The sequence below is a fragment of the Vigna unguiculata genome, chromosome 6 (genome assembly GCF_037176805.1).
Source record: "Vigna unguiculata cultivar grain cowpea cultivar isolate G323 ecotype 2 chromosome 6, ASM3717680v1, whole genome shotgun sequence".
In the NCBI taxonomy this organism is placed as follows: Eukaryota; Viridiplantae; Streptophyta; class Magnoliopsida; order Fabales; family Fabaceae; genus Vigna; species Vigna unguiculata.
Genome location: NC_140797.1, coordinates 45,764,184 through 45,836,272, shown reverse-complemented (window position 1 = coordinate 45,836,272; position 72,089 = coordinate 45,764,184). Strand labels below are relative to the sequence as shown.

The window sequence follows — 72,089 nt, the reverse complement described above, 5'->3', positions numbered from 1 at the left end:
AACTATGAAAAGATACATGAGAACAAGAGACCCATTCAATCTATGGAAGCCACTTTCAGGAGATCCGTAGATGGAACAGTTCGAACCATTTTCAAAAAACCTGAAGGGGACCAGGTCAGCAGCTCTTCTCATATCTTCCAATCTATGATGATACAACCTTGTACTAAAGAAGGCAAGATACCTATCTGGGGTGTCCAACCAGATGGAACACCAATATTGACAAACAAGATAAATGGTCACTTCATATGGGATACTGATCCTGATATGTGTGATCCTGATTGTGACTGTCACCATGACTATGAGGATTCTAGTGACGAAGAAGAAGAAGAGGATGATGATAAGCCAGGAGGAGGTACTTGCAAACCTTCTCCTCCTCCTTATGACAGATCTCCACCAGCAGATCGCCCATGGATTGGTCTACACCAGCAAAATCTTCCAGATCCTTTCTGGAAACAAAGACGGTGCTTAGAAATCTTGGGGAGATACCCTTCTCCTCCCAGAATTCCAGTTCCATGTATGATGTTCACTGAGACAAACTACGAGTCTGAATTTCCTTCCCTAGAGAGACAGGTAGACCCAGTTTCTAATATTACAACCAAACCCCATATTTCTCCAACTGAGATTGGACCAGAAGGAAGACTCAAACCTTTGACCCAAGCAGAAGAGGTCCTCAATTGGCACACTGAGAATGCCAAGGCACAGAATAACATACTAAAGCGCATTGATGCAGGAGTAAGCAGGCTTTCAACCCATATTGAAGAGACAGACGGAAGAATCTTACACCTATCAGAAAGAATGCAGAAGCATTACCATCATCTCTCCTTAGAAATCTCACGCCTTGAGAAGGAATGGAAGACCACCTCGTTTGGGAAAGCCTCTGATGAAAAGGAAAGAGAAATTAGAAGTCTCAAAAGCCAGATCCAAGAGCTAGATGACCTCATTGCCAAAAAAGAAAAACAATTGTATCATCCTGACCCTTATGCTTTTGTACCACCTCTTCTAACCTCCACTAGAACTTCTCCTTTTCATCCTCCCTACCAACCGTCTTCATGGACTTTACCTACTGCATCTGCACACAGAACCAGAAAACAGCCACAAACCCATGAACAACAAAGAACCTCTTCTACTAAGTCAGAAAAAGAAAAAGAAGTCTTTCAAGACTCACAGGATCCATATTCCCAGCTCACTATAGAAACCTGTCCAAAACCCTGTCTGATAACATCCGAATATACTTCTTCTGAATACGATACAGATGAATCTCTCCAGGATAGCAATAAGGAAGAAGAACAAGGAAATCACTTCCTTGACATTCTCATGGCCAACACCTCGTCCTCGAGGCAAGAACCTATCTATGAATCTCCAGAAGAAGAAGAAGAAGTTAGCTCTTTCCCTCCTAGAGGAGATAACCAGAGACCCATTAGTGGACCTTGGTTTACTCTAGATGACATAACACCAGATCAATGGAGGAAAAGACTCATTGAGTTCGGCGCTTGGCTGGACACTAAGCTCATTAAAGAAGCAGATACTTACAAGGTTATAGAAGAATTCTGTTGTAGAATGACTGGGACATTAAAAGAATGGTATCACAATCTGGGAGCTGTAAGGCAAGATCAGTTCCATGCCTTGGGCAGTACTGCTGCTGTCCTTGGAGCCCTACATGAAGAATTCATAGGAGATGGAGCTATCACTGACAGAAAAATAAGGCAAGAATTCTTCGAGATGAAATGTTGTTCTCTTAACATGAAAGATCTGGACAGACATTTCAAAAGAATGATACAAAGATTTTACCTGCTCAATGGAGGAAATGACCCAAGCCTGAAAAATACTTATGTTGCTTCTCTTCCGGTTGACCTCCAACCAGAACTCAACAGAATGGCTATAGCTGCTCAGAAGGATTTCTCCCACATGACAATGGGACAGATCCACCAGATGACCAAAGAAGCTGTAGATAAGCTGTGCAGACAACATCAACACTTCTCAGATATCTTAAATCAGAGAAGTAAGTTTACTAAAGCATGCAACAAGCCTTATTTGCAGATCAAATGCAAAGAAAAATGTATCTGTTCCCGCAAAAAATCAAAACCTACAGAACCTCAAAAAAAGAAGAAATCCTTTGGAAATGATTCAGAGGTTTATAATCTATGACATACCTTTTGAGAAAAAAAAATCCATAATTAAATGTGTTTTAACATTATAGACGTAATAAACCATGATTATATATTAAAAATATGTTTAATCAGAATCATCGGTTAATTATTGAATTTTTTACATACTTTCATAATTAATATATTAAAATTTTTATCCAAAATCCTTCTCAATTTAATTAAACACCATCTTTCTAGATTTTTTATTAATTAAAATTTATTTTATAAAAATTATTATCTCTCTAGACTTTTTTTTTAAGTTTTCTATTTACCTTCTCTCTAGATTTGTGACCACAATCTTCATCTTTTTAATGACAAAGAATTATAGGACTGTTCACATTGAAGAATTTTGCACATTTATCCTATCAAAGTGAAGAATAGAGCAAGTTCCTTTTTTATTCTTTTTGAGATATTTTACTCCCTGGTTTGTACGAGAAATGTATAATTATGCATGTAATTCAAATATGCTCTAAGTGAATTTTTGTTGGTTTAGTCATGATATTTTGTGACAAAATAAACCTGTTAAAAATTGTTAAATTGAAGTTGTTGAGTGAGTATCTTTCCAGAGAAAACTCATGGAGCTGGTCTGTTATTTTCTATCGGTGAATTGAAGTTTGAATTGTGAATAACTAATTAGAAAAATTGTATTATATGAAACAATGATGTTTCTAAGAGTATGAAAGTGAATGAAATGGGATGGAATTTGAACGATGAATTTTATTTATTGTATGAGAACTATGCTTTTAAGAAGTGTAATATCAAGATATAATGTTACACATTAGTTGAAGATACTTTTTGTCAAACTTTGTGAAGTCATTTTTACTTCTACTAGAATTACTAACTCATATAGAAGATAGAAAAGATTTTTTTATGAAGGAATCTTAAATAAGAGACTATTTTTTACTAGACCATAAACAAATTAACCTTATCATGATGAGATTAAAAATTGATAAAATTGGACTAGTCATAATTTTTATTTCATAATGTCGTAACAAATGTAAAGTTTCCAGAATTACTCTTGTATTTCATAATATATAATTCTAAATTTATCTGTAAAGTTCTCAAAAATCAAATTACTCAAATGACATAAAATGTTGTATACATAATACACACGGTATAAACTAAACCTTTAGTTAATAGTAAAATTTAAAAAAATCTAATTTCATCTAATTGATGTTATATATATATATATATATATATATATATATATATATATATATATATATATTTTGTTACAATACTATAAACTAGAAAAAAAAATAAAAGTTAATTTAGGTGACTGTGAAAATCTATATAACACTCGAACACAGTGAATGGTTTGAAGAAAGAAAAAGAGATAAAAAAAAATGAGATCGTACATAAAAATAAATAACTAATATTAATCTTATAATGCACTTTTTATGGTTAGAGGTATGTACAAGAATGTCCTTCTCGAAGGTACTAAAAAACCAAGGTTCTCAAAGCATTTAGAAAGTCCTACCTTTTCTTTAAGTCGGTGCACATATATGACACAAATTGCCTCTAAATAATAATAGTATAACGAGAATCAAAACACATATATTACATGATAAAACGGGAAACAAAACTAAACCAGTCAAACAAACACTAACACAGAGACACTTACAAAAAAAGATATGAATAACTTTATTTGAACTAATTTCACAATTTCACAGTATATGTAATTCACCTTAAAGAAAATGTAATTTCAAATAAACAATAACAGAGGAAGTAAGTTTAAGAAATAAAGTGTTAATAAAACATTCTCCCAGTTATACAAGGAGGATAGACTAATTAAATAATCTCATTTTCAATTTTAGAATGTTTTAATTTATTTCTATTTAATGCAGTAAGTACTAAATATTAATTCAGTTTTATAATATAGTAAATATTAATTTATTTGCATTTAATATAGTAAATATTACTGATAATAGAAATGAAAAAAAATGAAAAACTTATTTCTATTTACACATCAAATGTAATAAAACACTTAGTAATAACTATTTTCGTCCTTACCACGGTAAAAATTTCATGACTAATTTAATTACATTAAACTTATATTCCAGAATTATTTATATTTATAATAAATTTTTAATTATATAATAAATGCTTTTTTACACAAGTTAGAATACAAGTTTAATAAAAATCTGTAGATATGTCTCACTTCAGAAATAGGCGACCTCAAAAAAAGAAAAAAAAAAAAGAGTTCAGACAAATATATAACAAATACAAAATATTTTTGTGACAGCAGAATAATAAACTATAAAATTATATAAAACTAAATACAAGTGGTTAATGTATCTGTTTGAAATAAAAATAATAATTAACATAATTTGTGTACTGAAATAGACTAATGGCGAAAAAATCAAAAGAATAATAAAATGTAGATAGAAATAAATATTGACTGGAATTTTAAGAGATATTTCTTAAGACAATAGTGAGAATAATAGTTTAAAAGTTGATGTATTTTTTATTTAAATATTATAATAAGAAAATATATAAAATAATTAAAGAGATAATAAAAGATGGTAGTAAAAGAAGAAATGAGAAAAGAAAAAATGAAAAAGGTATAAATATAGGAAATGAAAAAGAGAGTGAGGAAGAAGGGAAGATAATTATGAAATGTGGAGGAGATAGTGGATGAATGCGTGGCTGCATTTGATTGGGAGGGATGAAGGCAGGGAAAGGCCCCAAAAGGAGAGAGATGTGAGGACTACATAAACATCTCATTTGCAATCTCTCTTTGCCCACCGCACAACAACAATCTTTTCTAACTCTTTCTCTTCCTTCTCACACAGTCCACACCTCTATCTCACTCAATGGAAGGAGAAGGATCCGGTGTGGTTACCGTCTATGGCAACGGCGCCATCACGGAAACCAAGAAGTCCCCCTTCTCCGTCAAAGTCGGTCTCGCTCAGATGCTCCGGGGCGGTGTTATCATGGACGTCGTCAACGCCGACCAGGCCCGCATCGCTGAAGAGGCCGGGGCCTGTGCGGTTATGGCCCTCGAGCGAGTACCCGCGGACATCCGGGCCCAGGGTGGTGTGGCCCGCATGAGCGACCCACAGCTCATCAAGGAAATCAAGCGGGCCGTCACCATCCCCGTGATGGCAAAGGCCCGCATCGGGCACTTCGTGGAGGCCCAGATCCTGGAGGCCATCGGCATCGACTACGTGGACGAGAGCGAGGTTCTCACCCTGGCCGATGACGCAAACCACATCAACAAACACAACTTCCGCATCCCCTTTGTCTGCGGCTGCCGCAACCTCGGTGAAGCCCTCCGCCGCATCCGCGAGGGCGCCGCCATGATCCGCACCAAGGGCGAGGCAGGCACCGGCAACATCATCGAGGCCGTGCGTCATGTCCGCTCAGTCATGAGCGACATTAGGGTTCTCCGCAACATGGACGACGACGAAGTTTTCACCTTCGCCAAGAACATCGCCGCGCCCTACGACCTTGTTATGCAGACCAAGCAGCTAGGCCGCCTTCCCGTTGTCCACTTCGCCGCAGGTGGCGTCGCCACTCCCGCCGATGCCGCCCTCATGATGCAGCTTGGCTGCGATGGTGTCTTTGTTGGCTCCGGCGTCTTCAAGAGCGGTGACCCCGCCAAACGTGCTAGAGCCATTGTTCAGGCTGTCACTCATTACAGCGACCCTGAGGTTTTAGCTGAGGTGAGTTGCGGCTTGGGTGAAGCCATGGTTGGAATCAATTTGAGCGATAGTAATGTTGAGAGGTTCGCCAATCGCTCAGAATGATGATTCTTCTTTCTTCTCGGGTCTTGGTTCTCAGCTTCAATCTGGATTAAGGTTTTACTAGTGGTTTTAGTTGTTTCTTATTTTCTTTTGGTAAGAATAATGTTATGTTTTTGTTGTTCTGGACTGTGTCAGAACAAAAAAAAATTAGATAGCTATTTGTGTCTGCCTTGTAATGTGCTGATACAATATTCAGCTTTGTGGTACTATATTGTCCAGTTAGTTTTTTCATGGTATACTAGGATCGAATAATTCTTGTTTTGATATTCAATCCTATTTTTTATTTCTGGGGTTAGTTTTTTTATTGGATTGATAGTCAGTTGTTTTCAGTTTCTTCTCTATTTTACTAAGTTGAACAGTATGATTTGAAATCATACAGTTTTTTTTTATCTGCTGAAGCCAAAATTAGATGCTGGAAAGTGTAGTTTGGTGTTCTGGGTATGCCATTTTAGTTTGCTGAACATCCATATTTTGTGTCAATTCACTCATTTGTAGTTAGATTAGAGTTTCTCCTTCAGTGGCCTCTAATGTCCATTGAGGATATCTTTCTCTTGGATTTTTACTTTTATGATATGGTTAATTTTGATGTTTACCCGCACTAGACAACTTCTGTTCTAAAGATTGAGTTGGTACTATTTTTTTTCTTTTTTGTCTGCGTGGTTTAATCGAGTATGGATAGCATCCTCTAAGCTTACTTAGGTTGTCAAAGATAGAAATATATAACAAGATTACTCTTTTATATTATATCGCATTTCTTTCCATTGATAACATGTAACTCTTCTAGCAAAGGTTGTTAACAAGCCTTAGAAAGGGAACTTGTAAACTGCGGGGGCTGTATCGAAATAGTTTTCATGAGAAAAACACAGCTAAAAGTGGATTGACTCAGGGAGAAAGTAAAGATAGAAATACATATGTGATGGAGATGTCTGTCGAAGAATATATCAGTATCTGTTCTTGCAGTAGCTTGAACATAGCAGTTTGCTATGATATCAGTCTGAAGGCAACAAAAAATGGGATTCCCAACTGAAAAAAAAAAAAAGAACATGTGCATTTCTCTTTACATATTCTTTTCTTGCACATATCAAACAGTTATATATATCAAGAGAAATGCTTACCAACTTTGCTGTCTGATTTTAAACAGATTCTGAATTCACCTTACTGATGACAGACAATCCTGAATCTCCCTAACATCATAGTTCATAACATTTAAGGGAAAACCAAATTTATATTCATAACATTAAGTGGAAACCAAATTTATATTTGACAGATAAAGGCATGAGATATCTTAAATTGTAATATGCTCGAGGTAGTGGAGATGTATTATCTTATTTTATAATAGTCATTATATCGGAATTGTAATTATGTAACGAATACATCAATAAGTATTATTCCGATATATAAGTCTTATATAAATTTCTGAGTTCTGCTCGGTCGAAGTGAAATATTATTTTACTTGTTTCAAAGGTCTTAGTATATTCCTCATGGGAATTGTGTTATCCTTGTTTATAATATCCATGAGACATCGAAATTATAAGTGTGTTGCATAGGTCTAAATCCACACTACACAGTTTTTTTGTTACATCTTTTGCTACTTACTGCAGGAAAAATTTAGTTAAAATGTTACTATTTTTAAAATTAATCTAAAAATAAGAACTTTGTATAGCTTATTTTGAAAAAGGTAAGATGTTGTCTCTTTTTTCTAAGAGCATTGACGTGCATGACAACTTTATCACTATCTCTAAGTAATGTGTTGCAAATTCATAATCACCTTTATTATACTTGATTGACAACAATATGAGATGATTCAAAGAGGAAAGTTTAACTAGAAAAGTAAATTCTTGAATGAGAAAATACATAAACTTAAGTATCATATAAACTAATTTATTGTAATTCTGTGAAACTTTTAATATTTTGATAATTTTAAAATTTACTTAGGTTAATAAAAAAAATGTGAATGTGTCTGATCATCTTCAAGTAAATTACTGTTTACTTGTATCAGACAGATGTCTTAGTTTGAAAGGATCTTTTCGTACGAAATAACAAAATTGTGTTATCTTGTTTATAACATGTATGAGACTTCGGACTTATAATTGTGTAATACATCACAAAGTCCTAAAATGAATTGATTAAAGAAATAAGAACTTTGTATAGATTTTTTGAGGAATATAAGACATTGTCTCTTTCTTTTAGGAGCATTTGATATGCAAGACAACTTCATTATTACCTTCAAGTTTAAGTTTATGTATTATATTAACTAATTTATCATACTTGATTGACATTGTTGTGAGATGATTTAGTGATTTAGTGTACTTTATATGAGGCTCTTAATATTTTGACAATTTGAAGACTTTTGTATATTAATGAAGGAAAATCATATATGGAAGAAACATAAATTATTTTTGTAAAAATTTCATACAGTGACTGATATTTTTTTCCTTCTGTATGTTTAAAATCTCTTTAAAACAATAATTATTGTGTACTTAAGTGTGTCAGATAAGTTAAGTACAAATTTATTTAGAGAAAGGGGTCAAAACTTACGGAAAATGGGAAGATTTTTTGTTGAACATATTGCCAATATTCATATTTGTTGTATGGAAACAAATGTATGGTTTGGCAAACTGGTATTCATATATAACTTTTCTTGTGAACTGTTGGATCACAAAAAGTATTGTTATGTTAATAATAATTAAATTCATCCAAATTTGTTTTAATACATTTTATATTACAATAGTTTGGGTTTATAATTCAAAAGATTACATAATATATTGCATACTAAAAATATAAACTATACGGATACATCTTCTTCTATCATTTATTGTGTTCTGAGCAAGTCTTGCAGTGATAAACTACTACACCATAAATTTTTCAACAGTGCTCTTCTTCTGTCATTTATTATGTTCTCAGTTCACCGAACCTCCAACCAATTGATAAACTGTTATATCATAAATTCAATAGCGGTTCTTGTAGTCATTACCCCATAATATGTCTCTTCTAATAATTCATGGATCTCTCTATGAACTGAGTTAAATCTTATAAAAAAATGTAAATTAAAAAGGTTTTTTTTTTTTGTTCTGGTTATCAGATGAATCTCTCTATGAACTGAGTAATGCTTCATGTTTGCCTCAAAATTTAAATGGTGGGTGTCCATTGAATAATTATCTTACTTTTCTTTATTATTTTTGTATTTATTTTATTCTTGAAAGCATGCTAATTAATCATCATTTCAGATTTTATATATGTTTGGATCAATTTTATATAAGAACTTCTTATAAAAAGAAAAGAAAAACCATTTTTTTGTTGCATAAGTTAAAATTATTTTATATACACAGACAAACCTTTTCATATAGTTATTAAAATATCATCCAAATAATTTTTTAACTAGCTCTAAATCATTTTAGGCATCAAGATTGTCATTAATACTATTTTTTTTATTTATTAATGTGCATGTGTGTGATAAGGCGGGGCTTGAAATAAAACAAAAATTAATAGATATTTCTAGTTTCTTAAATTTAAAATAATTTTGATATTCTAAACTTAAAAATAACTTTTCAATCTCTATGATTTCAAAATATTTTCTTAAATACAGTTAAAATGATTAATAATTACAAAGCATTTACTTTACAAAGCATTAATCTTAACAACACATAAGAAATGTATGAACAGATGGTTGAATCAAATTTAAAAAAAAAAAAAACAAAAACAAACTTATCTCAATTTTAAATAACTAATATGGGTTAGGCACATCTGCTTGTGACATTTTAGTCCTAGTGAGGCAGAATTACTTTGTTTATGATTCTTGGGCATGACTTGAAGCCCATCACAGGCAGGACTACTGGGTCAAGGCCCAATAACTAACTGCATGTTTGTTACAGTTGGATTTGAATATGACATGACTCTCAAAAACACCTGCATAGTGACAATGTGGTCCTATAAGTTTTGTATCTATTCGAGAATTTCTCTATTGTTTAACCAAATGAAACCATATAGAAATTAATAACCAAAAAAAATACATACAAAAGTTTCACATGATGCTCTTGATTTAAAAACATGCACGAGTAAAAAAAAAATATTTAAAGGAATTATAGTTTACCACGGTCTTAGGATCATGTTTGTGTAGATTATCATCCAGAAACAATGTCTGAATGAAAATTAAATATATATTTTTTAGAGAAACAAGTCCAACATTGAAGAAAACAGATAAAATTATAAATCAGAGAGAGATCTAAAAGTCAAGGTATCATAACATTTTTTTTGAAAAATAGATCACTCACATTGAAAAGTTCACCAAACTATTCTCACACACTTTAGACATTATGGCAAAGTAAAATATCTAATATGATATTCGAATCTATGGCAAGACCTAAAATACAAACATTATAATAATCAAGTTGAAAGAAAATAAGCGGTTAGTAAATAAAATTAAGTTTGGTCCATTAAGTTCATATAATAAGTAAAAGCTAAACTGGTTGCTCTTGAACACATAACAATATATATGAAAGTGATTAAAGATGTCAATATTTTTTTTAATAAACAAACCACTTAAGTTGAAAAGTTTAATGTAATGCACGCTTTCACCCAAAGCATGATTCACACATAAATTTAAATTTGTAAAGAATGAATAATTGAATACTTATTTCTTGTAAGAATTGAGAAGCTTATTAAAAATACTGTAATAAGGGAATTATTTGTTTTCAAGTAAAGCATTATTTGAATAAACAAATATTTATTTTGGGAACTAAGATTGTTCAATCCAGGTTGATTAATGAAACAAAATTGTGATGAAAGTTTGGACATAATGATTATGTAACAAAATAACCCCAATCAACTAACCTATCATACCCAATAAAAGGACGCTTTGTGAGTCAACGGCGTCTACAATTTTGAACTCTGTTTTCCTGTCTCTAATTGTTTCATCAGTCAAAACAATTGTACTTTAGTTATTGTTATTATTATTATTTATTATTATCAATGCGAAGAATTCCCCCTTACAACTACATTTTATAGCGTGCATTTATAGAGTACTTTAAAATTAAAAGTTAAACTACTTTATAATACACTAATGTACATCCTCAAGTTTTACAAAACCACACGCATATAACTATTTCGAATATAACAACAAAAAACTTGTGATAATAACATTACTAAAAACATAATATTTAAAAACATAAAATTTTAAAATTAATTTAAATGATAAGAATGTTTGACAAATTTTTTCGACAGATTTTACAATTTAATCTACTAACAATTTTATCCCGTCGATAAATTCGTCAAGAATTTGGTCTACAAATTATTTGTCCAATTTGATAAAGTTTTTTTTTATATCAAAGAAAGATAAGTGAGAAGAGAAAAAAAAAAGAGATGGCTCAATGGTGATGCTCTAGTGATTCGATGGCAACATGATGGTGGCTACGTGGAGACGTGAAGACACAACAATAATATTGGAGTTAGAGGAAGAGATGATGGAGAAAGAGGAAGACAAATAGGAGGAGAAAGATGAGGAAGAGGATGTCCTAGAGATAACGATGGTGGTGCGAAAGTGTTGATGAGGAGAGGAGGAAGAAGATGAAGAAATAAAGGAAAAATAAAAAGAAAAGGAGGAGGAAGAAGAGAATCAACTACGTACTATATCGACGAATGTTACCAACTACTAAAATTTGTTAGTAATTATCGATGGATATTTACCGACGAGCACTTGTTGACAAATTCTGATCGTCGATAATCTTTAACAATTTTTATCATCAGTCAGTGAAATTTACCAACATTTATTTTATCAACAAACTTTTGACACTGACAACTTTTTATTATTATTGACAGATAGTACTGATCGGTAATATATGGTTTTCCTGTACTAAAATAAAATTAATAAAAATATATTTATATATATTGATTGAATAAAAATTTATTATTGCTTAAAGAAACCAAGGAAATCAAAATTGAGTTTTGTTTGTATGTGTAGAAACATTACGATTTTTACACTATATAATTTTTTGTAGTTACAAAGATCTACAGCACCGTTGAGAAACTAAATAATTTACTTTATAAGTTGTCTATAGTTTGGCCTATATGTTTTAATCATTTTGTATGAAATACTTGTTTTGCAACCAACTCGTCAAATGGTCTATTTTAAAATGACATTGTTTTTATTTTATAATTGGCTAGAAAGTTTTGTTAACTTCTATACAAACAAATGTTAAAAAAAAGGGTCTATCTAGCTCATTATCTGTGTGACTATAACATTCCCAGGCTATTCCTGTAAGAAAATTGCAGGCTCTTGATTAAGTAAACAAGTTTGTATGCTTTTACAATTGGCAAAGTTTGCAAAATGATTTATGAACCTCGATCATAATATATTATACCCATTTCCTTTGTTTTCTATATTTGTGAGTATATTGAGAACGAGCCAATCCTCTTGTAGACTTTTCTATTTCTCCGAACTTTATCAAAAGCAAAATTAAACATGTATGTTAGCTATATATAAGTTTTTTAACTATAAAAGTAATTACTTTTTTTTATCAATATACTTCCTATTTAAAATAAGAAAAATTATATTATGACTCTTATTTTTTGACTTTTATCTTTTATTTTTTGATATGGTTTAGTATGAGTCATTGATTCTTTCACTAGAAAAGATAATGATACATAATCGATGATCCATGCTAAATCCTGACAGGAAGTAAAAGATGAAAATAAAAAATGAGAATCATAATATCATTATTTTTGAAATAATTTCGCTTTTTAAGACACAATTTATACATAAGTCACGTTTATGATATTAATAAAATATATAACTTCATTTTCTAATTTTTATTCCAATTAAATAATTAATTTGATGTTTTTCTAATATTTTTTTTCATGTTTTTAATAATAAGGCCCAATTAGTAATTTTATTATTGTATTTATGCCTTTAATTCATTTTTGTGTCCATATTTATTTTTAACTTAGTTGAGTCCAATTTTTATTAATGAGAGTGAATATAATTTCTTTCATTAAATTAGTGTTAATATTGTTTGAGAAGTGACTATGTGTGAGTCTAATGAAAAGTTTAATTATTAATTTGATCATTACATTTTTCTTTTGTTTAATTGGGTTTGTATATTATTTAAATAGAAACAGGGAGAATAAGTTAAATTGACTCATTATATATATATATATTATTTTTGGTTGATAAAAAAATTAAATAAATATAATGTGCTCATTTTTGTGAAATTAACTCTATCATTAGGGGTGATCACCTCTGAGTCAAACTCCTTTTCTCCCTTTCCAACTCTTTATTGGATAGCATTATCCCACCAAAATCGCCTTCTTAAGATCCAAAGGTGACTCCTTTAAATTAAATATCGTAGATTAAAAATTATCATTTTTGTCTAGTACATTATCAATGATGGACACATGAATCCCGATGTGACTTTTGGATTCATTCCAAAGATTCATGAAGGACAACACTTACAAAAGAGAGATTACATTGTTTTCATATAAAAGATATAGAGATTCAATTGAGTCAGAAAAAATATTTAAACTAAACTACTATTAAACTTTTTAATGTCACTTTCAAAATGACATTAACATCAATTTATTAGAATGAGTCGTACCGACTCTAATTAACAAAAATAAACTAAATTAAGTCGAAATCAAATACAGAACCAAACAAATTAAATACTTACAGACAGACCAAATTTAAAAAAATAATATAAGCCTAAGTCTAATAATAAATCACAATAATTTAATAACATGTTTATACTAGCTTATTTATAATTTTTTCATTGTAAAAACATTAACTTATTTCAACATACTACTAATAATGTTTACTGATATCTATTATTTCTTTTTAAATGTGACAATGTGAGTGAACCTCATCTATTTAAATTTATAAAGAAAAACATATTGAGATATATTAACTTGCATAAAACAAGTACATTAAGAGACATCATGCTAATAAGCATTACATCATCAATGACTCACGCAATCACTATGTTTAAAATATAAATGTGAACGGAATTGCAAAAGGAAAAAGACATTATGTCCAGCAACATGCAAGTCCAATCACTTCCAACTTTTCTTACCAATATTAAAGGAGAAATTTTAACTAAGCAAAAGTATAGAAATATCTAAAAGTGTCTATGATATATAACTAATTTAGAAAAAAATACTAGTTTATAAATTGGGATTTGACTTGTGTAAGTAACGTGTGAATAGCTTTTGTAAGAAGCTTTCTGTAAAGCTCTAATTGCAGTTTCTCTAACAAACGCGGCAGCTTAAGAAATTCTTTGGATTTCTCTATAAATATTTCATCATAATAACTTATCGATATAATTCAATTTTATCTTTATTACAATAATTACATGTTTTATCGAATGGTTTCTTGGATATCTATTTTGTTCCTGGGGATGAATCTTTTATCCGTATTTATCCACTAAATGATTTTGAAACATTTTCAAAAGAGAAATGATGTTTTTATAAAGTATAAATCATTTGACAACTTGTTTTTAAGAATAATATGATTACTTCAATTAAATTTTTACATTCGTAAATGAAAAGAAATCATAAATCAATAGAGGAATTTTGTTAATTATGGACGAAATACTATTAATGACAATATTTATAGGTAAACTTAAATTTAGTGCAGAGTTTTTCGACGGATTTCACATTTTAATTTATTAAAAATACTTTTGTTTTAATGAAATTCATCTATAATGTTGTATGGAAAGATACGTCAGTAAATTACAATTATTATTACTAACAAATATTTATGTGGATAATTTATCATCATAATTATCGACGATAAAAATCGTCGAAATTATTCATCGGTAAATTACAACTCTTATTAGTGATGCATACATCGTTGATACCTTATCACAATTACCGACAATCTCATTCTGTCTGTAAATCCGTTGGCATTTTGGGCTCCAAATTTTTCCCTCAAATTGATGGTGTTATATATATATATATATATATATATATATATATATATATATATATATATATATATATATATATATATATTAATGGGAGATGGGTGAGAAGAAGAAGAGAGGAGGAAGTGGTGGTTCGTGGTGACGCGAGGCTCATTAGTGACGCGTTAGTGGCATTGATGATTGATGGTCACACACATGTGGAGGACACTAGTGTTAGTGGTTGCAGAATTAAAGAAAGAGGTGAAGGAGAAGGAGGTGGAGGAAAAGGAAGAGAAATACAAATAGGATGATGATGAATCCTCAAAAGATGAAAATTACCTGAAGTAGGTGATGGTCGCACAATAGCCTAACGTAGTCAAGAAGAAAAAAGATGAAGAAATAAAAAAAAAAAATGAGATGAAGAAATAGACTCAATTACACATTTTATTGACGGATGTTATTAATAGATATTTACTAATAGACATTTATTGACAGATATGCATTCATTGACCAAGTTTACTGATAATCACTTTATTAATGAATTTCTATTCATCGATAAACATGATTTACTAATGAATTTATGGTCATCAATATTTGATTAGTAAATACAATTTTTCGATGAATTTTTTCTAGAAAAAATTGTGTCTATTTGTAATATATGATTTTCTTTTATTTTTAGTTAATGATAATATAATGGATGAAAGATTGTGTGTAAAAATATTTTGGTCTTTTCTAAAATATTCGAAAATGTCAAAGTGATAATGTGAAAAGAATCTAGAGGAAAGATAATGTTAAACAATATTTAATAGAACATATGAGTATACGTTTCAGTTTGTAATTTTGGTATATCTTAATTTATGTTACACCAAAAGATTTTAAAATCAACTATATCTTGAATATAACAAATTAGTGTAAAGTTAAAATAAAATGTTAAACAAAGTCACGAACTACTATAGAACAAGAGAAATTGAGTTTGGTTTTGAATTTTCAATAATATTGAATAAACTAATAAAAATGCATAACAAAGAAGCGAGAATAGGAAGTATTTGTTTAGTCAAAAAAGATAAAATAATAAATAGAAATATGTGAGAAAACAATACAGTTAGTGTCATTATTTTTTTAAAATGATTTTTCCTCTGTTTCTCTCCTACAAAACTTCCTATTTTATTTCCATCTTCACTGTTTACACAACCAAACAAAGACTTGCAGCATATTTATAGTGTGGACAGAATCAGACAATGTTCACACGTCATAAATAAAAATCATGGATATATTACTTTTTAAAATAATTTAACTACCTTGATAAATATATTAGTATTATTGAGATAGATAAGGTAATTAATATTAAGATAAATTAATGTTAAAACAATTAACACTTCTTTTGAAATTTTACAACACCATTGGATATTTTTAAGGGATTAAATTTGGAGAGGAGAAGGCAAATTTTTGTCTCCGACAAAATGATGTTTTGGTGTATTGAATAGTTTTCCATTTATGTTAATACAATTAATAAAAATAAATATGTTACTTTTTAAAATAAATTTATTAAAATAATCATTTTTTTTATTGAAATGAAGAATAATTAATTTGGGAATAAATTATGAATAAAAGTGTGGACACAAATAAATTTGAATTTTTTTGAAAAAGTTAAAACACTAATTATTTTAAAATGGAAAGAGTAAGAAGTGAATGAAAGAGAGTGATACATTGCAAAATTAACCTGATCCTTATTAATTCATTTTTAGTTTATGCTAAGTATAGTTAATAGTCACAAGGGTAAGAATACAAAAAAAAAATTAATTAAAAATGAACACGATACTTATTTGGGACTCTTTTTTTTCTTCTTAACGAAGATTATTTAGGACACATAACTCGTAATTTTTAACACGGATAAGATTCAAACTTCATATAGTAAAAAATAAATTTTTCATAACAATTACTATTAGGGTTCGTTTGAATAACTTTAAAATTAAATTGTTTCCTTCATAATTATATGTATAATGTAGTAAAATCAGCTTCAGATTTTGTTTGAAAAAGTCTGGTAATATGTGATTTAAAATAATTAATTTCATTTAAATAAAAAAACTTTTAGACGAGAAATACAATAATAATATATACGAAGTTGACGGGGAAGATGGTCATTTAAAAAATAGTATTGATGAAAAAAATTAATTTGTGAAATTTAATTTTATAAATTATAATAACTAAATTATAAATAACCTTTTTTTTATCTCTACATCTTTAAATTTAAGTTTTCTTCAAACATGTGTGATCCTGTGATTACAATTAACTCACTGCGTTAATGCGCTAATTTGGCTATTTTCTGGTTGATAATTCAAAGCATCAAAAAGTCTTTATTGTTTGACATTAAAGGTGCATCGTTATTTGAAAAATCAAAGTATCATTTTCCAATAAGTAATGCATGAACTTTACTCCCAACAAGAATCCGAGGTAATAACTAACTAATAATTACTTCAATCATAAAAGAAAAACAAATACACACAATAGCCATGTATAAATAACTATAGGATTTAATCAAAAGGCAAGCGTCCGAGTTTATAACACACCCAACTCAGTTATTTATTTAGATCAGCATATTTAGTTTGAGTTTAGATGATACCTTTTAGTTTTCCAGTTCTATCTTTAAGGGATGTTTTTATTTAGAAAATTATTTTAGTATTTACTTTTTTTCATTACTATTTTTTAATCCTACTACTAAATGAAGTATCACCTGCCTTTATTAATAATATCAGTGTTCATCTTTAATATAATCTCCTGAGTGAATGTTTGAAGAAGTATTTATTATATTATTCTCAGAGTCTAAATATTATGCATCTCGCTGTATAAATTTAATTTCATTCTCGTTATCTTTAGCATGACAATAAGTATTTGGTCTAATAAATTGGTCAGCTGAATGCAGAGTGAATTGAGATACTGAGTATGTTGGCTTGCATAATTCGCAACCCGTGCGGGTGAAAGGTAGGGTGGGGCGAACTGTCTACATAAAAAAAATTTTACATTTTTGTGTTTGTTATTTTTTGTTTGGATTTCTACATGAACATTTCAAATTTTTGTATGAGTGAAAAAGATAAGTGTTATGTATTTCTGAATGTGCTGAAATTTAAAGAATTCAGTGTACAGGTCAAAGTACAAATATGAATATAATAAAAATGTTGAATTTTTAATTTATCATTAAACTCCCCAAAATATTTGTTTAATTTTTGTAAACTTGTTAAAGTTTTTAAATTCATTAAACACTGAAAGTTTTAACATAAGAAATTAAAAATAAAAATAAAAAGACGGGCCAACCAGCGAGCTCGAGGATCAGAACCTATGCGATCGGACTAGACTTTTCAATCCGAATTTTAGAAATCAAGTGTGGGATGAATCTAAATGGATTGGATCGGTCCACATTATCACTCCTGATTACCGTTAAACTTAAATTAATCCAAATTATACTCCAATCCTATTATCCTAGCATCAAATTCAAATATTTTTCAATGACTTTAACAAATTCTTCCATATTGGAAAAGAAAACAGTTTCTTTTTTTAAAAAAATGTATAAATATATAGACAAATTACGTGATTCCTATATATTCTTTAGTTTATATATAGACAAACTTAAAAATAATAGTGTTGTTGTAACGAAGAAATTTTTTTTCCAAAGAAGATCTTGAAAGCAAGATAAAGAAAGAAGGTGGTAGAAAAAGCAATGAAGTTGGTACTGCACTAAAATAACAAATGATGGATAAAGACGATTTTTTTTTTTCACTTTAAAAACATCTATCATAACGAATCCATATATATATGAAAATTTCTTTATCTATATAAATATCACCATTTAATATAGTTAAATAGTAACAGTCTAAATAAATTGAGAAATTGATAATATTGGATAAACTAAACTGATTAACAGAAAATTTTCCTCAACTATAAAAGAGTATTTAATTGACTAGAAATATAAAATTACATATAGGTCAGGATTTTAAAAAGTAATTTCCCGAGTGATGTAGATGACTAAAGTAAGTTTTACAAACTTTAATGAAATTGTTGACATATTTAAGGACTTTAATGTTTTGGGGCAAAAAAAAAAATGAATGGTAAGATCCCAAGGGTATTTGGGCGCCAATCAAGTAATAAAGCGTATAAAAAAATCTGATACCTCATTCCTCACTTCTTCTTCTACTCACTTAGTCTTCTCTCCATCATTTATTCTCATTCCAAACTCTCATACTCAGTCAACTATTTATGACACCAATTAACTACGCCCAATGAAAGCAACAACTCAGCATAAATATCACTTTTTTTCAACTAAGACAGTAAATATGTAGTGTTTTGTAACCTTTTTTTTTTTAAAAAAAAGAATAATCTGTTTGAAATAAACTAATCTAAACATGTATTAACCAATTTAAATTATAAATAAGGTAGTCCAATGAGCCTGGCAATTATATATGTAGAATATAGGAAGTGTCCAGAATGAAGTTAAGTCAATGTAAGAATAAATGCTTTGTAGACATCTAATTGAGCCTGGCGTTGAAATGGAGGAACTTAGAAAAACTTTGCATCCGCATTCAACTCATATCTGTTGCTTTAAACACTTCACCCTCTCTTTCTTCTCATTGTGTTGAAAATTATACAGCATTCACCTTACAAATGCACTACTATTCTGTTTTTATATTATTAAGAGATTCAATCTTACAACAGTTTTTTCACATGGTTGTGGCTCAATTTTTAAGAATATAATTAAAAAAAAGGAAGAAGAAAATCGAATCGTACTCGATAAAGAACTACTCTTGGACTATTGGTGTGTATACGCAAATGTTTTCTCATGAACTACATTACTCTTTTTTTTTTTGGTTTGTTTCTCTATTTTCCATATTTTGTGATTAAGATATACCCTTCTTGTTATGGTCAATTATAATAGTGTCAACTTTTGTTGAAATCTCACATGATATTGTTTTTCGATAATCAAGTTAACTTTTGTCTCACCAATTTTACATAGCATACAAAGAAATAAATGATGAATAAGCTGAATTATTAACTTATTTTTCAAGGTTTATATATATATATGGTTATAAATAACTAACACGATCAGTTTTTTCTCTCTGCTGCAAAAGTCCACTTCAACAACAGTGATTTGTCGACCTGTAAACGACATGGCGAATTGAAGAAATGAATTTTGCAACTACCCTATCATCACCTTCGGCTTCTTCATTTGATGCTTTTGACGCAATCATGTTTTTTGTTTTAGGGTTAATTTCACATATAATTCTCAACCAGATGACTTGTCTGGTAATTTTACTTCAATGAAACCCAAAACCTAATAAACTCTGCTTGAGAATAAACACATATAAGCTCCACTTGGGGGGTTGCAGCAAAATTGGTATAAAATTAAAGAAAACATAATCCGCAGCAGACAACAAAGACAAACCAAATTTGGCGCCATAACATTAAATTCCACACGCACATGCCCAATAACGTAAAATTTGATTTTCACTTTCATCCGCCTTAATTAACTCTGAAACGTGTCTCAAAATGAAAATGTATAAAAGCAATAAATAAGTAAATCAAAAACGAAAACGTAATTATAAAAAAAATAAAAAGTATTAACGTTCAAATTTTTCACAAACATAAATATATAATTAATAATATTTTCGACATTATATTTTATATATTAATAAAACATTAAAAATTTTAAAATAATTTCATTCATTCATATATATATATATATATATATATATATATATATATATATATATATATATATATATATATATATACACACACACACACACCCAATATTTATGCTTTAAATATAATTGATTATGTTGTTATTTTTATTAATATGTAAATTTAATTCTAATAAAATAAAGAATTAAAATAAATAATTAACAATGAATATATTTGATATTTTTATCATTTTAACTCATTATTTGCTAAAAAAAAAAAATCACAAAATTTAGTTTCTACCCTTACAAATTAAACATGTATAAAAGAGTTCATTATAACACTCTACTCCATGTTAACTTATTTTCTCTTAAGCTGGTATTATATTTCATTAACTCAACTTAAAATATTTTTATTCAATTTCTTGAAAAGTAGGATAATATGATGTAAATTTTAAAGGCTTAAATACCTTTTTGGTCCTCATTTTCGTAGTGTTTGTTGCGGATGGTCCTCATTTTCACAGAATGTAATGATCCTCATTTTTACCGAATGTTTAGAATGGTCCTCATTTTCGCAATTCGTGTTTTATATGATCCTTTTCTGTAACGTCGTTTAAATCATTAACGGAACACTGTACAGGTGGCACGATTTGTATTAGGGTGTGTTACATGTACTGTACAGGTGGCTTAATTAGATATTTGGGGATAAATAAGTGAGCTAGGGTTTTGGTAGGGAATGTTTGGGCAGTTGGTGAGTTTTGGCAATCTTGTTCCTCCATTCCCAATTGGTATTGCTGCAATCTTCTTCTTCCTGCAATCCCATTATGAATTAAATAAAACATGAATTGCGAAAATGAGGATCATTCTAAACATTCGGTAAAAATGAGGACTATTTTAAACATTCTGTGAAAATGAGGACTATTCGCAACAAACACTACGAAAATGAGGACCAAAAAGGTATTTAAGCCTTTAAAATTTTTATAATGTGGTTCAAATGTGAATTAAGAATACTACCTTCCTTTTAAGAGTTGTCCACCAGAAATTGAATTTCTTGACTTTGATCATAATTGTTATGATCAAAGGCTTATCACTAAGCTAAATACTATAACTATTAATTAGAAGAATGCAAAGGTTTTTAGTTGAGGGTCTAAAAGGTCAAACGTTACATTGTAATCCAATCTACTTGACATTTGACATTTATTACGAGACAATTAGTGTTACCTGTGACATTAATTACACTTGTAAATTGAAGAATAGAAAAGAAGTTCAGTGGAATTTGAAATTTTCTTCTACGATTATAAATTGAAAGTTCAGAAATATGTGCATTGTAATTGAAAACAAACAAGAGTAGTAAAATTCTTTATATATTTACAATTTTCTTAAAAGAATATAATATTTATTTACCATTAACAAATGTTATGTATGGTGGTATAAATTAAAATTCAAGAGTATTAATTTTAATTCTAAAAGAAACAAAAAAAATAAATTTCAAAGGTAGAGTTATACAGAAAAATAACAAATAAAACCAGGGGAGGGTTGACACCGAAACTATTGAAGGGTAGGTCCTAGATGGTAATTAAGACTATCACGAAAAAGCTATTAGCTTGAACATTAAGTTTTGCCAGAATTGTAAAGATTAATGTTATTTACACAACATTTTTTATACAAAAAAAGAAGAAGAAGTAGAATAAGAACAAAAAAGAGGCAAAACAAGATAAGTGATGTTATGAAAACAATGGAAAGAAAATATAAAATTATTGTAAAAGTTAGTTATATTTTCTTCTTTAATTGGAGTCTGAACCCAAAAATTTGTTGAAATCTTGGAGTGACATGTTCAGACCAAACATTATATATAATTAGAAGTATTGCATATATATTAAAGAGATATAGGAGTTATTATAGACATAAAATTTGTTTTAGAAAAGTTGCTTTTGTAAAAGTTGTTCCACACTGCATGATTCACATTCTATCTTTTATCCGTTACGGAAAGAAGAATTGTCATTGGCACGTGCGTTGCATGAAGTTGGGCCATCAAATTTGACGTATTCCTTTAACAACAACTACATTTAGAGTTGGATATATCACTTAGCCCACATCATGTGCACATATTAAATGAATTCAGCATTTCGTTTACAAATTCTTTAGTTACCACGCTATGCGAATATATCATAATTCTGACCCATCATTTTCATAGAGTCAAACTTTTACGTTTACGAAATAAGTATAAATAAAAAAATACAAAATAATTATTTATAGACCATGCAATTTAATTACGGACGCAAAGGGGAAGGTTATTAATACGAAGGTATCTACACTAACTAACCCATTAACTATGGCCGTATCTATTAATCCTTCTAATGCTTACTTCTCTTTAGCATTGCAATTCCTCCACATAAGAAATAAACGATAAAAAAGTTCATAGACTCTTATAGTCCTCTTACATTTAATTTAAATAACAATAATTTCAAGTAAAACCCTATTAGGGTATGTTGACGTAATACTTTGTCACTACGTATCACTTCTACGAGTGAACGCATCAATTAGGTGTGTATTTGGCGAGTGAGAAATTTGTATTATTTATTGGTAACAAGTTTTTTTTTTTTTACAATATTTGAAGCTTATTTGATAATTCTTAATAAAAAATAGTTTTAACAAAAATTAATTTTTATATTTTTTAAAAAAAGAGAAAGTGAATAATTATGAAAGATAATGTCAAATGATAATAAAAAAAATGTGATGTCAAAATATCAGTGTTCATATTTATTTTAAGAGATATGAAAGTAATACTAGAATAGATTTGTCAATAAAATTTGTGAAAACTTATAAGAGATTTGACTGATATGATTAATTAAAATTAAAAATTAATAAATAAAAAAATATAATTACTAAATTGTCTTGGATTTTAAAAATAATATTAAATTTTATTTAGATGAGTTACATTTATTTTAAAAATTTCATTTTATGATGAATAAAATGTTTAAAAATAATTATTAACTAAAATAAATAATATATATATATATATATATATATATATATATATTTGATATAAAAAATTAAATATTTTTATTTTCAATATTAAAGCTCAACAAAATGAAAGATTTGTTATCACAAAATTAATAAAATCAACTCAAATAATTCAAATAATAACACAATATTTGTTATCACACAAATAATAACGTTATCATTTCCTGTCATACAAATAACACAAATAAGCTATTTTAAGAATTTAAACACAAGCAATATATTTTCAAAATTTGAAGAACATTGGAATAGGTTTCAAGCAAAACGGATCAGGTTCCAAGCAAAATGGATCTGGTTAAAAACAGGAAGCATGCACTTGGAATCAGATCCAAGAATCCCAAAACCGGTTCTATTTAGTTGTTGAACCACACATATCCGGTTCCAAATAAAATATCAGTGCTGGTGGGATGTTATTTCAGTAAAATAAAGTGAGGTTATTTTCAGTAAAATCACTAAAATTAATCTCAAATCACTTAGTGAAATCCGATAACATCCTTAATCTCGCAATTTCGCTTTTTGCATAGTCTTCCATTCAATATAAAAGAACACAAAAAATCTTGCAAACTGGTGCTTGCAATTGTTTTTGAATAGTAATTTGATCCAAAATAACACACCTTAAAGATTGTTATATATTATATTTATATCATTTTTATTATTACAAGAAACTAATTTATGATGTTATTTTAGTTTTTGCAAAAGTAAAACATGTAGATGAAAAATTAAATAAAAATCCAGAGGAGACATTTTAATAATAGCACGGGTTGGGCAGCCATGAAAAACAAAACGTTTTTCTCAATTATACGGCGTCGTGATTGTACCAAAACTAAAGTTCCAATTGAACTGAAATTAGAGCAATTCTGATTCACGTGATCTTATGCGGTTTTCTCCAGGAGTACAAAATTATTCAAAGGATAGATTAGTTTGTTTTGGTTTAAATTTTTTCTTGCTTAGTCTTTTTTTTTTCTGGTTTAAAGGGTCGACAAAACATGAAAATATAGACCCAAATAAAAAAATCATGTTAATCGGTATGGAACATTAATTAAAAATAATTAATAAATATGAAATTTATAATTAAACGTGAGATTACATGAATTATGATATTAATAATCACTAATATAGTCTTATTTTATTTAAAAAATAAAAGATGTTCACAAGTGTTACACAATTATAATGTAATTGATAATTTATTTGTTCCATACAAAATAATAAGCAAAAAAATTAAATAATAAAGTAATTTTAAAGTTGTTATATTGTTTTTCTCTCATTTTAAAGTTATTAAAAATAAAAATATAATTAAAAGTAAAAATAACTTAAATTAACATAGAAAACAACGAAAAAAATAAAAAAAGTAAGCAATATAGTATATTATATTCTATAAAATAATAAAGTGTTAAATCTGTAAAATTATTTTATTATTTAATTATCTTTTAGCTTTTTCTGTGTGTATTAAATAAAGTATCAAATACAAATTAAATACTTATGAATATTTTTGTCCTCTAAGTAAAGTAAAATTGTAAAACTTGTTAATAATTATTGAGGTCATGATTCATTTGTTAGAATCAATAACAAAATGTATATTATTTTGATAGGAAATGTTAACCAATGTCCTAAGGATATTGTTTAAGGTATAAATAATGATTATTGATTATTGACTAGCGTCATAAGGATACTCTGTTTAAAGTATAATTAATGATCTTTTATTTCACTACTTTAAATTTGAAATAATTAACTTCGCTAATTAAAATAATTAGGAATGTTGAACTAGTGCTCTAAGCACACTCAATGTATAACTAATGATCTCTAATTCCACTATTTGAAATTTGGAATAATTAAATCTACTAATTGAAATAGTATAAATTCATAAGTGTTATACTTTTGTAATTGATTCTGATAAATGAATTTTGACCCAAATGATTATTAATGTAGTTTTATTTTATTTAAAAGACAAAAGTGTCCATAAATATTATAAAGGCTGTAATTGATTATAGTAAATGACTTTTGACATCAATAATCATTGATGTAATTTTACTTGGGTCTTGCTAACCAGTGTTCTAAGGACACTGGTTAAGATAATCAATATACATTGAATCCTATAAAAAATACATAGGTAAGTGTAATATTAAATTAAATCTGACCTATTTACCGTTAATGCAAGTTTATTTTATTTAAAAGACAAAAATGTTTATAAGTGTTGTACATGTGTGTTTCATATTTTTATTTAATATACATCAATAAAAGTTAATTATCCTTAACCAGTATCCTTAGGACATTGATTAGCATTTTCCTTCTAATTATTAGGATCAATTACAAATATAACACTTATGAATTTATATTATTTTAATATAAAATGTTAATCAGTGTTCTTAGAAATTAGAAATTAATGATAATTAATTATACGTTAAACAATATACTTGTTAGCATTCTTATAAAAATAATATAAACTCATTAGTGTATACAGTTGTAATTAATTTTAATAAATGAATGCTAACCTCAGTAGTCATTATTTTCTATTTTAACTTAAGTATTTTGTATGTTTAATTATATTTTAATTTTTAGCAAAAAAAAAACATTGAAATGAACAAAAAGTAATATAATAGTATTCAAATTATTTAATTAGTTTGTAATTTCTTTTTGTACGTATTAAATAAATTATCAATTATAATTATATAACTTTATGTATGTTATTCTCTTCTAAACAAATTAAAATTGTTATTAAGGTGAAAGTTAACTATACAATTTTATAAAATATAATATTAATTAATTATTTTTAACTAGTAAATATAAGTGAGGAGAATTCTATTTTAATTACTAAGATTAATTATTTCATATTTCAAACGTAAATATAATATAATGAAACGAATATCATTTATTGTAATTGTGTCTAATTGATCATTAGCATTCCCCATATAAAAAAAACGTTAAATCTCATCCAAAATTAATGGAAAGTGCCAAAGCCCATTGATGTCCCGGTCTGCATTTCCGGTGAGTGGTTGGAAAAGCTTTCAATGCATTACTCAGACCCCAACTCACCAGCCATTACTGTCATTAACAAGCCCTACGTAAGATAATAAAATTACGATATACAATATTGTAGAACAATATATTCGGTGAGAAATCAGAATTTTAAAAGACGTATGTACCGAGGAAATACGTTAGAAGTGGTTGTTTTGGTCAAACCTCTCGTGGAAAAAAATGGTATAAGTTCAATCTTTGAATCCCAGGCTTTTTCGTGCCCATAAATTGGAGTTGTCTGCTTCTCTTCTCCATCACTTTTTGGTCTACGAGGCAAACCTAGTTTATCAGCAACACACCCTTTTCGTTCCGTCTCTTAGCTTTATCCAAACACCATGTCGGTGGTTGCTGATAACTCCGCAAACAGTGGAAACCACCAAGTGGTTTTAAATGTGAACGGTGAAACCCCCAAAAAGTGTGATCCCTCAGCCAACCAAGACTGTGTTCCTCTCCTGCAGAAGGTGTTTACCCCTCCTAATCCTTTCTTTTCCATTCAACTTACCACAAAAATGGATTTCTCTATCTAATACAAAGTATCAGTGTCTGAATTTAGTGACGAAAATTACTCTCTTTTTTTCTTACTACTACACCACTTGCATCATGAAAGTTTTAGAGGCAAATTTCTTAAAATTTGCATGTAAATTACTTCCCGACTAAATTTATTTTTCTTCAACTGACCTGATTTTAGAAACCCTGAAGCTTATTGGGATTCCAAACTTTTGGAATAAATATGTTGATCTGGACATTTATTTGGTTGTGTGTGTTTAATACAGTTGGTAGCAGAGGTGGTGGGAACGTACTTTTTGATATTTGCAGGGTGTGCTTCGGTTGTGGTGAACCTTGACAAGGACAGAGTGATAACACAACCTGGGATTTCAATTGTTTGGGGACTCACTGTTATGGTTTTGGTTTACTCTGTCGGTCACATCTCTGGCGCTCATTTCAACCCTGCTGTAACCATTGCTCATGCTTCCACCAGAAGGTTTCCACTGAAGCAGGTGACTGTTGGCGAACCAATTACACCCTCTTTTCCCTTTGCTTATTGTGCAGACTATATCAATTTCGAATATTGATCGATTATTTACTTGTAAATGTATGCAGTCAAATGGTGAAATAAGTTGAAGATGATCTAAAAATAACTGTCACTCAGATTAATTTCCCAGAAAAAAAAAAAGATATCATGGCCAAAATTTAAGAAATCTGAAAGAAATAGTACGTTAAGATTCATGAAGCGATTAGTGAACAAAAATAGAAGAAAGAGTTTAAAATATATGCAATAAACTAAGAAAACAAACAACGAATATTCAAGGCTCTGCCTTATTTATTGGAGACGACTTTGGGCAGAACAGTTTCATCGGCATTTATGGTTGTTTAATTAACTAACCACGCTTCATTCCAAAGAAAAACGCATAATGGTCTCAATTAGTCTCTAATTACTGACTTCTCTTCCATTTGATGTGTATTGTAGGTACCAGCTTATGTGATAGCTCAGGTGGTTGGATCCACACTTGCTAGTGGAACTCTGAGACTTATATTCAATGGCAGGAATGACCATTTCGCAGGAACACTCCCCGCTGGTTCTGACTTGCAATCTTTTGTGATCGAATTCATAATCACTTTTTATCTCATGTTTGTCATTTCTGGAGTTGCCACCGATAACAGAGCGGTAATCTATCCTGTTTTTGTTCAAAAAGACATTTTTTTTTCTTCTTTTCTTTTTGCTTGTTTGGCAATGGTTGTCTCTTATTTTTGCCGAACATTTTGGATTTAGTAATTAGCGGTTGGAATTCGCATATGTTGCCAAATTTTTTGGCCCTTCCTCGTAAAAATGGTTACTTAAATTGACCGACTGCACAAACATTTGGAATAGGTCGAGTCACATGGTAGAAGTTTACATCGTAACACACATGCAATGCGTATCAAAATCAGCATTTGAATATTCTTCAGCCCACATTTCATAGCTTTTGTCTATTGAAATGAATTTGATCTAAAATGGTGCAGATTGGTGAGTTGGCAGGGCTTGCAGTTGGATCTACGGTACTGCTAAACGTGATGTTTGCCGGGTATACCATTAACTTATCTTCAAACTTAATTAAAGACTTTAACACATTATTAGTTACATTATTGAATAAATTAGAATTAAAAAGATGGAAGTGAGTTTTGAGTGGTGATATTTGTTAACAGGCCAATCACAGGGGCATCGATGAATCCAGCAAGAAGCTTAGGGCCTGCAATTGTGCACAATGAGTACAGAGGAATATGGATATATCTGGTGTCAACAACTCTTGGAGCTGTGGCGGGTGCATGGGCCTACAATTTCATCAGATACACAAACAAGCCAGTGCGTGAAATCACTAAGAGTGCCTCTTTCCTCAAAGGTGCTCAAACCGACTGATTCAACACCAAAATGCAAGCATTTTCCTTCTTTTTTTTTTCTTTTTCTTTTATCTTATGTTAAAGTTCGCCATGGATTAGGGTTAAAATGCGAGGAAGAGTCACTGATTTAGTGCCAGATAATCCTGTATAATATACCTAGAGGATATCAAAAACACAGATTCTCCTTCTCTATGCATGCATCGATATTGGATAAAACTTGCGACATTGTTTTACGATCAAGTTAACTGAGAAGACAACAAATCATGACACACAAGATTAGTGAGAGATAAGGGAAAAATTAATAAATGAATAGAAAAGGAAAATAATTAAGTATTGGAAAAATTTACCATAAACAGATTACGCTTTCATATTGCCATGGAAAAAGGTATAAGCACATATATGAATATACGCGGCCTTAAGTAACTGAAACCACCGTTCAGTTTCTTTTCATGGTATTTATTTGAAGTAATTACTTACTGCAACAGTTTAAGAACTGAAATGAATGAAAATATAATATGCACGAACACTTAATATGCGTTTTGGTCGTCATAGGAGAAGATTTTGGTTGTTTGCTGTGGTTTATTTCAAAGTTAAATAGAATTGGTTTTTATAAAATAGATTTTGAAAACTTAGAAACGAATTTAGTTATGGATTTATATTGAAATTTTTAATTTATAAAAGTATGAAAAATGATCTGTCAAAATAAATCACGAACTTAATGGTGTAATATTTTACAACAAACACATATGTGCCAGATGATGTCCTACTTAATATAAAATAGAATAAAAATCAACTACACAGAAAAAGTATCATTAACTTAAAATAGACATGGTATGCTCTTTCTTTTCTATCTTGCACTATTTTCTGTATAGATAAAATATCGTAACGTCATTAATTCAATAAAAAAAAACAGGCATTATCTGACATTAACAAAGCTTTCGATATTTATGTACATGTTTTACTTTTGTTCCCAGGGAATTCAAGTTATATAATGGTCGTAACTCGTCTTTTTTGTCATATATTTTTATAAAAGAAACTTTTTCTCTATATTTGTGCCTATCTCGTTTCTTTTTCTTGTCTTTTATTAGAGAGTAGCTGCTTAGTTTTATAGTTTTATACAGATCTCTAATCCATCTTACTTCAATATTCCTAAGACCGCAATAGGTGGTTGACGTATATTGAAGTTATTTAGACCTCTACGGGAATGTGATTGGTAACGTGATAGTTTAGCCGTTATCCTAAAAAGAGGATATGGACTATGAATTTATGAATTGGACTTTCATCTATACATATAGGTCGGCTTCATATCGAATCCAATACATCTATGTAATTAGGTCGGGTTTAGATATGGCCAACACATATATTCATGTAGATCGACTTTAGATTGAACTCGTGCATCTATGCACGTAGGTGACTGTGATCATCACCAAGGTGTACAACTTTACATTCTTGTATCTTTATGTGTAGTTGATTAATTTTGAAGAAATAAACTATTGTTAAACGATTTAACACCCATGAAATTAAAATATTAAATTTCAAGCAGGATCTGAATAGAACGTAATATATTCTTGATTATATATATATATATATATATATATATATATATATATATATATATATATATATATATATATATATATCATTTTCATACTGAAAATTCATTCCACCTCCAAAACTTAACAATTTTAAAGAATGTACGAAATGGAAGCTGAATGATTATTTGGTTGACTCTTTCTTCAAAGGCAGAATTATTATCAATATAATTTGATCATGGAATGATGCTTGAAAGAAGTTTATTAGGCCGGAAACCACGATCATTGTTCGGTCAACGAAAAGAAGATAAACATTACTTACATTACATTCTTAATTATTACAATTTAGTAAATATCACATTAAAAAATAAGTTTGAGTTTAATTTATTTTTATAAAACTAATATGTAAAGTTAGGTTTAATCAATTTTATATATGATCCACATGTAAAATTTCTAATACATCGTATAGATGAATTATACTATCCCATCTATTACAATTAGCTGAATGAATGATTGTTGAAGTTATTTTCAATTTTGTTATAATTAAGAGATATTTGATTAGTGACTTAATATTACAAGATAATAGTTTTTGATTTGGAGATTCATTTTGTTAACTTTACTATATTGACTTAATTTTACCAATAATAAAAATTTATTTCTTAGATATATCAAATAGAAGTATTGGATTTGAATTTTTGTATTATTATATTAAACTTAATCAACCTTAACTTATTCTTCAGTGAGTTAAATTGAGTTAGATCAATTGTGTCAAAATTTTAAAAAGTTTTACTTTTTTAAAATGATAATTTTCAAATATTAATCTAGTTAACAAATGACACAATATTTGCAAATATTAATTCAAAATTTTAAATAATTCGATAAATTAAATTATAAATTTATCTAAATTAATTTAAAACATAGAAGAATAATATAATAAGATAAAATTTAAGCTTAAATTTATCTATTCTAAACTCATTACTCTATTTATATAAAAGTGGATTAATTTTGATTAGGTCGAATTTAATTTAATTATAAAAATAAAATTCAACTCAATTTAATTAGATTTGATTAAGTTAGGATAATTAGACTTATAAAGACCAAAATAATAAGTTGTACAAATATAACTAAACATCTTAAAGAGTATAGAATGAAATGAATTTGAGGTTAAAGGATTTAGTTCTAACTTCTAAGAAACCAAACTCATGTATGCGTAATTGATGTTATGTATTGCATGTTTTCTTTTTGTGTGGATTAGATATATATATGTATGACGGTTGTAACTTGAAGAAGAATGTGAATTATTAAATGGAAACATTGACTAAACATTTTTGACGAGGAGTTGATGATAAAAGAAGAAATTGAACGATAAAGTGTTTATCTACAATTATTGGCAGCGCCTCGCCAAGAATGGATAAGATTAGACATGGCTGAATTCTAGACATAGCCTGCGTCAAATATTATCAGAATCACATGAATGCTACCAATACATGAGATAATGCACTGTTTCATTTTATTTTTCAGAACCCGTGACAGTCAAATTTTAAAAATATGCCTCTTTTTTTGTTACCAGAAAAGGAAAAAAGAGCCGGGGAAAAGAAATGAAAAATTTGTCTTTAAAACTGCATTATTCTCCAGGCTAAATTAAAAACCAGACATATATCCAAATTATTTTATAAGTATTCATATTTGAACATTGATAATATTTTCATCATTATGTCTTAACTAATTTAAAAACTAACTGGTAAACGGTGATTATTTTACTGTAATAAGAAAATGCTTGTCTTCTTCTATTATACTTACTGGTGTAGTCAAATTAATATTTATTACTTGTAACATTTTCACAGTAATATATTTAACATTTTAAAAGACCGAGGATGTTTACGTAAAAGAAACCAAGTTAATGTACCTTTAAATTAAGACTTATAATTTTTAATATAATAAAATTTATTTTATATTGTTTTATTATTTTGTTAAAATAGTACTTATAAACGATGAATATAAAGCACACACACATATTGCAAGTATTTAACAGGTAATGATTAATTCTCAACTTATTATTGAATTTAAAATATATGTACTTTATGAGTATTCTTTTATGTTTTAAATAAGTGGGTATACTAATTTATATGTAATAATTAAATTCAAGACATATTTAAGTTCTTAATTATTTAATTATGTATATATTTAAGGTATGAGCGGAAGGAATGAGGATTAGTTTTACTTCTTTTGCGGAGAGTAATAGTTCTATTTAAGATAAGATGGGTGATAATAGAAAATTTTGGATGGCATATACATTAATTACTTTGGGCTGGGTTGTGGCAAAAATGAAATAAAAGTCATAAAGTAAAAGCCAATTACTTCCTGCACCTCATATTTTTGAAATTTATTTTCCGAAACAGAATAAATAATTTAGGATTTTTTTTCGGAAGTTAAACATTTTACTCTTTTACGAAAAAAAAAAGCATTTTCCGGAAGCTTTTAATAGGTTGAGAGAAGAAATTTGATGAGGTGGAGGCAATTGAATAAAGTAAATGTGAGAGGTCCAAATAGTAAATCAGGGATTTTCCTTTCACTCTCTCAAAACAAGCCCACTCTTTCTTTCTTTTATCCAAGCACTAACCTAAACTCCCTTCACCATTCCTTTGTGAATTTCAACCCAAATGAGTCTCTAAAACATTAATTTAGAGTATAGAATTGGGTAAGCTTTTCTTAATTAGTTTAACATCTAATTAGTATCGAATCGATATCGAAGTAATCCAACAAAGGCCTTTATTAATCAGTTTGTCATAAATCCTAGTTTAGGTATAGTTTCTTCATTACCACTGCAGCATCAGGTTAGCTAAAAACATTCCCCTTCTGATGTGTTGACAAAAATTACATTTTGTACATGACGTGTTCTTAAGCATTTGCGAAAGAAATTCAACAGAAAAAATAACAATTAGATGTTAGAACACTAACACAAATTAATACATGCTAGGCTAACTTGTTAGACAAAAACCTTACTTCCATCACGGTTAACAATGACTATAGAAAAAAGCAATCTCAATCTAGTGCCTGAGGACGGTTTAAGGTTGCAGAACGGTTAGCTGGAGCCACCCTTTGCCTTGTTTTCGGAATAATGAAAGGCGTGCAACACACAAGAGCAAAGAGTAACTCTGTGAAGAATGCCATCATTGCGATCCATATAAAAATGCTCATCTTCCAAAGCCAAATAATCCTCTTGAACAGTGGAAGTTCCGATTCAACAATCACAGATGCATCATATATTTCAGGAATGCCTGCACCTGGTTGATATTCTGCTCGTTGCTCAAGGGTCACTTTCAAGCACGAAGTAGGTAGTTCTCCTTCTTCGAAACCTCTCATCTTCACATTCAGAGTCTGAGTTTCGGATGTATACCCAGTAACAAGAGGAACAATCTTGAGGAAAGTAGTGATTAGGCGGATAAGCTGACTTCTGAATCTTAACATGCAAGGTTGACTTGAGGTTGCAATAGCTTTACCATTAGGCAATAGGAAATCTACCCTGATCTACAAAACAATAGAAATTAATGAAGAAACTCAAAAGCAAGCTGCAGGAAACTATAAACTGCCACATCTGTAATCACATATCATCATCAAAAATTCTACTTGTCTAACAAAGGTATGATACAAATTAAAGAGCAATGACAATTTGATAGAATGCACAAAGATGCTTGACGAAATCATAATCAACTGTCATGGAACAAGTACAACTAATTCATTCTTTGCCTAATATTTGTCACAACTCTTTTAGAACACCTACGCCACACTGATAGTAACCACAAACGGAACAGAAATAAATTGCCATAAACCACATAACCCAAAAGCTTGAACTATTATACGAAGTCCTATTAAACTATTTTTGGGTGTCTAACAAATCTTACCACCGGGTTGCTTTAAAAGTCAACACTAGTGACCACAATGACCCAATTTGCATAATCCCAGAGAGGTCTATATTCTATCAGTGTAGTGTATAATGTCTCATTACAGAATCAACATCTTCCCTTCAAGTTAATAAACAAAGAATCAACATCTTCCCTTCTAGTTAATAAACAAAAAATCCATACGGATAAATGCCAAAATTAATCGGTGAATAACCACTTCAAATACCCTAAAAAAAAAACCTGTAGTGTATAAATAAGATCATTTTAACCAATGAAAAAAAATATTCAATCTATTTTACTTTATTATTTTCTTTTCCCGTAAAGTCTTACAAATAATTTTATCTAAACCAACCCTTAATCTAAATGTAAAACACTTTAATCAAGGGAATAGATAAGCACCTGAAAGATCCCAAGGTTTCTGTTGTATCCTGACTCTGGCACTCTTAACTCAACATTGACTTGCACCTTGTGCTTAGAAGGTATAAACCGTTCACCCACCCACTTCCGATCATCATCCTTATACTCGGAACCTATACCACCAATAACACCAGCACACGACATTATCGGCACATACGCGACAGGGCTATGTTTGCTATAATCGAAGTTCAAAACCTCCCTCATCTGAATCGGCTTCTCCACCAAATACTTCATCAACAACATACTAAACACAAACGACGAAATTAGAAGACCAAACAAAACGCATCCAACATAGACTGAGCACAAAAACCCCCAACCCCACCGAAAAGCCACGCTCCAAATCGATTCGTCCTCCTTGAACCATCTACTAACATAAGGCCTAATGCACCGAAACAAAACACGCCACCCTCTGTTCCAAATCCCTACAAGGAAAACCTTGCCCCTCTTCGTTGTCCCCAGAGGATCCACGAAAAACATGCATGAATAAAACACGAACAACAGCGGGTAAGTTATGAACATGAACATTAACTTAATCTGAAACCCTAATAAGTTAATCGCCAACCCCGCGGGGAGGTCGAGGAAACTCGAAGACGAGTCACCTTGTCGCGGCGCCGAGTCAACGGAGTCGAAAGCTGCATCATCGTTCGCAGCTGAAGTTACGGTGGAGCCCTCGTTGTTCTCCTCCGTCGAGGCATTAACTTGTTGCCGGTCATCCAAATCGGGTTTCTCCGTATTCTCGGCTTTCTTGAGATTTCGATGCCTCGTGCGGTGTTGAAAACTCCTCGAATCGCCATTCACCAAATCGCTCCCCAAGCTAGAACCTGACGATTGAGTACTCGAAAAACCCCGACGAACTGGTCGGCGCCGGATTGTGGCAGCTGGATAGTATGACTTAGGTTCGGGTGGAGGATCCGGAAGCCTGGAAGCCGAATCGGAAGGCTCCGGCGGGCCCTCGGCGGGAAAGTTTTGAAACGCATCTATGAAAACGTCGCCGTCGTGATTGATCGAACTTGGCCGGTCCATTCAGATTCTGAACCTCGGTTAAGGTAGGAGATTTTGTCCCATCATTATACATTTGGTATGAAAAAATAAAAGTCAAAAACTTATTCGAATTCTTCATAATAATTTAAGTTAGAAAATAACCTCTATATTATAGAGACAAGAACGAGAATAATATTTAAGATTTAAGAGGAGCTAAAATAAAATAACAAAAACCAACGTAAAAGAAATTGGTAGCAATACTAATTATATTTATCCTATCTATAAATAATGTAAAATTTCTTTTCGCTCTCCGCTAAGACTATTAAGAATATTTTTCAATATGTCTGATATAAGTAAGTAATAGTAAAGTATTTAACTAAAATATTAGTTACCTCTTTATTAAACAATTTCGTTCAAATTATTTAACTCCTTCATATATTTTAATACTCACAGTTTATATGTTAAAGGTGTTAATTCTTCAAATTATTTAATTCATTCACATATTTTATATATTAAACGTCTTAATTCTTCAAAATATTTAATTCATTCAAATATTTTAAAGTATATAATTTATTAACATAATAATTTTTTTGGTAGAATAATGTTGATATGTATTTTTGTTTAATGGATTAAATTTTAAACAATAAAAATTACGTTACTACCAGAATAAATAAAACACAATTTATTTCGATGGACCGAATATCCTTCCAAACAAATACACATTAATATTTTATTGAATTTTAGACATATTCATATGATAAAAAACATATTTGTGTAAAATATTTTAGGGATTACGTCAATAAGGACATTTAACACTATTTTCAATACTATAATAATGTATGTTATAATTTGAAATTAAAAATAATATAAATATAATTAAAATATTATAAGTTTAGAGTATCAAATGATGTTTGTGGTTGTGTCAACCTATCACTATACTCTCTTTGGAATTACCCCTCCTTTGTCCTTTTCCTTCCACAGAAGCCACAAATACCACCAGCGCAACTAAGGAACAGTTCTCCAAACTCACAGGAGGGGTAAAGAAAGAGAAAAGTCAGTGTCCGTGTAACACGTTGCACAAAGAAAATTTATCACTTTGCTTCAAGAGGAAACACAGCACCGATACTCACCACAATCATCCAATCCGCTTCCAAAGTAAGTTCAATCAAAATTCCAAAACAAAACAATATGTTAGCATTCTTTTAGTAGTCAGAACAAAAAAATGCCAACCAACTCACACTATTAAGAATATAATCTGAAAAAGCAAGAAAAATAATTCACCTCTCTCTCCCACTCTTTATATATATATAGTCCAAAGTGATTATTCTAACTCGCCATATTCTGTCGCTTCCAAGTGGGAGAAAATGAAGGAAAGTTAGTTGACATTTGCCAGTGAGGAATTCCAGAAATAAAAATATTTATGGTGCCGTAACTTTCTGTTGGAATAACTTGATACGAAAGCCAAAAAAAAGTAGCAGCAACCTACATTCCAGACACATATATGTAGTTGTGGCTGACATGAATAGAAGAATGTGTAGGTTTAAGAAGAGAGGGAAGTAATAATAGGTGAAGTGATGATGGCGGAAAGGGAAGATGGTAGAGGGAGGGAGCACACACAAAAAACAAGCAAGCGTTTGTTCAAACTTTGCATGAAGGGTGAGTGGGGAGAAGTGGTGGGAACGTACGAGAAGGACAAGAAGGCTCACACGGCCAAAATAACCAAGACAGGTGACACTGCATTGCATGTCGCCGTCACCGACGGCCAAAACGACGTCGTGGGAAAACTGGTGAAGCTTATTTGCTCGGAGAGGGAAGAGGGTAAGCGTAAAGAGGCACTGGGAATTCAGAACAACAGAAAAAACACGGCCTTGCACTTGGCGGCTTCGATGGGGAGCGTGCAGATGTGCGAGTACATTGCTTCCGCTGAGGCTTCGCTGCTGAGTATGCGCAACGTTGATGGCGAGACCCCTCTCTTTCTTGCTGCTCTCCATGGCAGAAAAGAAGCTTTCCTTTTCCTTCACTATTTCTCCATCAACACCTACCCAGAGCCTCTCCACTACTACAGCAACTGTAGAAGAACTGATGGTGACACCATTCTTCATTCTGCCATTGCCGGAGATTATTTTGGTAACTCCTTCTAAACCTTTTTTCAATCTAATAAATTCAACTTTCCGATCTAATAATTAATTTTAGGTGATCATTCATTTATTTACAGATTTGGCATTCCAAATAATTCATTTATACGGAGATCTTGTAAACTCAGTGAACGAGAGTGGGCTAACTCCTCTTCATCTCCTGGCAAATAAGCCTTCTGTTTTCAAGAGTGGTGGCCGCTTGGGACGGTTTGAACGAATTGTTTATAATGGTAAGATACTCATTCCAAATTTCACTTTATACATATATAGTAGGACGTTATTATTATTATTATTATTATTATTATTATTATTATTGATAATCAAAATGTATGTGTAATTTATTTGGAAGCTATAATGGTGAAGAAGCTCGAAGTAGCACCCAATAGTCAGCAGCAACTTCCAACAACCGACAAAGAAAAATCCAGTTATCCGGAAAATTACGAGACATGTGTGGGGCTCTGGAGGGTGGCAAAAAAATTCGCCTTAGTGGGTATGTAAAAGATATATATATTCTCTCTTCTTACAAAACGTATAAATCAATCCCTGTGTTTAGAAGTATTTTTGCAATACATATGGTAATTTTCGAGAAAATTATTACTCAAAACTTCAACTTGTGAACATCATTTAATAACCTGAACTTTCTACTATAATCGTGATTTGATTCGTTTTCCATGTATCCAGTGACCGAGCCATTGAGACAATTTCATAAAAAGTCACCGCATAATGATCAAATTGGAACAGAAAGAGACCTTGAAGCATTGAAAGATATTGCTACAAATAATGGAGCGGAAACAAAATCTCCAGGTGAGGACTAAATTGTTACTGAAATTCTTATACTCGCGCTTTCCACGCACCATATTTGGACCCAAAAGAAAAACTTAATTTTATACAGCAAATTAACCGCAATATGATTTGTTTAGGATCTGAAAGCAGCACTTGGTCACATCCATTATTTCCTGTGAATTACCAAAGCTGTGTAAATTTATTCAAGTTCGTATTTATGATGCTGTCGATTATCTTTGGAACAGGTATGTCTCCATGAACATATTTAGCTATAGAGTCGTTTATATATATTGCATATCAGTTATATATGATGAGCATACCTGTTATAAGTTTGCACTTTATTTGGCAAGTTTGTGCTTTAACTACACTCGTGATATTTTATATACACGAACTTTAATTTGAGTGGAGGAGGCGGGCATTTGGGGAAAAAACTTTTGACTAACACGAATACTTTTCTCGTCGAAAATGAGAGCGATCAAAATGAACATTAATATTCTTTCCTTAAAAAATAAATTTAACGTTTAATTTAATTCTTTAACGATCTCTGTTTATAAAATCTTGTTAGTACCCAACTAAATATTAATAAATAGTTAATAGTGATGATACGATAAATAACTATAACAAAACTAGTTGCTAAAATGAGATTTATATAGCACCTTTTTTCTGTTAATAACGTGACAATGTTTGTGGTAATGAAACTACAAAAGGGTCAGCGAACATAAATAAGATACGTCGGAAGAAGGAAAAGCACGAGTGGTCAGCACAAATAATGGATGAACTTCTGAAGCGAGCTTGCATGTATGAGTACGATGACGATGGCAGCGTACCCGTGAATATATTGGAGAATAAAGATCAACGCACAGACCCTTATAGTTTTGATGAAGCGGGTAATGTTACTTTGGCTGGTATCACAGAAGTGGAGCAACATTTTACCACCAAAGGAGAACCCAACCAACAAAACAATGGTATAACATTATTACTGTGTTTGGTTCTGCATCAGAATGTATTTACTTTTTCAATATTTTTACATGATTAAATCATATGTATAGCCTCTTCCAATGCAGAATCAAACAGGCTGAGAGTTGAATATTATTTATTATTACTATAGGTTTACTTTTACGTGCAGGGGAAGAGAAGGCTAACGGCAAAGAAAAGAAGACGTGTGAGACACCAATATTAATAGCTGCAAAGAACGGAGTGACAGAAATGGTGGAGAAAATCATGGACTCATTTCCTGTAGCTGTTCATGATATGGATGCGAGTAAGAAAAATATAGTGCTATTGGCAGTGGAGAACAGGCAAACCTACTTATATGACTTATTGCTGAAGAAGAAAAATCTGAAGGAGAGTATATTCGATAAAGTGGATAACGAGGGAAACAGTGCTTTGCACTTGGCAGCGAAGCTTGGAGAGTATAAACCCTGGCTCATTCCTGGCGAAGCGCTGCAAATGCATTGGGAAATCAAGTGGTACCTCGTAAGTTTACATATTCATTATTATCCCCGTAAAATGATTTAAATTTTCTGGTTACTGTCACTCATTATGTGATGCAGTTTGTTAAGGAATCGATGCGACCTCATTTCTTTAGTCGATACAACGATAAAAACAAGACACCTAGAGATGTCTTCAGCGAGACTCACAGGGAGCTTCTCAAGAGTGGTGGAGAATGGCTGAAAAAAACCTCTGAATCTTGCTCCTTGGTAGCAGCACTGATAGCGACAGTGGCCTTTTCCACATCCACCACTGTCCCCGGTGACTTCAAAGACGACACCGGCTCCCCAACTCTTGAAAACAAACCAGAATTTAAAGCCTTTGCAATCGCATCTCTCATTGCTCTTTGCTGTTCTGTTACCTCACTGGTGATGTTCCTCTCTATACTCACATCTCGGTATCAAGAGCGTGATTTCGGTAAAAATCTTCCCAGGAAGCTCATCGTTGGTTTGACATCGTTGTTCATGTCCATTACCTCTATGATGGTCTGTTTCTGTGCTGGTCATTTCTTTATCCTAAAGGACAAACTCAAATCAGTTGCATTCCCTGTTTATGCCGTCACATGCCTGCCAGTGACACTATTTGCCTTGGCTCAATTTCCACTCTACATCGATCTCATATGGGCTACTTTTAAGAAAGTACCACAGCGTGGCTACAAGACCTCTCTACATTAGCTTTATAATCAGTATTACAGCAGAGCTAAAATAATGCTGCATGTAATCTAATTTTCGATAGATGGAGCTTAATATAGACCTTGTATCTATAGACTACACATAAAATGGATATTTCAGTATTTGTTTACGTAATGTTAATTCTTTCTTTACACTATAGCACAAGTGCTATGTCACATGCGTTTAGGTCTCGTATAGAAATAGAGTCGAACAATTTGTGTTTAATCGGATCTTGAATTTTATTCGCTTTTGTTTTGAATTCGTCAAAGATAAACAAACCAAAATAATGAGATCTGAAGCTATGAATTCTATGATCCCACATTAAAGATAATTTTTTTTTTACTATAAATGACTCATTTTTTGAGGATATTGAATTTGGAAAAAGAATAAAGTTAGAGACTTTGCTTTAAAGGAAGAGTCATTGAAATTTTCAGATCTAGTTCATACAATTATTTTTGATGAAACAAGTTTAAAACCTCTATAAGATATGAGTCGGTATCTTTGCAAAAATTCATGAGAGAAAAAAGAAATATTATTCTAGATGATTATGTAATAATTTTCAAAAAAATGAGAAAAATAATGGTATGATGGAAAATAACACTTCTATCCAGCCATGCAAGGTCCTAACTAAGTATTAGATATTTTCCCATTATTTCAAGATTTCAATACCTTTTTATATCTATTAATACTTGAAACTATATGTGATGACACGCAGATAGTACATCATCATGAATCAATGATGACACATCGGCCGGTGCAAAGGCTTAGAAAAAAATTTAACTTAACTGATCCTACGTATGCTTTTGGATCCACGAATTTAGTGGCATAGATATATTAAATCAACTTCAAAAAGTTACGCTTGACATGAAATCAAGCAAAGAAAAGAAACTTGACTTTGGTAAAATTCATAATTGAGTTAAGAAGAGGAATTGCTTTATTGGTCTACTAAGGTTCGTCATATTATAATTGCTGATGAAGACATCGCGATGTCATCACTGGTTACTCTTTGCTGTTCTGTCTCCTCGCTGGTGTTGTTCCTCTCCGTACTCACGTCCCGGCTCAAGGACCAAGATTTTAGCAAAGATCTTCCTCTGAAGCTGCTCTTCGGTTTGACATCTTTGTTCCTGTCGATTACTTCCATGTTGCTTTTCTTCTGCGCTGGGCACCCGTTTGTGCTTAGGGAAAAACTGAAAAAACGGTGTGATATGCGTGCCCACCACACTTTTTTCGTTGGCTCAGTTTCCGCTATACTTGGATGTTGCACGAGCTACTTTTATGAAAGTGCCTCAGGTCAGCTCTAAAGCCACTCTGCTTTAGTTTTACTTTCATGCAAAATTAGGCTAAATTCATGATTTTATAATTACGAGATCATAAATTCAGAATTTAGATAAGATTTCATAGAAGTGACCGAGCTGTATCCTTTTATCTACGGTGACCACAGATTCGTGTAGGTTACTGATCCAATGTATTCTTGGAGCTTACTTCACCGATAATGCCTAACGATACTCTATTTAGAAGCATAAGTAACAGTGTTTGTGACTAGGAAAAAATAAATTGCATTCACTTAACTCAATTTTAGTGTCCTGCATTTGTGGTTAGCCTAACCCTTTATATATGTTTGTTTATATTTATATATATATATATATATATATATATATATATATATATATATATATATATATATATATATATATATCGGCAAAAAATTGAATATTTTTTACCGAAGGTAAAATTTTAAAAACTTTTCTTACTTAACATGAAATAAAGAGCACGTTGAGGTCAAAAAATAGCTTCCCCTGACAGTTAACTTTTAATTTATAAATGAAATCCTTAAAAAAAATATTCCCTAAAATATCTCTTATATATAGAAAACATCAACTAATAATAAATAAACTTATGTCCAATTTTTGAGCCTATAAACTTTAGGTTAGTTCTGGGACATTTTATCCATTTTAAAAAACCAAGTAGTGTCCCGAACGACTAAAGCACTACAATAAATATATATATATATATATATATATATATATATATATATATATATATATATATATATATATATATATATATATATTTTGTTACAATTTTACATTTTCTATATATTTTTCTTTCATTTTCTACACTAACCATTTCAATTTGCACCATGTCTTCCTTCAACTTTAACTTTAACTTTTTCACTTCTAAATAATTTTCCATATATCTTTCTTTTTCTTAACCATTGTTTCTCTCTTAATCTTAAACTTATTTGAATGTTTTTATTTATACTTGGATATTTTACATGTATCAATATTAAATAATGTAACTAAATTTTTAGAAAGACTACAATTTTATATATATATATATATATATATATATATATATATATATATATATATATATATATATATATATATATATGAGAATAAAAATAGATTTAAACTTTAACAATAATAGAATTTCATTTCATAATTGAAATTAACTTGATAGTAGATTCAGCCTAATCCATTTTGATTTTGTCGGTCTGACGGGTCAGATTGACTCATCAAAAAGACAAATTAGAAATTACAACATGTTTCATTGAAGGATGGATTGCTTAAAATTTTTATTTGTATCTTATTTGTATAAATACTTATAAATAAATATTTAAAACATATTTAATCACATAAATAATTTCTACATTTTAATTAATTAATTAATATTCTTAATTAAATAAATTAAAATAATTATTTATATACAAAATTTAACTTTTTTAAATATTTTAATTTGAAAAAATAAAATAAAACATATAGTCTCCACATTTAAGGGGCTAAACGGATTGAACTAATTAGCATACCGAAAATTCCAACCAAATTCGTACAACTAGAGATGACAACGGGTCGGGTTGGGTACGGATAGTGTCTACCCGCAACTCGACCCGCAAAAAGAAAAAATCCATCTGTCACCCGTTCGTTTACCCACTTAAAAAATACTCGCAGATTTTTTGAAAACCCGCGAGTACCCGTGGATACTCGCATACCTGCAAATATTTAAAATATGTATATATGTTTTATAATTTTTTTAATATAGAATTATAAAAATAAAATAAAGTATAATTAAATTAAATTTTAATTTTAATTAAATTTAACCTACTAAAATATAATTTTAATTTTAATTTTTCATTATATATTAGGAATTATCCCTAGTCCAGATTTTCTACTGGTTTTGTTGGTATTGTCCTTTGTTGAACATTAAAAATACACTGTATTAATATTTTAAATATTTTTTTAATATATTTTAAAATATTAAAAATTAGTAGTAATCAATATATTATGAAGACACGATAAATGAAGAGCACAAAAAAACTCACCGATTCAAATTACCCCTCCTTTGTCCTTTTCCTTCCACCGAAGCCTCAAATACCTCCAACGCAACTAAGGATCAGTTCTGCAAACCGACAAGAGGGTTAAAGAAAGAGAAAAGCCAGTTTCCGTGTAACACGTTCCACAAAGTAAATTCATCACTTTGCGTGGAGAGGAAACACAGAACCGATACTCAACACAACCATCCAATCCAATCCCTGCATCTTTGGTAAATTCAATCAAAATTCCGAAACAAAATCAGATGTAATTCAGCATTTAGTCAGAAGAAATGCACAACCAACTAAGAGTACTTCTAAATATTATTGTATTTTTTCATTATTTAATTTGCTTGAAAATTATAAATAGAATCTAAAAAAAGCAAGAAAATTATTTCACCTCTCTCTCACTTTAAAAGGAAATTGTAGTCCAGTGATTATTATAACTCGCCAAATGACCGAGAAAGTCAGTTGACATTTGTGCAATGGGGAATTCAACAAATAAAAATATGATTAATGACACTTCAAATTTTTTTTTACTCTCATCTGACATTTTTTTCTATTATTTTCTTTCTTTCTTTTTCCTTAAAAGTATAAAAGATATTTTTTCTAAGACTAAATGGTTGTCAAGTATTAATATAACTTGTGTTAAATAACTTTTTTTATGAGAATATTTATGCGGCCGTAACTTTCTTATGGAATAACTTATATGAAAGCCAAAGAAAAGTAGCAGCCACCTACATTCCACACACACATATATGTATAGTTGTGGCAAAGATGAATAGAAGAAGTGGTCTAGAGTTGAGTAGGTGATGTGATGATGGCGGAAAGGGAAGATGGTAGAGGGAGGGAGCACACACAAAAAACAAGCAAGCGTTTGTTCAAACTTTGCATGAAAGGCGAGTGGGAAGAAGTGGTGAAAACGTACGAGAAGGACAAGAAGGCTTACACGGCCAAAATAATGAAGACAGGTGACACTGCATTGCATGTCGCCGTCACCGACGGCCAAAACGACGTTGTGGGAAAACTGGTGAAGCTTATTTGCTCGGAGAGGGAAGAGGGTAAGTGTAAAGAGGCACTGGGAATTCAGAACAATAGAAAAAGCACGGCCTTGCACTTGGCGGCTTCGATCGGGAGCAGACAAATGTGCGAGTACATTGCTTCCGCTGAGGCTTCGTTGCTGAGTATGCGCAACGTTGATGGCGAGACCCCTCTCTTTCTTGCTGCTCTCCATGGCAGAAAAGAAGCTTTCCTTTTCCTTCACTATTTTTCCATCAACACCTACCCAGAGTCTCTCCACTACTACAGCAACTGTAGAAGAACTGATGGTGACACCATTCTTCATTCTACCATTGCCGGAGATTATTTTGGTAACTCCTTCTAAACCTTTTTTCAATCTAATAAATTCAACTTTCCGATCTAATAATTAATTTTAGGTGATCATTCATTTATTTACAGATTTGGCATTCCAAATAATTCATTTATACGGAGATCTTGTAAACTCAGTGAACGAGAGTGGGCTAACTCCTCTTCATCTCCTGGCAAATAAGCCTTCTGTTTTCAAGAGTGGTGGCGACTTGGGACGGTTTGAACGAATTGTTTATAATGGTAAGATACTCATTCCAAATTTCACTTTATACATATACAGTAGGACGTTATTATTATTATTATTATTATTATTATTATTATTATTATTATTATTATTATTATTATTATTATTGATAATCAAAATGTATGTGTAATTTATTTGGAAGCTATAATGGTGAAGAAGCTCGAAGTAGCACCCAATATTCAGCAGCAACTTCCAACAACCGACAAAGAAAAATTCAGTTATCCGGAAAATTACGAGACATGTGTGAGGCTGTGGAGGGTGGCAAAAAAATTCGCCTTAGTGGGTATGTAAAAGATGAGAAATGATACAATCACACATTTTTCTTACCACTTCTCTTATCACTTGATATGGCGTTAGATATTTAATTTTTTTTCTTAATTTAACTGAAAAATCAAGTGAAATGACAGAAAGTTTGGTTATGCACTCGCGCGTGTTGGGCACTTGCCATTCTTCACAGAACCCTCCCCTCTTTTCATTTTGATTTTTCAAAAACGGTTTCTTCTCTGTTCTAACTCTTCTGCAAACCTCCCCAGAAAACCCTTCCCGTCCTCTACTCCAACTCTTCCCCAAACCTCCCCAGAAAACCCTCTCTGCACACACCTCTCCGCCACCGTGAAAACCCTCCCCGTCCTTTGAATGTTGAAACCCCAAACTGCTCTTCGAAAAACCCTATCCCATTTTAATCTTCAAACTCTTACCCCTATCCCAAATCCCTCTAAAGCAATTGTTCCACATACCTCTGAACCAACCATTCCCGAAACCTCCCCAAAAAACCCTTCCCGGAGCCACCGAAGAAAAATACTAACCTGCAACATTTTTAAACTTATCTTGCAACCCAAGCGCAATTATGATGTAACCCATCAAGGAGTTTTTGCATAAAACAAGTTGACAGATATTGGAAGTGCATAACAACACACAAATCTCTCCCCTACTAAAAGGGTGGACTTCAACTGTGCACACAAATACCAGACCCCAACCCACTTATTATAAACTAAGTGTAAGTTCCTTTGGGAAAAAAATAGTCTGCAACATTCTTAAATTTATCTACAACCCTAAAGCAATTAAGGTATAACCCACAAAGGAGTTTTTGCACAAAGTAAAATTGACAGATTTAGTAAGGGAGAAAATTGTGTGTTCTTATGCACTTCCAAAATCTGTGAATTTTACTTTGTGCAAAAACTCCTTTGTGGGTTATACCTTAATTGGTCTTGGGTTGCAAGATAAGTTCAAAAATGGTGCAGACTACTTTTTCCTTAAATGAACTTACACTTGGTTTAGAAGAAGTGGAATGGACTCTAGTATTGGTATGCACACTTGGGGTCCACCCTTTTACTAAGGGAAACAAATTGTGTGTTGTAATGCACTTTCAAAATCTGTCAATTTTATTTTGTGCAAAAACTCCTTCGTCGGTTACACCTTAATTATTGTTGGGTTGCAACATAAGTTTAAATATGTTGCAGGCTAGTTATTCCCTAAATGAACTTACACATGGTTTAGAGAAAGTGGGATGGAGTCTTGTATTGGTGTGCACAGTTGGTGTCTGTTAAGACTTTGGCGATTGTACCAAGTCGCGCAAGTAGTAACCGGTAAGACCGGGATATCGTTTCCCAAGAGACTCGTGTATACTAAATAATTGTGTAATTAGTGATTAATTTAAACTAATGAATATATTCATGATTTGGGTTTTTATATGCAAGAAAGTAAATATTTCATAAACAATTAAAATTGAACTTGGATATTTGAAGACTCTAGAAAATGGTAAAGGCTAGAAATGCAATGGATTGATATTGTTGGAGTTAGACTTCACCTACTTCACTCTCATGTATATTAAGCAATAAAACTCTTTTCCATTAATTACTAATGTCAACCCACAAGTTTACTCAAACTCTAATCCCTTAGTTGAATGAGCCTAGGTTTCCTTATTTAGAGTCAATTCCTTGAATCCCTAAATAAACAAACCCGCTTTACAAATTAGGGTTTAAGACAACTAATGGGTCAGGTTCCATTCGTAGATACAAGTTCCATTAGGTATCTTGTTCCAATTCAAGGTTTCAAGAGATATTTTCCAATACCTAATGACCCAAATATCATGCAATGAATGGGTAAAACAAAGCAAGCTTTAAATGCATAAACAAAGATACTAGAATTCAATGGAAGAAGCATATATATATTCAAACCATTCGAAAATACGTATGAGTTCAGTGGCTACATCTAACCCCAACAAAAATGGGTTTAGCTCTCCATTGTCATGGAGATCTCAAGCTTACAAAATGGGAATGGAAGAGGGAGGAGACACAAAGAGGAAGATGGAGCTGTTTCCACAAGCCCTAGCAGACCTCCAAGCGCTCCAAGACGTGTTGTTCGAGCTCCAAAGTGTCCAAGATTCATTTCCCCTCGCGAAAACAGAAGAAAAAGAGCCAACTTGCCACATTAGCGAAAACAGGCGCTTGGCGGAAGGGTCTCACCGCCAGGCGCTAGCCATCAAACAGTGGGCAAATTCCTCATCTACCGCCCGGCGGTGGCCAGGTGCCACCAGGTGGTGGCCAGCAGTGGCGCCTGGCTGGTGCTTGTCTGGCGCCTGGCGCTGGCGGCCTGTTGCGCCTGGCGCTGTCTTTGTGTCGTCGGGCGCTTCCTGTTGATATTTTTGCTCTTCTCCTTGATATTCCGGGTCACTCATTTATCTGGACTTTTGGAGCAAAGCTTCCAATCTACAAAAAGGATACAAAAAATGGGGATTAGTGGTATATTTAGATCAATGCAACTCACAATGTATTTATTTACAAAAGTAAGGTAAAATTGAGGATTAAGTAGGTTAAAAGCTTTGGAAGAGATGATTTTGCTAATGAAATATAGCTTGGATAATGGTAAAAATTAACATTATCAGTGTCCACCCTTTTAGGAAGGGAAAAAATTGTGTGTTGTCATGCACTTCCAAAATCTGTCAATTGTTCCCTGTGCAAAAACTCCTTCGTGGGTTACACCTTAATTACTTTAAGGTTGTAGATAAATTTAAGAATGTTGCAGACTATTTTTTTCCCAAAGGAACTTACACTTGGTTTATAATAAGTGTGTTGGGGTCTGGTATTTGTGTGCACAATTGAAGTCCACCCTTTTAGTAGGGGAGAGATTTGTGTGTTGTTATGCACTTCCAATATCTGTCAACTTGTTTTATGCAAAAACTCCTTGATGGGTTACATCATAATTGCGCTTGGGTTGCAAGATAAGTTTAAAAATGTTGCAGGTTAGTATTTTTCTTCGGTGGCTCCGGGAAGGGTTTTTTGGGGAGGTTTCGGGAACGGTTGGTTCAGAGGTATGGGGAACAGTTGCTTCAAAGGGATTTGGGATAGGGGGAAGAGTTTGAAGATTAAAATGGAATAGGGTTTTTCGAAGAGCAGTTTGGGGTTTCAACATTCAAAGGACGAGAGGGTTTTCACGGTGGCGGAGAGGTGTGTGCGGGGAGGGTTTTCTGGGGAGGTTTGGGGAAGAGTTGGAGCAGAGGACAGGGAGGGTTTTCTGGGGAGGTTTGCGGAAGAGTTGGAGCAGAGGAGAGATCGTTTTTGAAAAATCAAAATGAAAAGAGAGGAGGATTCTGTGATGAATGGCAAGTGTCCAACACGCGCGAGTGCATAACCAAACCTTCTGTATTGTCATTTCATTTTTCAGTTAAATTAAAATTAAATATCTGACGCCACATCAGGGGGTAAGAGAAATGGTAAGAAAAAGATGTCATTGTATCATTTTTTGTAAAAGATATATATATTCTCTCTTCTTACAAAACGTATAAATCAATCTCTGTTTTTAGAAGTATTTTTGCAATATATATGGTAATTTTAGAGAAAATTATTACTCAAAACTTCAACTTGTGAACATCATTTAATAATCTCATCTCAACTTCAACTGTAATCGTGATTTGATTCGTTTTCCATGTATCCAGTGACCGAGCCATTGAGACAATGTCATCAAAAGTTACAGCATAATGATCAAATTGGAACAAAAAGAGACCTCGAAGCATTGAAAAATATTGTTACAAATAATGGGGCCGAAACAAAATCTCCAGGTGAGGACTAAATTCTCGCACCATATTTGGACCTAAAAGAAAAACTTAATTTTATACAGCAGATTAACCGCAATATTGTTTAGGATCTGAAAGCAGCACTTGGCCACATCGAATATTATTTCCTCAGAATTACTGTGTAGATTTATTCAAGTCCGTATATTTTCTGCTGTCGGTTATCTTTGGACCAGGTATGCCTCCATGATATTTAGCTTTAGACTCGTTTATATATTTTGCAAATCAATTATATATGTCACCATACTTCTTATAAGTTTGCACTTTATTTTGCAAGTTTGAGTTTTAAATACATTCATATACATACACTAACTCTAATTTGAGTGGAGGAGGCAGGTATTTGGGTTACTTTCTGGTAAAAAACTTTTTACAAACACGAATGTTTTTTAGTCGAAAATAAGACGGATAAAAAACGTACATTATTATTTTTTTAATAAATAAATTTTAAATTTAATTTAATCTTATAAATTTATTTGTAAAATAAGATTAGTACGGTGGCACAATAATAAGTGGTTCAATATTTGAATAATTGTGGCATAATAATAAGCCTAATAAATAATAAATTTTATTAAGATAGATTTTTAAAATTTCTCAATTTTATAAAATTAGTATGTAAAGTGAAATTTGCACACATGTATCATAAATTTGTCTAATCTCCTATCGATGTAAGATATGAAATACTTTTCATATCAAAAAATTCATTTCAATACTTGAGTGAGAATTTTATTTTCTATATTGGATACGAAATACTTTTCATATCAAAAAATTTATTTCAACTTGAGTGAGAATTTTATTTTCTATATTGCCTTTTATATATTTTTGGTAGATGAGAAGAAGACAATACCAAAATAAAATATTTATAGTTTGAGTACAAATAACAGGGTTTCTCATAATTGAAAGTTGAGAGATTATGATTTTAATTAGTATATTGAGATTTTGACTTCGTTATTATTAGAAGTCTCACATCGATTAGAGATAAGTTCATCTTACAAACTGATTTTGTAAGATTGGCTTGGACTTAATTCACTTCTTAATAGTTATTTTAATTTTGATTTAATATTAATTTATACATAAAGTTATATAATAATTAATACACATTGCTCTTCATTTAGGTTAAGGAAATATATAAAAAAATTCATACAATGAATATTGAAATATGTTGATTTTAGTATGATAAAAAAAATTATAATTTTAATATAAAATTTTTAATTTTACTAATTTTTGTTTAAAATTTATTAATGATTAAAATATGTATTTTATAATTATCAAGAGAATCTTAACATTAATATATAATTATTCAATCCTAAAAAAAATTATCATTTATTTTTTACTTTATAAATTTAAAATTTTGAGTACTTATTCAATACTAATATTAATTTTCTCTTTAATAAATTTAGAATTATTAAAAACAATGTTCAATATTATTAAGTATTAATAGAATTTAAATAAAAATAATAAAATTAAATTTATTATACTAAGAATGTAACTTTTTTAATAATAACAAAAATGAAATAACTCAATTATCTAAAATAAACTATTAAGATCTTATTTATATTTTGATTTGTCTATAATACATGTATTTCTCAATCTTAATTTTTGTTTTCATTCTTTCAAATTTATAACACACGCACGCATGCGCACACTGATTTGTCCATAATACATGTATTCTCAATCTCACTTGGTTTCCAGTCTTCCAAATTTATAACACACACACCCACACCCACACCACCACCCACACCCACCCACACATTTCGGTCTTTAATGTCCTATCCTTGCCACTTGAACTTTTAACTCATTTAGTAACCACCAAGTCAATGATAGGTAAAATCTAAACTCTCTCTTCATGAATAACCTTATATCAAACAACCCCCAACCTTTAGCTAGCCTAAGGCTAGAAAAATGTATGACCAACTTATCCTGATTGATATCGAGTCTATCAATTTGGGCCTATTATCACACAGTCCCCTGGTCTTTAGCTCTTGAGAGCATAAGGCTAAACAATTTTAATCATCGACTCACATTATATATCTCCTACTATAAGTCCATACAATGTTGGGCCTCCAAAAAGAACTACTAGGGTGCACGGTGACCTTAATATCACATTTTGTAATTTGTAATATTAGAGAATGTGAAACATTAAAACGTTCCCACCCATGACTGAATGTTCTTTCAAGGATGGATTTGACGTCGCGGCTGACCAAGCAAAAATATTGTTTCCTGATATAGATTTTTCGGCTTTAGATCCCTGAAAGAAGTTGTTGATGACTAGATTGTAAGTTATTAGCTTTGGATGATGATTTGTTCCTCGTGCTCGATTTGTCAGAACGAAATTCATATATTTCTGTTGCATTGCTTTTCAAAAACTTGGATGTATCATCTTTGTTACCTCATGCGAATTGTGGTAATATTGCTTGGTATCTCGATTTCTATTTAAAACTGATTTAAATCATATAATAAAAAATGCAAGCTATGGCGATAATTATTCCCATCTGATTTTCAAACTAGTATTTGCCATTTTTCCTATTTTAAGAGCTTATATACTCTCTCGAATCTTGCTCCTTTTTTTAAGAGTCTAATCGCTCTCATCGATTTTTAGGAGATTTCTTTTTTATTCCTTAGGAATCTAGTTGCTTAGATCGAACATTGCTCTTATTCCTTAAGAGACTGGTTGTTCTCATAAGAATTTAGGAAGTCTTGTTTATTCCTTAGCAGACTAATTGCTCCCATCGAAAATTTTCTCCTTTTTATTCCTTAAGAGATTGGTTAATCTCATCAAATTTTAGGAAATCATCTTTGTTCCTTAGGAGACTGGTAGCTCCTATAAAATTTTTTCTCTTTTTTATTCCTTAAAAGATTGATTGCTCTCATAAGATTTTAGAAGATCTTCATTGTTCCTCGGGAGATTGAAGACTCATATCATATTTTTGCTCTTTTTTATTCCTTGAAAATCTAGTTGATCTCATAAAATTTTAGGAGACTAGTTGCTCCCATTAGTAGGAGATCTTTTTTATTCCTTAGGAGATTGGTTGTTCCGTTGAATTTTTTCTCATTTTTTATTCCTTAAGAAATTGGTTGATCTCATCGAATTTTAAGAGATTTTCTTTATTCCTTAGGAGATGTTGATCTCCTAGTTAAAGGTGTAAATTATCCAGCAAGTGCACTGGTTCAATTGTAGTACAACAAGGTGATATCCACAGGGATTTGGTTTGATAAAATAGTAGTCTATAATCTATTCAAGTTTGTAATAACACAATGATAAAGGTTTGACAATTTTAAATATAAGTTTGAATAAAGATAAAGATAAGTGATATGTTGATTTAGATGTTGGGATTAACCTTGGTTTCTTTCACCCAACTACACTACCATTGATTCTCTATAAGTTATGTCCTTTATTTTAGTATTCTTGGATGTACTCTTAAATGTACTTTTAACCATATTCTTATAGTATTAAAACCTAAGGTTATAAAACCCATCATGATTTCTCGGTCATTGGTTAAATGACTTCTTGCATTAATGAACAAGGCTCTTTAAATCAACTAATGTTGTGGATCCATCCATGGTAAGCATTATAAAATTTGATTGGATCTAAGCACTAAACCAGATCTCACTATATTTAGGCTGATGAAGTATGATGATTGGCTAAGTTATCAAAGCAGTGAAAACAAATCAAATAATATAAAACAAGAATATAGTATATATTGAATCAAGTACAGTACATAAAGTAAGTTACATTCAATCCAAACTAGGAAAATTTTAACTGCTTATAGTGATCTTTAAAGCATACGTAGGAAAAGTTTTTCTTCCTCCCACAGTTCTTTAAAGATGTTATAATATATACCTAAGAACTCTTACAAATTTCTCTCTAAAAATATGTACAAAATATGCTTTTTTATAACAGAGTTATGCTATGTTTTTATAGGAAAACTAAATGTTGATCTAGCTCCAATCATGTTGGTTAGTCATGAGATTTCCTCCTTAGATGGGGTTCCTAGATGCTTAAGCTTTTACCTTGATATTTCAGCAGGGGAGCTCTCCTTTCTAGGTGGCTTTTCTCTTGAGGCTCAACTGTCATTTTGAAACTTTAGGTTTCCTTCCAATTAAGGTTTCTTCATGTGTGACTTAGCACCAAAATCGCTACTCAATCGCAGGGATCATATTTTGAATCTTCATAAACCACCTGACATGTCTTAGCGACAACTTTGGGTCTTGAAACCAACTTCTTAATTTCTTTCATTTTATCTGCAAAATAAACATAGACATATCATATCAAATTCCACTTTTTCAACTTCTCGAATCCTCGTTCTATATTATAAAGTAAAAGGAGTTGTTTTACTAACTTTTATATTAAAATCTTAAAATCACGCAAGATAAATTTTTAAATAATGTGATTTTAAGTAAACTAGACACTTGTTAGGAGATTGATTGCTCGCATCGAATTTTTGCTCATTTTTTATTCCTTAAAAGACTAGTTACTTTCATCGGAGTTTTTGAGATTTCTTTTTTATTCCTTAGGAGTTTAGTTGCTCTTATCGGATCTTGCTCCTTTTTATTCCTTGAGAGACTAGTTGTTCTTATAGGATTTTAGAAGGCCTTCTTTATTTCTTAGAATACTTATTACTCCCATCATATTTTTACTTTTTTTTTATTTTTTAGGAAAGACCGGTTGTTCTCATCAATTTTTTACTCTTTTTTAATCCTTAAGAGACTGGTTGTGTTTATCAATTTTTATTTTTTTTTAGAAAAGTGATTGTCCCTTAGTAGATTACTAGTTTAGGAGATTGATTACTGCTTAGTAAATTACGAGTTTAGGAGACTAGTTACTTCTTTCAATTACTAAACTAGTTCTCCTTTTAAGAGAACACCTTAAAAGGTTAACAATTCTTCTTTATGTAAGACAGTGTTGTATTCTTGAATACTTGCTAAAATTGTTACGTTACTCTGTCGAAGTGAACAACATTGGACATCGTTTTTAAACAATAACAATATAAAGTTTTTATTATATAATATCAAATTATGATAGTTCATAAAGGTTAAGTTAATCAATCAATGACCGATACAATTTTGCACGAAATATGTTTTATTTCACCATATCTCTTCCACTTTCGGTTTCCATTTTTTTTTACCATCTCATTTTGTCCAATTTAGGAATACTTAAATTTAAACTTAAAGTGTGTCTATGATGATTTATAAACCGTCTTTAAATGCTAATTATAATCAAATCATGAAATTGAAGTACTTAAAAATTAGAATAATAAAAATAAAAACGCTTTCTTTAAGAAGGAAAACCAAAATTAAAAGATTTTAAAATATTCAAAGTACATATTTTATGTCCTAAATTATATTTAGGAAGATTAATAATCTCTTCTGCAAAAGAATAGCACCAAGTGAAACTAAGCTTTAATGTACTATAAAATAGGAGGTAAAATTATGCTTCCATTCCATTCTTTCCTGCAACAACACAAGGTGGTGGTGTTGACGTGTGTGTGGATGAGAGAAAGGGGATCATCGGCACACGGGAACAGAGTATCTGAATGCTCCACACTGCCACCCATCGAAAAACGTTTCATGAGTCCCACAGTAAGTGCGAAAACATTTAAAGATGTGATATGCCTCCTCTTTGCCTTCATCGTCCATGGTCTCTTGAGTTTCCTTCCTTCTTTACTGTCCTCTTTTCTCCTCTATTGAGCCTTTAGGCTGTGTTCACTTAAATAAATAAATTTAAAGGAGAGGGAATGGATGAGTTTAAATAGATGTAAGTATGAATTGTGTGTTATTTTTTTAAGATATTTGGAAGTGATAATGAATAGATTTGGAAGTGATTTGAGTGATGTGATAAATTAAAAAAATATTTTAATAAAAATAATAAATAGATTACCATATTGCCCTTTATATAATAAGTAATATAAATTGGTATTTATATAAGTTATAATTATTTTGTTATTTTTTTTACTATTAAAATTGAAAAAAAAAATTATAAAAATTAATAAAATAATATTTTTTATGATAATATATTTTAATAATGTTTCGAAGCATGGGATCGAATCTGCATAAAAATGGGATCAAATCCCTCTCCAATTTACACACAGGATTCCAATAAATATGGGATTGAATTCCTTCTAATGGTAGCATACCCCATGGGCTTTGCAATATAGCAGAGTACTTTTCAAATGCCCTTTTGGATTCTGCAATCTTTGATACAACCAATACATAGTAGAATGAGAAATATAAAAAAAGGTAAAAGGGTTAATTTAGTAAATGCAAAATGTTTCTCCTGTTCAACCAAGAAGGATGAAAATTTGGATCTCTCTCCCGAATTCATCGCAGCACATCAACAATAATCTACAACAACGAACATGAGTGTCACTCGCTCTCCCATCCGCGTTTATAATAATCTATACAAGCGAACAGAGCCTTAATGTCACGTCTTTATCACTCCACCTTTAAAGTCATTCAACAATTCCTAAGTCAATGATAGGTAAAACTTAAACATGTTTCCCATGAATAACCCGTATTGAGCCTAATACTTTAGGCTTATCATCACACAACTCCAGTCTTTAGCTCTTATGAGCATAAGGCTAGAAAAATATAAGACCACTTGATTGGTCTTGAGTCTATCACTTTGGGTATATCATCAGTGACATTTATAGGTTCATTTGTATTTTGAGATTCATTTAAATTCAAATTTGTAAAAAATGGATCTGTTGAATTTCTTTTTTTGAAAAATAGGGTCAAGTCCTTATATTGGAGGACGATATTACAGGTGAAGTCGTCCTTCACTATGCCGTTTTTTTTTTTTCAAAAAGTGAAACGTATTGTGAGAGACCGATTTCTATTCATTTCAAAAGTGAAATCGTCCTTATACATGACGATTTTACTTTTTAATTTTTTAACATTAAGTTTTATATTTGTTTGATTTTACAATTTTAGTATTTCTTTCAAAGCCACAGATTATTTTTATACAAGATAAATCTCACATATATATCTTACGAGATTTTCTAAATTATATTTTTCTAGATTTTATTAAACGATACTTTTTATTTGATTGTTTACGCCATTTGACACATTTTTGTTTCAATATTAACTCAAATATTATCATAAAATGCGTTTAAAATATCAAATAAACTTAACAAAATTTGATAAGAAGGACTAAATTCACGCATTTCTAAAGATGGAGGACTAAATTGGTATAAAGTTTCAAAGAGGATCCCAAAATTCACTAAAACTTGAGGGATCAAAAACATATTTAACCCATAAAATAAACATAAAATAAACCTAAATAGATTAGATATTCAAATATAATTATTGAAGTATATTTTAAATAAAAAATATTTATTATATTTATAATGTAAAAAACAATTATACTGTATAAAAGTTGTTTTATAGCCATATTTTAGTCGGTGATTATAAATAAATTTATATATATTTTTACTAATAATATATTGAAATTAAAATAAAAATAAATAATTTACTATATTTATTTGTACATTTTTTATTCTACATATACAAAGCTATATGTAGTACACATTTTTTTTGAATATTTTTTAATTTGTAACATTTTATCTTTTTAATTTTGTATTAAGGTTTAAAGGATAATTATTTTAGAATTTCTTAAAACTATTTTTTTTATTTTTTTATTATAGACAAATATTTTAAAAAACTAACTAATATTTAAACGTTAAAAAGAAAAAAACTAAAAAGTGAAGTTTTCGAGGACGACTTCACTTTAAAGTGAATAGAAACCGGTCTCATATAGATTTCGCTTCTTGAAAAAAAGAAAAAAAGGAAAACTGGCATGTGTTGTCCTTCACCGCAAGAACTTAATCCTATTTTGCAAAATAAAATTTAATTAATCTATTTTTATAAATTTGAGTTTAAATGAACTCGAAATATAAAAAAAAACGACATTTATAAATGAGTCCTTATTTAATAGATTATTTAGTCTTACGAATTATTTTATTTAATAGATTATTTGGAACTAATGAATGTAGCACTTTTTATCTGTTAATAACGTGACAATGTGTCTGGTAATGAAACTACACAAGGACCAGCGAACATAAATAAGATACGTCGGAAGAAGGAAAAGCACGAGTGGTCAGCACAAATAATGGATGAACTTCTGAAGCGAGCTTGCATGTATGAGTACGATGACGATGGCAGCGAACCCGTGAATATATTGGAGAATAAAGATCAACCTTATAGATTTGATGAAGGGGATTATGTTACTTTGGCTGGTATCACAGAAGTGGAACAACATCTTACCACCAGAGGAGAACCCAAGCAACAAAACAATGGTATAACATTATTACTGTGTTTGGTTCTGCATCAGAATGTATTTACTTTTTCAATTTTTCACATGATTCACCCATATGTATAGCATCTTCCAATGCAGAATCAAACAGGCTGAGAGTTGAATATTATTTATATTACAGGTTTACTTTTATGTGCAGGGGAGACACCAATATTGATAGCTGCAAAGAACGGAGTGACAGAAATGGTGGAGAAAATCATGGACTCGTTTCCTGTTGCTGTTCACGATACAGATGCGAATAAGAAAAATATAGTGTTATTGGCAGTGGAGAATAGACAAACCTACTTATATGACTTATTGCGGAGGAAAAATCTGAAGGAGAGTATATTCCATAAAGTGGATAACGAGGGAAACAATGCTTTGCACTTGGCAGCCATGCTTAGAGAGGATAATCCCTGGCCCATTCCTGGCGAAGCCCTGCAAATGCATTGGGAAATCAAGTGGTACCTCGTAAGTTTTGTTAGGAATCCAAGTGTGATTCTAAGTCCCACATTGGCTAGAAATGAGAAAGTAGAGCACTATATAAGAATAAAGACCCATAAACCCATTGCCTTAAGGTTTTGGGTTGAGAGTGGTGTCAGTGTCTTATGTGGTTAGGCTCAGATCTCATTGGTGTTGTTCTCCCCAGTGAAACCCCCTCCTTGTAAAACCTAACAAGTGGCATCAGAGCTCTTGGTTGGGCTATATTTACTTGCTTGAATGATGGAGGCAAATGCAAAGATGGTTGCTTTGAATGGTACAAATTATCATTTGTGGAAGGGCAAGATGAAAGATTTATTATTTGTCAAGAAATTGCATCTTCCGGTCTTTGCTACACAGAAGCCAGATTCTATGTCTGAAGAAGAATGGGACTTTGAGCACCAACAGGTATGTGGTTTTATTCGGCAATATGTTGAAGATAATGTTTATAATCATATTGCTAATGAGACACATGCCAGAGCTTTGTGGGAGAAGATTGAGTCTTTGTATGCTTCTAAGTCGGGCAATAATAAATTGTATTTGTTAAATTGCTTGATGAATTTGAGGTACAGGGAGAATTCTTCTATTTCTGATCACTTAAATGAGTTTCAAGGGCTCCTAGATCAATTGTCAGGAATGGGCATAAAGTTTGATGACGAAGTTATGGGATTATGGTTGCTTAATACTCTACCAGAGTCTTGGGAGGTATTTCGGGTTTCAATTACGAACTCTGCCTCGAATGGTGTTGTTTCTTTTCAGATGGCAAAGAGCGGTGCTCTTAATGAAGAGATGAGAAGGAAGGCACATGGTTCTTCATCTCAGTCTGAGATGCTTGTTACAGAAGCTAGGGGGAGAAGTCAGAAAAAGGAACATAAAGGTGGTAGAGAGAAGAGTAGGAGCAAGTCCAAGTCAAGATACAAGAATTTAGAGTGCCATTTTTGTCATAAAACTGGACACATTCAGAAATACTGTTTTAAGTGGAAAAAGGAGAACAAAGACAAGAAGGGCAAACAGAGAGAGAATGATCATGATGATGATGATCGTGTCACTACTGCTACAGATGGTGATCTTGTTCTTCTTCGTGACTTTGAGTCCGTTAATCTTGTATCTGATGAGAGCATGTGGATTATTGATAGTGGTGCTACACTGCATGTTACACCTAGGAAGGAGTTCTTCACATCTTACACTTCTGGTGATTTTGGAGTGTTGAAGATGGGTAATGATGGTGAGTCTAAAGTGATTGGTGTTGGTGATGTTTGCCTGCAAACCAACATGGGAGTGCAGTTGTTGCTTAAAGGAGTCAAACATGCTCCGGATGTCCGTTTTAATTTAATCTCTGTGCAGTTGCTTGATGATTGTGGTTATGACAATCACTTTGGTTCTAGTAAATGGAAGCTCACTAAAGGTAACTTGGTTATGGCCAGAGGGGAGAAACAATCTAAATTGTATTGGACTAAAGCTTTGGTTGCTAAAGACAGTGTGAATGCTATGTATATGGAGGCATCTTTGTGGCACCGGAGGCTTGGTCATATAAGTGAGAAAGGGCTTAACTGCTTAGCTAAAAAGGATGTGCTTATGGGATTGAGAAATGCAGAATTGGAGAAATGTTCTCATTGCATGGCTGGTAAACAAACCAGAGTATCTTTTAAGAAGCATCCACCCTCAAGGAAGTCAGAATTACTTGAATTGGTGCATTCTGACGTTTGTGGCCCATTAAAGGTAAAGTCATTTAGTGGTGCAGTTTACTTTGTTACTTTTATTGATGATTGTTCCAGGAAGCTATGGGTCTATGCTCTTCAGCGGAAAGGTCAAGTACTTGAAAAGTTCAAGGAATTTCATGCTATGGTTGAGAGGCAATCAGGCAAGAAGCTGAAATGCATCCGTAGTGATAATGGTGGTGAGTACCGTGGACCTTTTGATGTTTATTGCAGGCAGCATGGTATTAGACACGAGAAGACTCCTCCTAAAACTCCTCAGTTGAATGGTCTAGCGGAGAGGATGAACAGGACCTTGGTTGAAAGGGTTACATGTATGCTTTCAGAAGCAAAGTTGCCTAAGCACTTTTGGGGAGAGGCATTGCTTGCAGCTGTGCATGTTATTAATCTCAGTCCCGCAGTTGCTTTGAATATTGAGGTGCCAGACAAAATTTGGTTTGGTAAGAATGTTAGATATGATCATTTGCGTGTCTTTGGTTGCAGGGCATTTGTTCATGTTCCTAAGGATGAAAGATCCAAGTTAGATAAAAAGACAAGGCAATGTATCTTTATTGGCTATGGTGAGGATGAATTTGGCTACAGGTTTTATGATCCTGTTGAGAAGAAGCTTGTTAGAAGCCGTGATGTACAATTCATGGAAGATCAGACCATTGAAGACATTGATAAGGTGAAGAAGACCACACCCGAGAAAGACAGTAATCTCACTGATGGTAATCCGATGAGGTTGTCCACTCACAATTTGGAGAATGTTGAAACGGAAGCTCAAGACAATGAGCAACATGGTGATGTTGATGATCAACAGTTTGGAAGTGGAGTAGAGGTTCCAATTGATGATGCTCAAGAGGAACATGATGATGATGACGATCTTGGTGATATACCTGAATCACCTCAAGTCCAACTCAGGAGGTCTAATAGACAAAAACAACCTTCTACAAGGTATTCCTGTGATGAGTACATAACCTTGACTGACGGTGGAGAACCTGAGTGTTTTGAAGAGGCTTTGGATAGTGAAGAGAAGAAACAGTGGCTGGATGCAATGCAAGATGAGATGAAATCTTTGCATGATAATCACACTTACGACTTGGTGAAATTGCCTAAGGGCAAAAGGGCATTGGAAACTAGGTGGATTTTCAGGGTGAAACAAGATTCAAATTCTACACTTCCAAGGTACAAGGCCAGATTAGTGGTGAAAGGTTTCAGACAGAAAAAGGGTGTTGATTTCAATGAGATTTTCTCACCTGTGGTGAAAATGTCATCCATCAGAACTGTGCTAAGTTTAGCTGCTACTCTTGATTTGGAGGTTGAGCAGATGGATGTGAAGACAGCTTTCCTTCATGGTAATTTGGAGGAAGAGATATACATGAAGCAACCTGATGGTTTTCTTGTTAAAGGCAAGGAAGAATATGTGTGTAGACTAAGGAAGAGTCTATACGGTTTGAAGCAGGCTCCAAGGCAGTGGTATAAGAAGTTTGAGTCTTTTATGTGTGAGCAGGGTTACATGAAGACTACTTCTGATCATTGTGTCTTTGTTAAAAGTTTTTCTAATGATGACTTTATTATCCTGTTATTATATGTTGATGACATGCTTATTGTTGGAAAAGATATTTCCAAAATTGACAGGTTAAAGAAGACACTTGGCGAGTCTTTTGCCATGAAAGACTTGGGAGCTGCTAAAAGGATTCTTGGCATACATATCTCACGTGATAGGAGAGAAAAGAAGATTTATCTATCACAAGAGCAATACATTAGGAAGGTGTTGCAGAGATTCCAGATGGAAAATGCTAAAGCTGTGAGTACTCCTCTTGCTACTCATTTTAAACTGAGTGTTAAACAGAGTCCTTCAAATGAAGTTGAGAAGACCAATATGAGTAGAGTTCCTTATGCATCTGCGGTGGGCAGTTTGATGTATGCGATGGTGTGTACAAGACCAGATATTGCACATGCTGTTGGTACAGTTAGTCGATTTTTGTCAAACCCAGGTAGAGAGCATTGGAATGCTGTGAAATGGATTTTGAGGTATCTTCATGGTACAGTTGATATGAAGCTTTGTTTTGGAGGTGATAAACCTACTTTGATGGGTTACTCAGACTCAGATTTGGCTGGGGATATTGATTCCAGAAAGTCCACTTCGGGCTATTTGATAAAGTTTGCAGGGGGAGCTGTGGCTTGGCAATCAAGACTACAAAGGTGTGTAGCGTTGTCTACTACAGAAGCAGAGTTCATTGCTATTACTGAAGCATGCAAGGAGGTGTTATGGTTGAAGAAATTCTTGCAGGAGCTTGGTTTTAGGCAAGATAACTATTCATTGTTTGTTGATAGCCAAAGTGCTATCCATCTTGGTAAGAATCCAACTTTTCATTCTAGATCCAAACATATTGATGTGAGGTATCATTGGATACGTGATGCTTTGGATGCTAAGTTGTTGGAGTTGAAAAAGGTTCATACAGATGATAATGGTGCTGATATGATGACTAAAGCATTGCCAAGAGGAAAGTTTGAAGTTTGTTGTGAGATCGCCGGTTTGGCGGTTATCTCCACATAGTTGTGAGGGGGAGATTTGTTGGGTATTGGGCTCCCTTCCTATGTGGAGAAAAGGCCCAAAATTTGAGAAGCCCATGTCTCACTTAAACCTAGTGGAGAGGAGGCTATAAAATAAAGAGAGAGGCAGAACAATAGAGTAAGAACACACTGAAAGCCCTAACACATAGAGGGAGAGGTAGAGGGAAAATTCTGTTCACGTTTTTCATAGAGCTGTCGCAGTAAATTCGGCGCTGCGGATTCGTTCACCGTTGGATCGGGCTGAAATTTTTACAGCAGGTTCGGAACTCATTGCTCTTCATTCTGACCGGTCGGATCTTTGATACGAGGTCTGAGTTGGGAGATATTAATTTCGCACTGCAGCAGTGATTTGTAGAGGTTTTCCTCTCTTGTTCTTCTCTATTTGAAAGCTTTGTTGCTTTGTTATTTGGTTGGGTGTTGGCACTAATTTGTGCTATTGATTAAGACTCTTTTGTACTCTTGTTGATCATAGTGAAGCTATTTCTTTGGTCTGGACGACTCGTGGTTTTTACCCTTGATTTGAGGGGTTTTCCACGTTAAAAATCTTGGTGCCTTTATTTGTGCTTTTGGTGGTTTATTATTGCTGCTCTTTGATTATTGCTCCTCATAGATTCTTGCAAGTTAGGGGAAATTATATCCGCTGCATTCTCTGGTATATTGTTTGTTATTGTTTTCCCCATCAGAGTGGTATCAGAGCCGATGGTTAAAATCGGTTCAGACGAGTGCATGTCCCTGTATCGAAAGTCTTCCTGGCAAAGAGTTCCAGGTAAGCGTGTCCCGTTAAGATGAACGGCGGTACGAGAAGGGGTACTCGTGGTTGGGAATGCTTCCGCTGGAGGGGGAGTGTACCAATGTGGTTGAAGGGACTCACCCTTGAGGGGGAGATTGTTAGGAATCCAAGTGTGATTCTAAGTCCCACATTGGCTAGAAATGAGAAAGTAGAGCACTATATAAGAATAAAGACCCATAAACCCATTGCCTTAAGGTTTTGGGTTGAGAGTGGTGTCAGTGTCTTATGTGGTTAGGCTCAGATCTCATTGGTGTTGTTCTCCCCAGTGAAACCCCCTCCTTGTAAAACCTAACAAGTTTACATATCATTATTGTCCCCGTAAAATGATATACATTTTCTGGTCACTACCACTCATTATATGATGCAGTTTATTGAGGAATCGATGGGACCTCATTTCTTTAGTCGGTACAACAATAAAAACCAGACACCAAGAGATGTCTTCAGCGAGACTCACAGCGAGCTAGTCAAGAGTGCTGGAGGATGGCTGAAAAAAACGTCTGAATCTTGCTCCTTGGTAGCAGCGCTGATAGCAACAGTGGCCTTTTCCACATCCACCACTGTCCCCGGTGACTTCAAAGATGACACCGGCTCCCCAACTCTTGAAAACAGGCCAGAATTTAAAGCCTTTGCTATCGCATCTCTCATTGCTCTTTGCGGTTCTGTTACCTCACTGGTTATGTTCCTCTCTATACAAACATCTGGGTATCAAGAGCGTGATTTCGGAAAAAATCTTCCCAGGAAGCTTATCGTGGGTTTTACATCGTTGTTCATGTCCATTACCTCTATGATGGTTTGTTTCTGTGCCGGTCATTTCTTTATCCTCATGGACAAACTTAAATCAGTTGCATTCCCTGTCTATGCCCTGACATGCCTGCCAGTGATACTTTTTTCCTTGGCTCAATTTCCACTCAATTTCCCCGATCTCATATGGGCTACTTTTAAGAAAGTACCACAGCGTGGCTACAAAACCTCTCTACACTAGCTGTACGGCCAGCATTATAGCAGAGCTAAACTAATGCTGCATGTAATCTAATAAAATGGATATTTCAGTATTTGTTTACCTAATGTTAACTGTTTCTTACGGTATTTTAAAACATGATTAAAATTCTTGTTTTGAAAAAGACAATTTTATACAACATAAATCCAGCAATAACATTAAAACCCAATAAGCAATACTTAGGGAGACACCACACAAACTATGTGCTGAGTTTTACATTCTTGACCTTTTCAGCTCGCCCGTAGAATATATCTATGTAGTGTCTTCAAATATAGTTTGCGAAGAATTAGGAAACAGGAACTTTAACAACTCAATTTGCATCCTTACCATGCTAGAGAAACCAGATGGCCCAAATAACAACTCAATATCAGACATTTCTTCTTACCATCAGTCCATTTCTTCTTGTGGAGATTAAGCAACATCTTCTCTTCAAGTTCATTTTTCCTGTAGTTAATGGCTATGGAGTAGTTATGATGCCGGTTCAATCCATGGATCAATGCCTAAAGAGTGGCAAATAGAGATAGGTCAGTAACAGTTTAAAAAAAACAGAACAAGTGCTTCCAAAAGAGAGAAAAAAAAAATAGTGTACACATAAAAAAGGTCTTTGGTAACACACTTAAAGTTATTTATTTTCCTCTATAGTTTTATTAGTATGCAATTTTGATCCTTAGGAGAATTTAATGGTATATTTTAGTTCAACATAACATATCATTAAATGGTTAGAAAAATATTTTATTTTTTCCCGATAAAAATGTTAAAAGTTTATAATTAAAACACCACTATTGATATTTTACGCGAATGAGTAATTAATTTATTATAAAGACATAAAATTATATATGTTAGAAAAATTGAATTAAACCTTAAAATTATATTCTGGGAATTAGTCTCCAATCCCTGACTATGTATACGTGAGGGGTAAAGTTAGTGTCCGTGTAACACGTTTTCCCAAAGTAAATTAGTGACTTTGCTTAGAGAGGAAACAGAGCACCGATACCCACCACAACCATCCACTGCATTCTCAATCACTTCTAATAAAGTAAATTCAATCCAAATTCCAAAGCAAAAACACATCTTAGTTTGGCATTATTTTAGTAGTCAGAAAATATGCACAACCACCTATAACACTTCTTCTAAAGATTATTATAACTGTCATTTTTTTCCATTGTTTGATATTAATACCAAATTTCACTTTATACATATATACGACGTCATTAACCTCAATATTTTTTGTTCAGAATCTGAAACCAGCAGTTGGCAACGTCCATTATTTCCTTCCAATTACCAAAGATGTGTAGATTTATTCAAGATTGTATTTGTTATAATATCAGTTATCTTTGGAACAGTTATGGCTCCATGAACATGTTCAGCTTTAGAGTGGTGTATATATTTTGCATATCAATTATATATGCTTACCATCCTTCTAAATTTTGAAAGGTTGAGCTTTAACTAGACTCGTGATATATTTTACATACACAATCTTTAATTTGAGTTGGAGGCATGTGGGTGACTTTTGGGGATAAAGACTTTTTACTAACACGGTTACCTTTTTAGTCGAAAATAAAACTAATCAAAATGTAGATTAATTCTTTGTACCAAAAAATCCATTTCTATACTCGAGTGAGATTCTTTGTTTCTATGCTGCCTTTTACATGCTTTGGGTAAAGGTAGAGCAAATAATACTAAAAAAACATTTTTAGTTTGAGTCCAAAGAATTGGATTTTTCATAATTGGAAGTTAAGGGATTATGAAACTATTTATTGAAATTTTGAGTTGACTATTTTAATTTTTGATTTATCATTAATTCATACTTAATATCGTTTAATAATAAAAGAAAATCATATTTTGACTTTCATCATTTAATTCTCATTTTATATTTTCTACTCTGACTTACTATATAGTATTGATTAATATACTATTATTTTTCTTTTTTAAGGATCAATATTCAATATCAAATCATGTCAGAAAGTACATTTCTTTTTTAAAGGATCAATGTTCAATATCAAATCATGTCAGAAAGTGCAAAATGAGAATAAAATTGTAGGAGTCAAATAATTAATGTGAATTCCTCTCACACTCACGAACTTATTTAGATCTTATTCATGATTTGAATTTTTTGACATATATTCCTCTCAAACTCATTTGGTTTCATTCTTTGTCTCGTAGTAGGAATGTCAACGGACAGGATTAGTAGGGTACGGATAACAACTTTCACGTACCCTATTCGTTGAATAAATATTCGTTCCATATCTGTACCCATATCCGTTGGGTATCAATTATGTGGGTATCCATATATTTTTATAATATCCACGGATATCCATGAGTATTTACAAAAAATTAAAATAAAATATTTAATAACATATTTTTAACTATAAATTCAAATAAAATACAATACATAACCTTGATAAATTTTAAACAAAGTTCAAATAATTCATTTAAATTGTGTTGAATGAAAATTTACCAAAAAATGAAGATTTTTCTAAAATCAATTGATAAAAAATTAATCATTCAAAATCAATGTATTAATATTTTAATTATTATTTTTTAATTTAAATTATAATAACGGATACGGGTATACGCGAGTGTGGATACTATGATACCCGTACTCGTCCCATTAACCTGTGAATATAAAAAATATTTGTATTCGTTATCCACAGATATCCATTTACAATACTCATATTCTACCCATTGCAAATTTTATCCACAAATACCCACGCGGAGTATGGATTTTTTTAACCTGTCAAAATACTCCAATTTGCGGTTGATGAATGTAGCATATTTTTTCAATTAATAAAGCGAAAATATTTGTGCTTATGAAACTACAAAAGGGTCAGCAAACATAAAGAGGATAACTACAAGGAAGGAAAAACACGGTTGGTCCACTCAAATTGTAGATGTTCTTCTGGTGAAAGCTTCCACGTATGAGTACGCTGACGATGGCAGCGTACCCGAGAAAAAATTGGAGAATAATGATCAACACACAGTCCCTTATTCTTTTGATGAGCGGGGTAATGTTATTGGGCCAGTAACACCGAAGACAACCACTAAAAGAATGGTATAACACTATTACTGGGTGTTTGGTTCTGCATCAGCTTGTATTTACTTTTTCAATTTTTCACATAACTGTCCCATGTATAGATTAGTGTTGGTTATTATAAGGTTTACTTTTTATGTGCAGGGGAGAAGAAGATTAACATGAAAGAAAAGGTGCGTGAGATACCGATATTAATAGCTGCAAAGAACGGCGTGACAGAAATGGTAGAGAATTATCGTTTTTTGAAAAGGTTTTATTTAAACTTACATATACAAATCTTATAAATCTATCCTCAAAATACGATTCCTTTTTTTAACTTATTCTAGCAAGTCTTTCAAAGATTAATTAAAATTCTTATTAAATAAATGTGTGTATTGCAAATTTCATTCAATTAGTTAACCTAATAAGTCCTTGTCATATTATTATAGCTTCAATTTTAATCCAATTATTATCCTTGTAAAATGATTTACATTTTTTAGTCATTGATGGTGTGATACAGTTTGTGAAGGAAACGATGCAACCGCATTTCTTTAGTCGGTAAAACAAAAAAAAAAAACAGACACCAAGAGATATGTTCAGCGAGACTCACAGGGATCTTCTCAAGAGTGGTGGAGAATGGCTAAAAAAAACCTCGGAATCATGTTCCGTGGTAGCAGCACTGATAGCCACAGTGGCATTTTCCACATCCACCACTGTCCCCGATGACTTCGGGAACCCAACTCTTGGATACAGGCCAGAGTTTAAAGCCTTTGCCATCTCATCTCTCATTGCTCTATGCTGTTCTGTCACCTCAATGGTGATTTTCCTCTCAATACTCACATCTCGGTATGAAGAGCTTGATTTCGGTAAAATCTTCCCAGGAAGCTTATCCTGGGTTTTACATCGTTGTTGATGTCCATTACCTCTATAATGGTCTGTTTCTGTGTTGGTCATTTCTTTATCCTAGAGGACAAACTCAAATCAGTTGCATTCCCTGTCTATGCCGTCACATGCCTGCCAGTGACACCTTTTGCCTTGGCTCAATTTCCACTCTACATCGATCTCATATTGGCTACTTTTAGGAAAGTACCACAGCGTGGCTACAAAACCCCTCTACAATAGCTGTACGACCAGCGTTATAGCAGAGCTGAAGTAATACTGCATTGTCGATATATGGAGCTTAATGCAGACCTTGCATTTATACACTAGACTACACATAAAATGGATATTTCAGTATTTGTTTACGTAATGTTAACAGTTTCTTATGGTATTTTAAAACATAATTGAAATTATTGTTTTAAAAAAGACAATTTTATAGAAGATAAATCCGGCAATAAACATTAAAGAAGTAATACTTAGGGAGACACCCACACAAACTATGTGTTGAGTTTTACTTTCTTGACCTTTTCAGCTCGTCCAAAGAATATATCTGTCTAGTGTCTTCAAATATGGTTTGAGAAGAATTAGGAAACAGGAATTTTAACAACTCAATTTGCATCCTTACCATGCTAGAGAAACCAGAAGGTCCAAAATAACAACTCTAGAAGACAACAGTATCAAGCATCATTCCGAGAGTTTGAACGATGTTGGAAGACATCAAATTTGAGACGTGCTCTTCAAGGTGCTTCTTTGCATCTTGTCTTCCCACATTAGCTATTGCAAGCTTTTCTGGAGGCAGCTCATCTTCCTCTTGAACAGCCTTGTTATATTTGATAGCTAAGCTCAGCATTTCCTGCACGCAATTTAATTTGTTATCAGTATTTATTCTGTTAAAGATATTAGGCGGATTTTTAAATCTTAAAAATAGGATAAACAGAATATATGCAGGGATTTTATTATGAGTAATCAGATGAGTACAAATCTACCTTACACTTTGAAACATTAAATTACCTGTACAGTCTGTTCATTAGTTTTGGAATGTGTATCAAAATGTCTAAGTGTCAAACCATCAGTCCATTTCTTCTTGTGGAGATTAAGCAACATCTTCTCTTCAAGTTCATTTTTCCTGTAGTTAATGGCTATGGAGTAGTAATGCCGGTTCAACCCATGGATCAATGCCTAAATAGTGGCAATAAAGATAGGTCGGTAACAGTTAAAAAAAAAAAGTGCAGAACAAGTGCTTCCAAAAGAAAGAAAAAAAAAACCAGTACACACATAACAAAAGTTCTTTGGTTACACACTTGAATCGATGGTTTATTCAGATGTCCCAGATTGGATGTTGTCTGCCTTGGTTCTTGACCAAGCATCATAGTCTGTGGATTGATCAATCGAAAAGCATCAATCACCACTTTGCCTTTAACACTTTGTATTGGATCTACAACCACAGCCACTGCACGCTGATTCAAAGCCTCAAAACTCTGTATGAAATACCATAGAAGAGCAAGTTACTAATACTAATCAGCAGCACCATAGTAAAAATAAATAAATAAAAAATAGTTTACTGCTAATACTGTATTTAATTGTAATGTAATGGCTGGCCTTGCTGGAAATTTCAACTACTTACAATTTTAATTTAAGTAGACAACAGTTCGCACTTGAAAATAAGAAAAAAAATGGTTTGCTTCTACCAATAGCTTGTGAAACCTTTTATATGAAAATGAGCCACTCCAAATTCACTATTCGGGAAATCAAAGCAAACTTCATACTAAAAAACAAATATTGATTTTTAACGAACATTAAAATCAAATGATGTATCTCTTGAAAAAAGGAGTAATAGCAATATCAACCTTGAAAATGTATCAAGTAGAAATTTTGGTTCATTTAAATGTTATATAATTCACTTCTCGAATAATTTAAACTCATTTTATAGTACTCTTTCTGCTAAGCTAGCCCGGAGAATAGTTCATATGTCATCATCTTCTAACAGAAACTAAGCATATAGTCTAGGCATCAACTTAATTAATCAAAAACCAGTAAACATCAAAGCCACGTTAGCAATTTCATAAGATTGATAATAGGTAAATATCATAGTAGCCGCAATTTGAGGGTTACTGAGGTGACTTAACCAACATGGTATGTTGTTCTCTTCACTATTGGACATTTAATGCAATTCTTGAATTCTTCTCGAGAATTCAAGAATTTTAACAAAAAGGGAGGATTGTAGGGAAGAAAACAACAACAACGTGAAATGTATTTAAACCACGGGATCCACTAAAACCTTGCTACCCTACACACAAGTACAACATCCTAATCTAATCCATGATTTGAAAAACTAGAAAAAATCATTAAAATCGAAGCATACTAACATCATCCAACACACAAATCCTTTGAATTAAAAGGTAGATGCAAAAACAATATAAGGAAATACAAGAACCAACCAAAGAACCTATGAAAGAAAGAAATGGAGCTGAACCTGTTGCGTATTGATGTCAACACCAGAGAGCCAACAGCCGAAACCAGGATGCGAATGGTACCAGCCGACAACCATCTCTGGTCTGCAACACAAGAAACCACCACCAATGAATTCATAAACCAACCCCCACACAAATATTACAAAAATAAAATAAAATAAACTACCGTCCAGTTTGCTTGAGCATATCAAGCATATTAGTCTGAAAAACGTGATCAACGGCTTCAACACTAACACCAGTGCCACTCTGCGGCATTGCAAATACATCAACTACACGAACGGTGTACTCGTCCACGAACTCTCCCAGCATCAAGCCCATCACCTCCATGGGAACCCCGGCCCTCCCTGTAATTACAGAAACACGAAAAACCTAATTTTGAAATCGGGCACCCATTGACTTGATTGGTTAAAAACGCAAACTTTATAGTTTTACCTACCGTGCTTGAGCATTTTGAGGAGCGCGAGAGAGGAGATGTAGACCTGCTCGGAGGAATCGAGAGTTGGGGAATCTGGGGGAGGGTGCCCTAGCGCTCCACCTGCACCTGCGAACATTCGCTGAAGCCTCTCCATCGCGAATCTCACTTCCAAATTTTGATTCGGATTTGAGTTTTGAATGCGCTTGACTGAGGATTTGAAGCAATGAGCTAAGGAATGGTGATTGAACTATTTCAATGCTTTCTCATGAACAACAAAACATTGACGAATATAATGCATCCACTTTATCTATATAGGCTTAAATTTAATTTTCTTAACAGTTTACTCATCCATTTAAAAAAATTACAATAAAAGCGGTGTTTTGAAACCATAAAACCAGTAAAATCTGTATTTAAATCTTATATTTAATGTAATTTATCTTTAATATTTCGCTCTTATTAGATAAAATAATAAATTTACATATTTGCTTAAATAAACACTATATATTGTTTGAATTTAATATTTTTTAACCAATATAAATAGTTACATTACACCGGTAACATTACTTTCAAACAATGCATATTTTTAAAATAAAATATAATATTTTGATATGAAGTAATATTTAGATCAAATATTTATTTTTCTCCGATGAAAATTAGAATTAGTGATTTTTAAAATTTTGGTCAAATTTAATCATTTAATTTTAGAAAACACTTGAATTTAGTA

The 72,089-nt window shown here is 31.8% G+C and overlaps 6 protein-coding genes and 1 pseudogene across 10 annotated transcripts; 5 read left to right on the top strand and 2 right to left on the bottom strand.

Annotated features, from left to right (window-relative positions):
• The first annotated feature begins 4,797 nt into the window (after positions 1-4,797).
• LOC114188650 (pyridoxal 5'-phosphate synthase subunit PDX1) lies at positions 4,798-6,176 on the top strand. The gene has a single exon (XM_028077224.2). It carries the CDS (start codon positions 4,961-4,963, stop codon positions 5,894-5,896), a length of 936 nt encoding a protein of 311 aa, XP_027933025.1. The 5' UTR covers positions 4,798-4,960; the 3' UTR covers positions 5,897-6,176.
• Positions 6,177-26,498: 20,322 nt separating this feature from the next.
• LOC114187000 (nodulin-26-like) lies at positions 26,499-29,049 on the top strand. Its single transcript, XM_028075100.2, has 5 exons — positions 26,499-26,944; positions 27,257-27,481; positions 27,952-28,149; positions 28,485-28,546; positions 28,668-29,049. The coding sequence occupies exons 1-5, from the start codon at positions 26,819-26,821 to the stop codon at positions 28,876-28,878; spliced, it is 822 nt and encodes a 273-aa protein (XP_027930901.1). The 5' UTR covers positions 26,499-26,818; the 3' UTR covers positions 28,879-29,049.
• A 4,177-nt stretch (positions 29,050-33,226) lies between these two features.
• Positions 33,227-35,822, bottom strand: LOC114188844 (seipin-2). The gene is made up of 2 exons (XM_028077503.2): positions 34,693-35,822; positions 33,227-33,919 (listed from the first exon to the last, which is right to left on the bottom strand). Exons 1-2 carry the CDS (start codon positions 35,731-35,733, stop codon positions 33,434-33,436), a joined length of 1,527 nt encoding a protein of 508 aa, XP_027933304.2. The 5' UTR covers positions 35,734-35,822; the 3' UTR covers positions 33,227-33,433.
• A 1,390-nt stretch (positions 35,823-37,212) lies between these two features.
• Positions 37,213-40,911, top strand: LOC114187601 (uncharacterized). Of its 2 annotated transcripts, none has more exons than XM_085675178.1 (8): positions 37,213-37,818; positions 37,907-38,056; positions 38,176-38,316; positions 38,508-38,630; positions 38,747-38,854; positions 39,317-39,574; positions 39,718-40,085; positions 40,163-40,911. In XM_085675178.1, exons 1-8 carry the CDS (start codon positions 37,266-37,268, stop codon positions 40,772-40,774), a joined length of 2,313 nt encoding a protein of 770 aa, XP_085531304.1. In that variant the 5' UTR covers positions 37,213-37,265; the 3' UTR covers positions 40,775-40,911. The 2 variants fall into 2 exon arrangements, with proteins under 2 accessions (XP_085531304.1, XP_027931687.1); XM_028075886.2 differs by having other exon boundaries at positions 37,215-37,818; positions 39,736-40,085; positions 40,163-40,908.
• Positions 40,912-44,821: 3,910 nt separating this feature from the next.
• LOC114187669 (uncharacterized) lies at positions 44,822-64,658 on the top strand. 4 transcript variants are annotated; one of them, XM_085675154.1, is made up of 8 exons: positions 44,822-45,451; positions 45,540-45,689; positions 45,836-45,976; positions 49,628-49,750; positions 49,834-49,938; positions 57,811-58,053; positions 58,192-58,520; positions 63,961-64,658. In XM_085675154.1, exons 1-8 carry the CDS (start codon positions 44,899-44,901, stop codon positions 64,573-64,575), a joined length of 2,259 nt encoding a protein of 752 aa, XP_085531280.1. In that variant the 5' UTR covers positions 44,822-44,898; the 3' UTR covers positions 64,576-64,658. The 4 variants fall into 4 exon arrangements, with proteins under 4 accessions (XP_085531280.1, XP_085531279.1, XP_085531281.1 ...); XM_085675153.1 differs by having other exon boundaries at positions 44,823-45,451; positions 57,805-58,053; XM_028075977.2 differs by having other exon boundaries at positions 44,825-45,451; positions 57,805-58,053; positions 58,210-58,520.
• A 428-nt stretch (positions 64,659-65,086) lies between these two features.
• LOC114188609 (uncharacterized) lies at positions 65,087-69,284 on the top strand (annotated as a pseudogene).
• On the bottom strand, positions 68,956-71,657 carry LOC114187727 (26S proteasome non-ATPase regulatory subunit 14 homolog). Its single transcript, XM_028076053.2, has 6 exons — positions 71,387-71,657; positions 71,117-71,294; positions 70,953-71,034; positions 69,781-69,957; positions 69,491-69,658; positions 68,956-69,332 (listed from the first exon to the last, which is right to left on the bottom strand). Exons 1-6 carry the CDS (start codon positions 71,517-71,519, stop codon positions 69,141-69,143), a joined length of 930 nt encoding a protein of 309 aa, XP_027931854.1. The 5' UTR covers positions 71,520-71,657; the 3' UTR covers positions 68,956-69,140.
• Between the last annotated feature and the right edge of the window lie 432 nt (positions 71,658-72,089).

Coding starts and splice junctions, on each gene's coding strand:
- LOC114188650 (XM_028077224.2), top strand. CDS start 4,961: ATGGAAGGAGAAGGATCCGGTGTGGTTACCGTCTATGGCAACGGCGCC.
- LOC114187000 (XM_028075100.2), top strand. CDS start 26,819: ATGTCGGTGGTTGCTGATAACTCCGCAAACAGTGGAAACCACCAAGTG. Junction 27,482..27,951: donor GAAGGTTTCCACTGAAGCAG/GTGACTGTTGGC, acceptor TGTGTATTGTAG/GTACCAGCTTATGTGATAGC. Junction 28,150..28,484: donor TTGCCACCGATAACAGAGCG/GTAATCTATCCT, acceptor AAAATGGTGCAG/ATTGGTGAGTTGGCAGGGCT.
- LOC114188844 (XM_028077503.2), bottom strand. CDS start 35,733: ATGGACCGGCCAAGTTCGATCAATCACGACGGCGACGTTTTCATAGAT. Junction 33,920..34,692: donor GAAACCTTGGGATCTTTCAG/GTGCTTATCTAT, acceptor ATTGTTTTGTAG/ATCAGGGTAGATTTCCTATT.
- LOC114187601 (XM_085675178.1), top strand. CDS start 37,266: ATGATGGCGGAAAGGGAAGATGGTAGAGGGAGGGAGCACACACAAAAA. Junction 37,819..37,906: donor CATTGCCGGAGATTATTTTG/GTAACTCCTTCT, acceptor ATTTATTTACAG/ATTTGGCATTCCAAATAATT. Junction 38,057..38,175: donor TGAACGAATTGTTTATAATG/GTAAGATACTCA, acceptor TTTATTTGGAAG/CTATAATGGTGAAGAAGCTC.
- LOC114187669 (XM_085675153.1), top strand. CDS start 44,899: ATGATGGCGGAAAGGGAAGATGGTAGAGGGAGGGAGCACACACAAAAA. Junction 45,452..45,539: donor CATTGCCGGAGATTATTTTG/GTAACTCCTTCT, acceptor ATTTATTTACAG/ATTTGGCATTCCAAATAATT. Junction 49,751..49,833: donor GGCCGAAACAAAATCTCCAG/GTGAGGACTAAA, acceptor AATATTGTTTAG/GATCTGAAAGCAGCACTTGG.
- LOC114187727 (XM_028076053.2), bottom strand. CDS start 71,519: ATGGAGAGGCTTCAGCGAATGTTCGCAGGTGCAGGTGGAGCGCTAGGG. Junction 69,659..69,780: donor TGAATAAACCATCGATTCAA/GTGTGTAACCAA, acceptor GCCACTATTTAG/GCATTGATCCATGGGTTGAA. Junction 69,333..69,490: donor CTAATGAACAGACTGTACAG/GTAATTTAATGT, acceptor AATTGCGTGCAG/GAAATGCTGAGCTTAGCTAT.